At 40.6% G+C, this 72,089-nt stretch overlaps 2 protein-coding genes across 4 annotated transcripts; one reads left to right on the forward strand and one right to left on the reverse strand.

The window, feature by feature from the left end:
• The first annotated feature begins 24,238 nt into the window (after positions 1-24,238).
• On the forward strand, positions 24,239-52,329 carry LOC131251719 (exportin-T). 3 transcript variants are annotated; one of them, XM_058252628.1, is made up of 15 exons: positions 24,246-26,463; positions 26,584-26,679; positions 27,227-27,316; positions 27,502-27,606; positions 29,687-29,746; positions 31,551-31,592; positions 31,676-31,771; positions 41,496-41,660; positions 43,936-44,109; positions 44,192-44,257; positions 44,361-44,459; positions 48,344-48,490; positions 50,864-51,050; positions 51,521-51,573; positions 52,028-52,329. In XM_058252628.1, exons 1-13 carry the CDS (start codon positions 24,739-24,741, stop codon positions 50,951-50,953), a joined length of 2,955 nt encoding a protein of 984 aa, XP_058108611.1. In that variant the 5' UTR covers positions 24,246-24,738; the 3' UTR covers positions 50,954-51,050; positions 51,521-51,573; positions 52,028-52,329. The 3 variants fall into 3 exon arrangements, with proteins under 3 accessions (XP_058108612.1, XP_058108611.1, XP_058108609.1); XM_058252626.1 differs by having other exon boundaries at positions 24,248-26,463; positions 31,530-31,592; XM_058252629.1 differs by lacking the exon at positions 48,344-48,490 and having other exon boundaries at positions 24,239-26,463; positions 31,530-31,592.
• An 8,312-nt stretch (positions 52,330-60,641) lies between these two features.
• LOC131251720 (trimethyltridecatetraene synthase-like) lies at positions 60,642-65,460 on the reverse strand. Its single transcript, XM_058252630.1, has 2 exons — positions 64,498-65,460; positions 60,642-61,387 (listed from the first exon to the last, which is right to left on the reverse strand). Exons 1-2 carry the CDS (start codon positions 65,407-65,409, stop codon positions 60,758-60,760), a joined length of 1,542 nt encoding a protein of 513 aa, XP_058108613.1. The 5' UTR covers positions 65,410-65,460; the 3' UTR covers positions 60,642-60,757.
• Positions 65,461-72,089: the final 6,629 nt, after the last annotated feature.

The following is a 72,089-nucleotide window of genomic DNA, read 5'->3' on the forward strand; positions in this document are numbered from 1 at the left end:
TCCAGTTTGTCCCGCTCAAATTCTAGTTAGACCCGCTCAATTTCCAGTTTGGCCCGCTCAATTTCCAGTTTGGCCCGCTCAATTTCCAGTTTGTCTCGCTCATTTTTCAGTTTGGCCCATTTCGTTTATCTCGCTCATTTTCGATTTGGCTCGCTCAATTTCTACTTTCCAAAATTCCTCCATGCTACAAGTTCTCCGGATGCAAATAACGAAAAATCATGAAAACATGTCTCTCATAATGTTGTTCTGTTTTCTTTACCGGCCCACCCAACACTTACACATCTGCCATAAAGCCCTGCCAACCGTGAATTTGGGAGTGCACTCAAGAACACCCAAAATAACCTTTTGATTCTGTGTATGGTATATACGATGATCAATGTTCAACATTTTGATTGTGTTGCGGTTTTTTAGGTCGTATTGTTCGAAGGTTGGATGCTTGGTTTCAAACCTCTACCAAACGAAGTCGTCAAAGCAGTTGACCCATAGGTTAGCCCTTGAAAAAGGGATCCAGCGCTCACATCTGTTTAATATTGCATGTGCTGGTCCATAAATACTTTTGTGTTGTGCCGGTCCATGAATACTAAAATGAAGAAAAGGAAAGTTGTAAATTAGTGGAAATGTACTACACCAACCGAAAGAACTCATCCTGAAGAGGTGGTTTGATTTTGTTCTCTGATAATCCAATCAAGACTAAGAATGGTTATAATTTTTACTACTGATTAGTTTTTGATTTTTGTAGTTATTAAAAAACTAGAAATTTGTAGTTTTCTCAGTCTTCCATCAAACTCTTCTTAGAAATTTGTAAAAAGTTAGCTTTTATGATAAATACTAGCAATTAATGTTATTTGGAAGATTATTTCCATGCATTTCACTGTCATTTCCCTTCACTTCACGGTCATTTTCATGTATTTCACGGTCAATCCCGGCGATTCCATTTCATTTCACGGTCATTTCCATGCATTTCACGGTCATTTTCCTTCATTTCATGATCATTTCCATACATTTCATGGTCATTTCCATGCATTTCCCTTCATTTCACGGTTATTTCCCTTCATTTCACGGTCATTTCTATGCATTTTCTAGCAATTCCCGAGACCTCAATCCAAGCCCAACCCAAGTTTTATCGAGTTGTTGTTTGTATGACCCAACCCCAAGACCAAACCCGATACATCCTGACCAACCCCAACCAATGTCGGGTTGGTCACAGGTTGGTCAGGTTTAGCCCACCCAACTTTCAGCCCTAAAATTATATATGGTACGTCAAGTAACTAATTTTGGTTTAGAAAATATTCTTGTCATATGAATAAAGAAAGAAATGAAAAAAAGGAAAAAAAATTTTTATATGCCTATATTTACATATTTATATAAATATGTGTTAGAAAAAAAATGTAGGTAGAATAAAATCCTCCATGCAAAAAATAAAAATAAAAAAAAAGAAGAAAAAAGAAAGTGCATAGGGATACGGTTATAGCTACGGTTATAATCTGTAGCCATAGATCGGGGGTGGAATCGCGGGATGTAGGATTGTTGGCCAAGCTACTGCTATGGCTACGGATTATAACCGTAGCTATATCCGTATCCCTGTGCTTACGCCATTACCATTCTGCTTGAACGTCTACCGTTGAAACCCTTTTAGGGACCACACAAGTTTTGGATCATTATGAAATTTGTTTTTCCTCTTCATCCAGGTCTTTGTGACCTTATGAATAGATTGGATGGAAAATAAATGTTATGGTGGGCCCTACAAAAGTTTCAATGATGAAAATCAAATTTCCGCTGCTCTGTGGTGTGGCCCCGTTGATCTTTGGATATGATTTTCTTTTTTTTTATAATGCTCCGAAATGATCTAGAAATATGGATGAACGTTGTGGATATAATAAATACATAGCTGTGGGCCATGTAACTTTGATCTCTTTTAAGCCGCTCGTACAACTCTCAGTTGGAGGAGCGTCAGCGCTCGTCTTCGCGGTGAAAGTGAAAAGGAGGGGTAGTTTCGTCCTCAACGTCGCTGTCCGCACGTGCTAGTCTAAGTTGGTAACTTAAGTTTGTGTTCCTTCATAAAAACCGCTGGGTAAAAGGTTTTGTCTACAGTGGTCATTTTCTCTTTTGTCTAAAACAAGATTTCCGGGAATTCCACCGTAAAAATCCCGTCGCTGTCCATCGTGTCTTTATTATTTATTTGCAAGTGCTTCAATCATCCGTGCACGTGACATACGAGATTTCCAATCCAGACCGTCTATGTTGTGGGCCACAACGTAGATGGGCAAATCATCAACCATGCATCTAACGCCTGCTAATTGACTGGTTAGGATCGTCTTATCAGTGTCATCTAAAACTATGTTCTATCAACAATGGCCCCAACGACATCGACTGTCTGGATTGATTTACATGATTGCCAAAACAGTGGGTGGAGTGCCTTTATATTCAACTCTAGCTATTTCTTGTGGGAATATACATAAAAAAATACATAATTAATATGGAGTTTGCCTTATTTAAAAAAGCTTCCAAAAGGCTACCTCATTAGTGGATGTAGTTTTCGTTCCACTGCCTTCCAACCATCAATGGGTCAGTGGTTCGGGTGGGCCCCACCATAAATTCCAAGCTGGCCACTAGGTGTGTCAACCCACGTTAGGTGTAAATTCCACCATAGCATTAGGTCTGTCACCCATGTTAGGTCGGGCGCTCAAAAATTAAATCTTGAAAAAATTACCACTGTAGACCCCACCTTTTACCCAGCGTCTTTTACGAAGAATCCAAAACTTACGTTGCTAACTTAGACCTTACACATACGGAGAGAGCATTTGAGGATGAAAATACCCTGCTTACGCTACCTATGGCTACGGAGACAAAACCGTAGCTATAAGTCTACAGAAACAAAAAATCACTTTGTAAAGCACTGGTATTTTCGTCCTCAAATGCTCTGTCTGAACATGCAAGCTCCGAGTTGGGAAGGTAAGTTTTGGATCCTACGTGAAAGACGCTGGATAAAAAGTGGGATCTACAGTGGTAATTTTCTCTTAAATCTTTCGGTGATTTAAATAGTGTACAAGGTAGTGCTCACATTCTAGATTATTTCCTTTAACACGGACCATGTGAATTATGGGTATAATTTTTGAGCCATAAGATTTAATTTTTATTATAAAATTTAATAATGGATTTACTTATAACGGTGGACTCCGTAAAAAATCAAAGCTTGGATGTCTCTTCTCGATTATTTACTTTCGAACTAAATATTCAATGCTCGGAGTGACTCATACGTAAATGTCATGGTGGACACTATCAAAATAAACAGAAGCCTCGTCTTATACAATTTTTTGTTTTTTTTCTTTTAAATAATCTCTTGTGAAGTTGGAAGTAACAGCCCTACTTTATTTATTTTGCCGGGGCCTACCATAATGTGTATGGGAAACTACTTTGACCATTAAATATGTAATCTCAATTTAGCCCTAGAACAAAAATAAATAAATAAGTCATGTTGCCTTATGATTCATGTGGACCATACCTAAGAACATAGAAGAGTCGTACCCTTGATTTTTATAGGGCCGTTGTGATGATTATATGAAATCCACTCCAACCATTAGATGGCCCACCAAAATTTAGGCATGTGCCTAAAATTCATTGCCATCATTCATTAAGTGAGGCCATAGCAAGGGAAACAATTTAAAGGGTGATTGTTGTACATTGTTTCCGATTACATGGTCCACCTAAATCACACATGAGGGTAACTTTTGGGCCATTTGCTTAACATGAGGTGGTGGTTGGGGTGAATGTTATATAAATATCACATGGAAATAAATATCACATCGACAGCCCACCCCACCCAAGAAGTTGCCATTTGCTGGCAAGTCCAATGTAAATTCTATATGAAGTAGTTAGTTTTTTTTATCACTTTCTATTTTTATTACAATCCGTGGTCTCATGATATGCCTTATGGTTTTAGGTGCATGGATGTTCAAATCATTGATTTGGAAAGCCCATTAGGTTTTCTTTACTTTTTGTACGTCATACCATTGAAATTTTCATGCTAGTTAGGGGACTTTAGGCATCCAGTTGTTGCCATTTGTTTACACCTCTCTTGGCGAGTCCACGACCGATCAATGATACATGGCCAATTAGGGGATTTTAGGCATCCAGTTGTTGCCATTTGTTTACACCTCTCTTAGCGAGTCCACGACCGATCAATGATACATGGCCATGCGTCGTCACTACATAGTACTAGTGATGATGAAATTCTACTGGGGCCTTGAGGATATCTTTTTCACCACATACTTCTATGATACATCACTTATTAAAAACAAAATAGCTCAAAGTCATATAAACTCTCGCGGATGAAACAATGTAACAAATGGCACGTAATCCTCACAGAATTGGCATGTGTGGTTGAAGCAGCGTGATATACAAGCTTATATCACAATACAAATATACTTGACAATGAAATCTCATACAATTCTACCTAAATGAAAAGCTTCTTTAAAGATGACCGGTGTTTTCACGAAAACTACGAAGGTTAGAGAAACCTACTCCTCATAAAATCGAATGAAGTAATAGTAAAGAAATTTGATGAGAAATCCAAGTCTGTCAAAGATACACCCTAATCCCATAACCTTTAAGGATTTACGTAGCCAAACTGACAAGAAGATCTAAAACGGCTTCATCCCATAACATGCAAGGATCCCAAACCAGTAGGTAAAGCCAACAAGGGTAGCCACCTCTTAAGCTATAAAAGAAGCACATGATAAAGAGGTCAAGCCCACACCAAACACAATTTCTCTTCAAAACGCATCACTACTTATTTTAGTTTTAGATTTAGTTACTTTGTTTCTTTCCAGCACCCACTGTTATTGAGTTCCTAATCAATTGAGTACCTGCTTGGAAGATCACACCTCATTCATGTTCTACTAACTACCCGCCTCAATTGTATCATACATATAGGTGATCAAATGTATTTATTTTATATTTCTTAGCTTACTCTATTATTCTAGTTGATTGTAATGAGATTCAATTATAAATCAATAAAATCAGTGTTTCAGTTTTTAACTTTTAATTATTTTCGTCTATTACTACATTATTGAGAATTGAAAATCTAATGCGCATGATTACTATTGAAAGAAAAGTCTTGACTCAAACATTTAGAAAGATTAACCCTACTCTTCTAAATTACCTTATGGGGTGATATTGGTGGTACTTTTAATATCTTATTCTACTACTAATTTTGGCACTTGAAGTGCAAGCGTTGAATTTAACTCAATCGCCTGTAATATGCCACCACTATCTTAATGGAACACATGTGACTAAATATGGGTTGTTAAGACGTCTAGCCTTGTGTTAAAAACTCATATCATGCATCCTAAACCTCGCGAGGCCTCTCAAGTGGGCAAAATGGATGGATGACCCGTATTGATTGCCGATCATTGATGAATGAAACCATCCTATTTGCAGTGATGCAAATGATCAGAACCGTCCTCTTTCAATCCAGTCAATCATTTTAACAAATCAATGGTCAAGATGATCTTTTCAATATGATTATTAGCTCATCTTCAATCTATAATAGTGCTTCAAAGATGAACAGTTCAGATCATCCATCGATCCACCAACACATATGGGCCCCATGGGGCGACGTGTTCAAGCAGCAACCTAATGCAAATGAATAACCGTAAGCATGATTACAAACGTCTGAACTCTGAATATATCACATATGATATGGATGTTTTCTTGTCCCACATGCACCACAAATGCCAACCCATAAAGTGTTTCTAACACCTCATTGGAGTACAAGGTGGCCCCCACCATGTCTGCATAAAAATTGGGTTGGTCCACCCAACCAATAGACCACAAATATACAAAAGCAACGGACGGTTTAGACAAAATTGCCAACGGTCCACATTCAACTTAATTTTTGTGGCCCGCCTAACGTGTGGACAGCTCTTAACCTTATAAATGGTAATAATCACGGTGGTTATCACAACATGCATGGCTTAGATGCATTACACGTGTCACAGTGGCATACATCAATGGGGCACGCCTAATGAACAGCTGCCATTAGGGCTGAAAGTTCGGCGGGTCGGGTTGGTGCTCAACCCTACCCCAACCCAAGGTTCCTATACCTCAACCCAATCCAATTGGGTTGGGAATTCTCAATCCAAGCCTAACCCAAGCGGGCTCGGCCGGATTGATCGGGTTGGTTGGGTATATACATGCTAATATTTTTGTTATTACATTGGTTTATTATATTTTAATATAAGATTTATTTTTTGTATGTATGATTTTATTAATTATATATGTAATTATTCATCATAAAGAACTTCATTTTTTTTTTCTTTAAAAAAACATACTAAGATATAAGACTACTTATTTAAAAGTCATATAGCATAGCACGCAATCTATTTGAGAGAGAAACTCGGCATATCTTGTTAGCTTGAGTCCTTAAAAATGACGTAGATAAATGAGACCCGACATTACTAGTGTGCCTTCGACACAAACGATCCACACTCAATTATAATTTATAAGTAACTTATATATTGATCGGGTTCAGGTTGGGTTGGGTTGGGCAACCGACCCAACCCAAGTTTTAGCAGGTTGGTGTTTGACTGGCCCAAGCTTGAGATTATACCTGATATATTCAGCCCGAGCCCAACCCAATGTCAGGTCGGTCACGGGTAGGCCGAGTTGAACCCACCCAACTTTCAGCCCTAGTTGGGATCTTGCATAAAAATGGATGGCTGGGCTCGGGCTCGGGCTGCTTGTTTTGAACCTGCTCGGGCCTCACTCTGGGGCTAGGATTTTATATGCGGGCCGGGCCTGCCCTTTAAAAGTACTATCCCTCTTATAGTAACTAGCTGTGTGATCATTCAAACTGGGCCTTCGGCCCCATGGTTGGGTCTGTTTGAGGCCCACTATCAAAATTGAAATTATAAGGGCTGATGGTTCCGATAGTGAATCCTTTACATAGAAGTGGACCCCATGGTTAAGTGATTCAGATCGTTGATTCAATGTCTCCACGTGGATCTGGCTACGTCCCAGAAATAATTAGTTTGGATGATCCTGTCCGTCCGATCTACAATAAATATTTCAAACCATGTGCTTTTCCAGTAACAGTTGATTTGTAAGCCACTGAGATATTTGTGAGAAATCCCCCGTCCATCAGTTCCACCAACTCATTTTAAGACATGGTACTAAAAATAAGACAAATCCAAAATTTAAGTAGACCCGTTTCATGAAATTGTTTCCTATACTATGGTTAACATGAGATTTGGATCTGCTTTATTTTTTGACCCATGCCTTAAAATGAACTGCCAAAATGGATAGACAGCTTGAATATTCCACACATTCATCGAGATGGACCCCTGTGGGGCTCAAAGTGATATATGTGCCTTAAATCTACACGGTCCAACTGTTTTGAAAAGCTAATTTTAAGGCATAAGCCGAAAAATGAAGTTCAGCAATCTGAACGGTCCAAATCGTTGACCCCATCAAGGATGGAGCATTAGCCCAAAGCAACAATAATCTGACAATTTTAACCATCTGCGTTCACTCATTGGATTTTAACCACATGTCATCTTATTTTCAACCGTCCATTTAAGCCCCACCACTTAGATGGTCAGGATTGTCCCTTATTGTGATTTTCCTGTTATGGACGTTCGTAGTAGTATGCCCATGCATGGTATGGACCATGATACCGTGACATTATTGCAGTGGTCCCACCATTAAGGATGTGGATCCATTTGTGGGGGCGGATTGGATACTGACAAGGTCAGAAGCCAAATCCCTGCTGAAGTGACGTCACCAAGCTTTGTAGACCCCACCATGATGCATGTGTTGTATCAATACCGTCCAACCATTTTTAGAGATCGTTTCATGGCATTGCAAAGAGAATGAGGTAGATCTAAATTTCAAGTGGACCCACTACAGAAAACCGTGGGAGCAGTCACACCCACCGTTGAAACATTTACAGGGCCCACCGTGATGTATTTTTGAGATCTGACCTATTCATAAGTTAACACAGAGATAGATAGACGAAATGAAAACAAAAATATCAGCTTGATCGGAACCTACTGTGGCCCCTAAGAAGTTTTGAACGGTGGATGTCACTGTCCCGACTATTTTCTATGGTGGGGTCCACTTGAACTTTAGATCTATCTCGTTCTCTTTTTAGTTTCATAAAACGATCTCTACAAATGGTTAGACGGTATGGATACAACACATGCATCATGGTGGGGTCCACAGAACTTGGTGACGTCACTTCAGTAGCGATTTGGCTACTGACCTTGTCAGTATCCAATCCGCGCCCCCCATTTGTCTGCGAATATCTTGAATAAGGTGTAAAGAGACTTCGAGTTTCAAAGGAGTGCGTACGCCACAGGGAAGTGAGCTGTCTGGCAAAGGAATTAGAGCCTTAGATGTCGGTTTCCCTACAACGGTTGCAGACTAAGGTTGTTTTACAGCTAAGTGTGTGAGGCCCACCATGATGCATGCATGATATCCACACCGTCCATCATGTGTGGCCCTTTATATTCTCATCTGTGACCCAAAACAATAAGCTGACTCACAACTCAGATGGGATCCACCATGTAAACCAATCCTAAATCTAATAAAATCATGTGTTGTGGCCCAGTTTTATTTTGGAATTCCTGATTTCCTTATTTATCCATTCATCCTTACATTCCTCATCTTATGAATGTAATGGATGCTGTATAAAAGACGTTGGACCCACGAAAAATCTAAAAAAATTTAACCGTAGACGTCTGTCCCAACTTTTCACCGTCATGTGACCCCAACTGTATCTGAATCTGTCTGATATTTTACATGTAAGGTGGAATTGATGGGTCACACGTTATGGACAGAGTGGATGAAGTCTCTACGCCGCCACAGCCCCCACATACGTAGTTGTAGAGTAAGCTTGCTCTACTACAGAGTGAAATAGTTCACCGCTATTTTGCAAAAGAGGGCAGCCAATCTACCGTATATGGTCCGATAATCGCACTAGCTTTATGATCGTAACCATTCAATTGATAGGATCAAAACGGCTTTCTCGAAATAAAAGGGACAGCGGCCCAAATGGGAATGGTGATATCGGATGGTTACGATTGTCTGATCTGATTGGATACTGATTACTAGATGGCGGCGCACGTGTGAACCTACACCAGCATACAAACCTTGGAATTATGTCACGTGCCCCGATGGGGTTTGAGAACTTAGACTGGGTCGGGCACGTGGCCCAAGCCCGGGTTTCTTCAGCCCGTTGATGACTACTGGCATTGTGCAAAATGGGCATGTTTGTGTGAGATCCAGGCCATTCAGCAGGTGGACCCTGATGTGTACGCGTTTTGACTTTAATGCCGGGCTGGTCTCGCCGTTGGATGGACGACACGTGGACGTCGAGTGTGGATCGAAGGTTGGTCCTCCTCAACCGTCGCACTCTCATGCACGTGTGGCCCACCCAATCGCCAGCCTAGCGTGATGTTTGGGCAATGGAACGGACAAGATGGGCATCACCTAATGAACGGACTGGATATTGCATGCACATCCCAAGGTGGCATGTTGTGGTCTGTTGATGAGATTTTGAAGAGACAATTCGCAGCACACGTGCCAAAGTCGATTACGTTCTGGATCCGAGCCACTCATCATGTGGGATCCACCGTCAATATGCCTCGATCCAAAGGTCAAGAACGTTCTTTAATCAGGTGTGCCAGGAACATAGACTGTTAAAGCTGTATCCAACCGTCCACTTTTCTCATACGTGTGTGGCCCAGATGGGAACATGTATGGCTAGGGCCAGCTTTGGCCCGTGCTTGGAAATGGGTCGGACGGTCAGGAGAGAACTGTGGATTGGTCGAGCACTACAATGGGCTTTCAAGGTCCTCCTGTTTGATTCGGCTCCATAACATATGCCCATGCGATGGACGGCTTGGACCCACGCACGTGTGCCACGCTGCAGTGCTTACAATAAAAAGATTGCAGCACTGTCTATATTACAATAAGATAAGTGAAGTCTCTGGTAATTGAATTTGGAATTTTTATTTGAGAGGGCTTTTTTTAGACAAAGGAATGCAACATCCACCCCTTCGATTATTCCAATATTGTGGTGGCCGTTGTCATGATCCATTGCCTTATATTTATAGTAGGGCTTCAACCTCATGCACACGTGCCATATTGGAGTTGGCGCAACGAAAAGCTCTAAAGCACTTGGTGCGGTGTCTATATTACGATAATGGCGTGTTTGGCTTTTCAAGTTCTTATGAAATACAATGTAAATGAGCTATTATTATAAACTTGAGGTGTTTGTTTAAACAAAAATTATGGCTCTTAAATAAAAAATCTAATATACTTCTAAAAAAAGTAGGTAATGTAAATTGTAATTATTATATTTTTATATTATAGAGTTATAAATTTTACGGTAGTCAAATGTAAGTAATATCACCACCAATTGCAAGAGTAAATAATTGTAAAACCAAATAAGATACGTGCTGAGCGCTCTAGCGGCTGAATTTGAGATTTTTATTTTTCCATTGATGCAAGTAATTTATGTTACATAGCTTCCTTTGAATAAAAGATTCCAATATTCACCCATTGATTATTCAAAATTTATAGTAATTGTTCTTATTTATGATCCTCATGATATATGGGTTGGATCCTTGACATGGTGTTTATATTACAACAAGATATGTAGATGCTCTAGCCTTTGAATTTGGGATTTTTCATTGATACAAACTATTTATTTGGTAGGCAACCTTTAGACAAAGGATCCCAATATTCATCCAATTGACTTTTTATTTTATTTTTATGATGGTTGTTATATGTGATACATAAGATAGACAACTTGAACTCAACGCACATGTGCCACACTAGAGTGCATGTAATAAAAAGCTTTGCAATACTCTGACATGGTGTTTATGTTTTACACTAAGGGCCCGTTTGGCCGAGTGGATTGGAAGGGATTGAATGGTATTAGGGTAGATGGCATGGATTTCAAGGTAATAATGGTGTTGCCAGTGGATTGTCTTAAGATCCATGGGATTGCTATATCCGGGATTGCTATATCAAGTGTGTTTGGCATGCCCGGCCAATCCCGAGATTAAACCTTCCCATCCCTTCCAATCCCTCTAACCAAACACGTCCCAAGCAAATTTAAATGGATTAAGGTGGATTGGATGGGATTTAAAGGTAATGATGGTGTTGTCAGTGGATTATCTTAAGATCCATGAGATTGCTATATCCCGGGATTAGGTCACCCAGCCTGTTTGGCACGCCCGGCCAATCCCGGGATTTAACTTCCAATCCCTTCCAATTTGCCCTGCCAAACAAGCCCTAAGATACCTAGAGGCTATAGCAGTTGAATTTAGGATTATTTTTTTTCAATGATATGAACAGTTAGTTTGACAAACTTCCTTTAGATAAAGGATTTCAATATTTTCCACATTGATTATTCAATTTTTATGGTGATTGATCTTATCTATGGTCCATATGATTGATGCCTTAGACCTTATGCACATGTGCCATGCTGGAGTGCGTGTAACAAGAAACTCTGCAACACTTGATATGCTGTATATATTACAATAAGATATGTGGAGGCTCTATATAAGTAAAAGCTATGTAAGGCATGTTACAATGTTCGTGAAATATTTATTCCATTCATCAATTTTACAAGCTCATAATAGAATATGAACTAAAAAAATAGGCATGTCTTATGTTTATTCTTTGGCTTATTTTTTGTCATATGTTATATGCGCGGGAGTGGCAGAATCAAACTTACGGCTCATTCAAACCGAACAACTTTGACCTCGGGTGTTAAGATAAGCAAATACGTCAAATGTAATCGTATATGACCAATACCTGAGAAGATCAGTCACCTATTTAGCAACTTTGGCAAGATTGTTATAAGACAATCTGGCGACTGTCAACAAGTGAGGTTTTTTCTCCAAAGATGCATTGCACTTTGCCTTTCGTACGAAATGACATTTAGTATAACAGGCAATTGGAAGCAAGCACACAATAAAATGAATACTCACAATCGACTACATGGTGGGATTGCAATGAGCCTTTTTTAAATGAACAAATGTTTGTATTAAAATAAAACTAGTTTTGCACTAGAGTGTAGGCTCGGATTATAGCTAATAATTATTACTACTCTTAAGATAGAGCTAAAGTTATAATAAGGAAAGATAAATTTATTTAGTTTGTTTGATTAATACGAGAATATTTGCTTTATTGAACTTCTTGCTATTTATAAATCTCTGTTACAGCTTCTCTTTGAATATTACTCTTCTTTATTTTCAATGGTTTATGACAGTTGAATTGTTGCCACGTTGGTCTTCCAAATCCTTCTGTCTCTTCGTGTCTCTTTAACTGTTCTTTTTTGCTCAACCGCTTTCTACCTCTTGAATTTATCAGTCGCGCCTCACATAAGATGACATATATCATACAACTTAACACTAGTTGTACTTTCATAAAAAGTTATCTAAATATCTATAAATATCTTCTGCATGTTATTTCTTCTATACAACAACACGTGTCATTCCATAACTGGCTATTACATAGACGATAAAAAATAGGGTACATCATCTTAAATTCAAGTAAGCTATGTGATACAAAACAATGAGGAAAAAAAAAACACTTAACATTCAATTATTCTTAAAGCCAACTATGATGTTTACGTGTCATCGAAATCATTCATAAGGCCATTCCATTATGATGAATTAAAACATAATCTCTGTTACAAGTTCTCTTTAGATATTTCTCTTCTTTATTTTCAACGGTTTATGATAATTGAAGTGTTGCCACATTGGTCTTCCAAATCCTTCCGTCTCTGTGTCCCTTTAACCGTTCTTTTCTGCTCAATTGCTTTCTACCTCTTGAATTTATCGGTCGCGCCTCACATAAGATGACATGTATTATCCAACTTAGCACTAGTTGTACTTTCATAAAAAGTGATCTAAATATCTATAAATATCTTCCACATGTTATTTCTTTGCCCGTAACAATACGTGTCATTCCATAATTGGTTATTATATGGACGATAAAATATAGGGTACATCATCATAAATTCAAGTAAGCTACGTGATAAGAAACAATGAGGAAAATTTATATATATAAAAAAAACCACCTAACATTCAATTATTCTTAAAGCCAGCTATGATGTTTACATGTCATCGAAATCGTTCATAAGGCCATTCCACTATGATAAATTAAAAACACAAATATTAACTTGACCAAAAACATTATATGGCCACACAGTGCTTTTTATCACAATGCTTATATGGACAACATGGTGGACCCCACATAGTTTATACTTATACGTTTTTACTTTGATGAGTCAAAGGTAAATTTGCATTATTGATTTATATGTATGGATGAGACTTAATTTGTGATTTTTTTAACTTTACGCTCGCACACACCATAATAGGTACTTGAACCCAAAACCTCTGGTTTGAAACTCCTGTGAGTCTACCACTAAGTCATGATTATGGATAGAGGTGGGTAGGATCCGACCCGATCGAACCGGTCAGATCCGAACAAAAAGCTAGGGTCGGGTCGGATCGAGTAAACCTACTCAGATCTGACCGCAAAACGAGTCGAGTTTGGGTCAGTAACCAATCTGATCCGGAATTTGATCTGGTCCAGTCGGGTAGTATATAGTATCTTTTTAATTATTATTTTTTTACCTACCCGAATGACGAACCCTAACTCGTCCCTACCTAAGCGACGCTGCACCCATCTCGATCTGAATCCAGGCCACTCAATAGCCCAGCAACCCATCTTCACCGTTCATCCTCCTCCATTCATCAGGTAGGTTCCATTTATTTTTTATTTTTTAATTTCTTTATGTATTTTTCCCTGACTCGCCGGTGGTCCGGCCGAGGTCAGGACCTCACTAGCTCGGTTGTAGCGTCCAGTCCTGGCTCACATTCTTTCTCTCCCAATTTCTCTCCTCTCATTCTCTCTCCTCCTTTCTCTCCCTCTCTCTCCCGATTTCCCTCATGTTTCCTTCCTAGCACGAGGGTCTCCAACTCAGCTTGACTCAGCCCAGTCTAAATCGACCGGACATACTCAACTCGATCCGACTCGGTTTCCCTGACCGAGTCGGACTCGGTTCAAGTCAAACCAGTAAGGATTCGAATCGGATCGAGTTAGCTCTGTTAGACTCGGTCCCAAATGGGATCAAATTCGAATCAAGTTCTTGGAAAAATCGGATCGAGTCAAGCTAGACCCAAATCGATCCAACTTAACTCGATGCCTACCTCTAATTATGGACTTGACATAATTTATGAATTTAAAGAAATAAAAGGAAACACGATGTTTAATTTGAACAATAACTAGCTTTGCCTCAGCCAAAACATTGATTCATACAAGTGGAGACCATCATCTAACGATCCTAACGATTAAAGAGATGGGCCCTACTATGGATGACCCATTTAATGAATGAATGAAATATTATTCTTAACTATCGTACCAACCAGTTATAACCTACGCCACACGTTTCTTTAAGTTGAATTTGGTCGAAAGCCTTTAGGGCCACGAAAGTTTTGGGTATGCTTATATTTGTGTTTTCCCTTCATCTAGGTTTGTTTGACCTTATTAATAGTTTGGATGGCAAGTAAAACATTATGGTGGCCTTAAAAAGTTTAGGTTTAATCTCCACTGATTTTTGTAGTGTCTTCCACTTGATTTTTGGATTTGCATCATTTTTAGGCATGTGCTAAAATGAGTTGGCTAAACAGAGAAACGGAGTGGATAAAACACATATCACGGTGGGCCCATAGAACTAGGGCCACGTCATATTATATTCCTACGGCATATGCTATAAGCGGACATAGATTGCCTGCCCCTGGACAGGAAGTTTCTATAGTCAAAAGCCATGTGGGGGCCATAAAGATGACCGTGACAAATCCACTCTGTTCATTGGTTTCTCAATACCACAATAGGACATGATTATAAAATTTAGGTAGATCCAAAACTAACACGGGCCACACCAAATGAAGCAATTAGAATGGAAACGTCCATCTTCTAAACCTTCCTAGAGCCGACCATCATGTTTATATAAATCTAAACCATTTATAGGGTTGTTACCACACAAAAAAGTTGTGTGAATAAATACCATCCCGATAGAAAACTTTTGTGGCCCTACGAAGTTTCCAAATGTTGGTGTTCAATTAGAGGTGGGCATCGAGTCGAGTCGGAACGGATTGAGTCCAACTTGACTCGATCCGATTTTTTCAATAACCTGATTCGTCGATCCAATCCGGGACTGAGTCTAGCGGGGCTGACTCAATCAGATCTGAATCCTTGCTGGCCTAACCTGAACCGAGTCCAACTCGGTCAGGGAAACCGAGTTGGATTGAGTTGAGCTCGTCCGGTCGATTCGGACTGGGCTAAGTCAAGCCGAGCCGGAGACTCTCGTGTTAGGAATGAAATAGGATGGAAATCAAGAGTAAGGAGGGAGAGAAAGGAGGAGATAAAGAATGAGAGGAGGGAAATCAGTAGAGAGAGAGGGAGAGAAAGAGGAAAGAAGGAGATGAGAGAAATTGAGAGAGAAAGAGGGAGATAAATGAGGAGAGCCAGGGCCGGACGCTGCGGTCGAGCCAGCGAGGTCCCGACTTCGATCGAACCACTAGCGAGCCAGGGCAAAATACACATAGAAATTTAAAAAATAATAAAATAAATGGAACATACCTGATGAATGGAGGAGGATGAACGGTGAAAATGGGTTGGTGGGCTACTGAGTGGCCTGGATTTGAATAGAAATGGGTGCGACGCCGCTTGGGTAGGGACAGATGAGGGTTCATCGTTCGGGTAGAAAAGAGGGATAAAAGTTAAAAAAATTATAAAGATACTTTATACTACCCGACCGGATCGGATTTGATCGGATTGGATTCCGGATGGGATGGAATCGGATTGGATTAGCTACTGACCCGAACTCGACTCGTTTTGCGGTCAGATCTAAGTGGGTCTACTCGATTCGACCTGACCTTAGCTTTCAGTTCGGGTTGGATCGGATCCGACTGGTTCGATCGAGTTGGATCTTATGAGTCGGGTCGGATCTTGCCCACCTCTATGTTAAATCTCCATTATTCTATGTGTTATTCCCCACATGAGTTTTGGACATGTCAATTTTTATATTCATGTCCTATTGTGGCCTTGCAAAGCTGATGGACAGAGTCAATTGTCACAGTCATCTCTATGGCTCCCACACAGCTTCCAGTTATAGGATCTTCTTATGCCCCGACCATAGGCAATCCACTCAAACCACTTCCTAGAGAGTCGGTCTTGTATAACTGAAGTAAGCAGATTGACTGTGACCCTAGGCATGGAGATATACCCATGCTTGGGGTTGCGTGGGACCCACATATGTCCATGAAAAATTCACTCCATCCATCTGTTTTGAAAGACCAAAATAGGATAAAAATTTTAAAATCAGGCATATCAAAACTCATGTGGGCCACACCAACAAAATAAGTGGGAATAAAAATGTCCACCATTGAAATCCTTTTATAGCTAACCATGATGTTTCAGGGCATGTTTGGATGGATGTAATGCAATGTAAAGTGTGGTAAACGCACACTTATCAAAGCATTTACATTGATTGGATATACAAGCCCTCGCCGTATTTCCTCATCGGTAACGCAACAGCAATGAGAGCCTGTAATCCACTGCCATTCCTCCTAAATCAGCCTGTTTTCATCTTCCTTGGTCGAATCTTGCTGCAGAGATGTAATGCAATAAAGGTGGTCTACAGACTACCCCTACCGTGTTCATTCTTTCTGTTTATAATATAAGAAGAAATCTTCTCCAAACTAGGCTTATCTTCCATCTTGCTGAAATATCATTTTCAAATATGAAAGTGTAATATCCAGGCCAAAATGACACTGGGCCCTAGAGCGTCCACCAACGAGTTGCTTCAGGACTATATCAGACAGTCCTTATGCGGCACATGTGCGTACCTTTGGGAAGTGAGAGTGAATAATGTCGAACAACCACATCAAAAAATTATAAGAGGATAACGTCGCAGACACAACCAATCCTAAGTATGACTGGAACCCGGAATGGACCGCGAGGGCTGGCCCTCACAAAATCCACTCCAACAGACTAAAATGAGCGTGAGCCGCCTGTCGAAGTTCTGCTAAGTCTGACACTATAGGAAATAGCCGGCTTCAGTAGTCTTGACGTCCATCACGGGTGGTAAACCCAGATGATGCCCTAGACTACACAACTTGGGGCGGGAAGGAAGTGCTTGAAATGCACAACTCTCCTAAACTTGAATATAAAACTTAAGTGAAGTAGGCCCCGCCACTCATTTGCGAAATTTACGACTTCTTGACCGTGATATTTTAACCGAACTCGAGGCACGGGTCAAGGATAATTCTTCACTCGAATCCATATAGCCGCATCCTTGATCGATCATAGACGACTGTCCATCGCAAATGAGGTTCCCGCGGTTGATTGAGGCATCCGATCTCTACCCAATTTGAACTAATCGCTCATCCCATGATGGGGCACCTGCCCCATAGGGCAGATGAGCCAGCGGGCCCCTGAAGGAGCCCTATGGGCCAAATTTCAGCCCACTCATGGCATGTATGTTAGAAAAAGGGCCCCCAAGGCCATCTGTACACAAGTTTATGACTATAAAAGACCCAAAAACTCATTTCCCCACTCCCATACAAATTTTAAGCTACAATAAAGAAAGGGAGTGTGAAGAGAAGGGAGAGAGGAATCTCGGGGAAGCTAGTTTGGGCGATTTTCCCGCCTCTGCTTGCCGCTAAAGCCCACAACTGTGACGCGTCGTAGGAAAACAGCCCCGCGGCGAAAACGATGTAATCATTGGACCCTTCTCGTGGATTTAAGCCTCATAGGCTGATTTGCGTGCACCCTTACAAGCAATTTTATCAGCGCAGGGTACCGACAAGTTAACATGGAGATCCCAACCTTAGAAGTGGCACCACAAATTTACAAATCACCTTTAGATGCGGACCATTACCTTTAGGTTGCCAATTATCGAACCTATGTTGCAAATAATGATTGTGTAGTGAGATTTTGAATTGCATGCTAAACAATGAGTAATCCTTATATGTATTGTCCACCATGAATTGTAAATTTTGCTTATAATAGTTGATCATTCATTGTATGTTATAATAGGCTGGATTTACTGAAATTTCTGCACATGCTTTCTATTATCCCCTTACACATGCACTTAATTGCTTTATTCTTAGTAAATGTCGTGATGATTTAGGGTAATGCACCCGCATGGTTGATAGAATACTCAAGTTGAATAAAATATCATATTTTTAATGTCATGCATGCTTGCGTACTCTTGAAATAAGAAATGTATATGACATGTTATTAAATTTTAACTGATCGGCCCTTTAAGTTGGCTAGCAAATCGCGAAACTCACAAGGGCAACCCCATTGGATCGGTTTCCCTAGGCCAATCCGACCAGTACAGGTCAGACATGGACAACCGACAGTAGTTGGATTACACGAAATGCTTGCAACCAATGTCGGTTGCGTTGTAGTTCTCCTAAGTCAGCCGAATTAGTTCACTAGCTGGCCAGCTATGTGTGTTCACCATGTATGTTTACGCTTATCTGAACCCGAGACACCCCACGCCGTTGGAATGCCCACTTATAACTGCTAATGATACGATCCACATAAGTCTCAAGAGTGGGGCATGGTGGTATGAGACACTATATTCGAGTCGTTAGTCTGCGTTGGGTGACGAGCCTCCCCATAATGAGTGTGAGCAATTTAGTCTATAAACTCGCCTTTCATATGAGTTCAGTTGGGAATGACAAACCCAGATGGATTGAGGGTCGCAAGCACAAGAACGCTGCGACTGCCTTAGGCCTCACGATCAGGTTAGGGCCTTTGATTTCGTGGAAGTGCCTCAGTTTTCTCAATCTTGCTAGATGAACGAACTTAACTAAACACTCGGCTAAAATGACCATTGTCGCATTGCATTAGCTAGGTGTGACGACTCAGCAGTTGAGGTCGCATGATAAGAGAGTATTGGTCATTTGTGAATGTGAAGATGGAGTCGCTATGAGGGAGTGTTGGATGGCGAGGGTATGCATCATATCATAACAGCATACATGTGCATTAAGAAAAGTATCTAAGGATTGTTTGCTTAGATTGCTTTTCATTAATTGTGCATGTGGATTTGATAACTTGAGTAACTTGATGTTAATGGAACCACTGAGTTGATCACTCACTCTCACTATGGGATGGTGTTTTAAAACACCAACTAAACTCTATTTTAGATGCAAGTATCATAGAGTTTGACGCGCTAAATGAGGCATCTATAGACTCAGAGGAGGAGCTCTCGTACTTCCAACTCTTGGGTGGGTCACTATAGTTTGCCTTAAGGCCATAGATGGGGCTGTAGGGTAGGGACATCTTGTGCATTTTTTTGGATTGTATGTATTTTTGGACACGGTCCCGTACACTAAGTGTATACACATCATCTTGCTAGTCATGTTCTAAATTAGTTGCGTTGATTTCAGTGTACGCCGCATGATCCATTTAATTTCTCAAACGCTTACATACTAAGTAGATGAAACCCAAATCAATTATTTTCTGCGAAGCATAAGTGACCCGAGAATTTGGGAGTCGGGCATTACTCAACCCCCGAAATTAAGGGCTTTATAGGTTGGTATCAGAGCTTTAGTTTGGAAATAGACTGGGCTGTGGGCTTTGGACTCATCATAACGCATTCGTTGACATAGATGGGAGCGGTGAAACTTAGCAACATTGAACCCTAGGGCCAAACCCTTAGTCATCTCAAGTATCTAAGCTTTAGTTAAGAAAAATTTGAACTTTGAAGGGATTTGAGGGAGAGAGAGTAGCTAAGATGATAGTAGAGGCTGGGTCTTGGAGTACTATAATGTGTTTTGGCCTGTAATTAGGCACAAACTCACAAATTCAGTGTGTGCAGCCTGGTGTAGTGGGGTTGGGTGACTAAAGTACCTCACCCTACCCAAAATCATATATGGCACGTACAGATACTCATATCGCTTTGGAAGATATGCCTATTTAAAAATTTCCAATCCGGGCCTTGCATCGTATATCAGGTTTAAGATAACATATACTTATCATCCTATATTCTATTATAATAATTCATATGATTTGCTATGTGCATGTCAGGATGGTTAAATACTATGTGGTTTTCCATGGGTGTGTTCCAGGTATCTACTAAACATGGGACCAATGCCATCAACAAGTCAATCATTATAATGACAACACATTTGAAGCCTTCATTTCTTAAAAGGATGTAGAGAAAGAATGAGAGGATGCAACTTGTGCTTCAAAGTGCTGAGTACACAATCTTGGGGACAACTCTTCAAGTAGCCTATGTTCGAACATGGATGGCATAGACTCATCTATTTCACAAGCTCAATCTTTCATCCCTTGTTCAAGTGAAGTTAAATACCATAGTAGCTTCCAACAATTCCAAAAGTAAGATGAATCATTGAAGTCAATACACTATAATGACTTTGGATTGTTTGGGAAGTAGGACTAGTCTATGTTGTGAGTGACATAGACTAGTGATCCAAAAGTGACATAGAAAAAACAAATATTATATTGATCCAAAAACTTAGGTGACTCGAAAAGTAGGGGTGTACATGAATTGAGCTAGCTCAGTTAGCTCGCTCGACTTGACTCGAAAAAGCTCGATTCAACTCGGTTTGAAGCTGGGTTCAAGTCGAGTCGAGCTGAATTTTTGAGCTTAAAAATGAGTTTGAACTGGCCCCACCTTGACTCGACTCGGATCGAACCCAACTCTAATCGAACTTGGATCGAACTAGTTCAGTGACTTGGTTACTTTGATATTGATGTTGCTCATCAAGTGTCTGATGAAATAACTCGACGAAGTGTGGCTGGTGGCAATGAAGGTATGTATACTGAGCGAATAAATTTTTTTTTTCTTAATTTTTATGTTGCTTGGAAAGTGTTTGATAAAATACCTGTAAAAGCAATGTTGCTGTTTTATATATAATGAGATTTTGAAGGTGCAGTCCATGTATACATGAAAATGTTGTATAGGGAAACTCGCTCAAACTTATCTCGACTCGGCTCAAATTGGCCTGTGCTGTTGACCGAATTGAGCCAAGCTGGCTAGTTAGGCTCGAGAATTGAGCCGAGCCGAGTTCAAGCTGGGGTCAGCTAGTGGCTGAATCGAGTCGAACTGAGGCCCGCTCGACTCGGTTCGACCCGATGTACACCCCTATCTAAAAGGGTTTGGATGGTAGGCGTTCAATCCCTACTGCCTTTTGCAGTGTGGTTCACTTGATCTTTGGATCTGTCCTAATTTTCAGTTCAAGCCTTAAAACGAGATGCCAAGTGGATGAACGGTTTGGATATAACACATGCCTCGTGGTAGTACTCACAGAACTTGGTGATGTGGTGCGTGGTACACCAGCGAATCCGCTTCCCATGGCATTTGACTACAGTCTCTGGATAGGTATGACATAAATGCGCATCTGGGGATGACGAGGAAAAACCGATTTCGGTAGGCCTGGACAGTGAGGTCCACCTTGATGTATCTGTCATATATCCACTCCGTCCATCCGTTTTCACAGCTTATTTTACGAGGATACCTTAGTTTTCGATCTGTTTAAAATTTTCCTTTGATGCCCTAAAATGAGTTGGAAAAAACTGATGAACGGGGTGGATACACAACACATACATCAAGGTGGGTCCACCGTCGCCGCCTCGCAAACGTCGGACGTGGATTTCCGGCCAAAGCCGTCGCAGGAAGTTCCTGCGCAAGTATGTGGGGCGGGGCCCACCGTGATGTTTCTGTGAAATCTACCCGTCAATCCGGATTTCGAGCTTATTTTAGAACATGAGACGAAAAATGACGTGGATCCATAACTCAAGTGGGTCACACGAGAGGGAAAATTTGAAAAAGAAATTCCTACCGTTAAAGCCTTCTTATATCCCATCCAAACCGTTTAAAAGGTCAATACCACTGGGATGAAGTGAAAGCACTAAAGAAAAAGCCTGATACAAAACCTTTATGGCCATAAGATCATTTCAACGGTGCTCACTCAATCCCCACTGTTTCCTTTCGGATTGACGGGTGGATTCATGACAAACATCTCAGTGGGCCCCACCCCGCATCTTTGCGCAGGAATTTCAAATCCGCGTCCCGCAGACGTCGGTTTTCCCCGACCTCACGGAATCCAAACTCGAATTACAATACGAGAGAACTGGTCACCCACAGTCAACTGTACCACAACTTGTGGAACCGTTTCATCATTCCCATCAAAATGCCACCATTTTTAGAAATCAAGACCATCACACCGATAGCCCCACCATGAAAATATCATTCTTCTCCAAAATCAATCTGATCCGTTCACTAGGTGGGCCAAGCCCGATGCTGATTCAAACCGCAGGTTTTTCGTTGATTCCAACGGTGTGGCGCCCTTGATGAGAGGATTGGCTTTGATTTTTCTGTCCGGTGATCTTCAACCCTTCGATTGATCATTAACAAATACCAATCAAGGAAAAGACCAAACTGGTGCAAATACGTTAAGGTCACGTTATCAGCGGTTTGGATAATCCAATCCGGGAATTTATAGCTTATAGTCTATCCACCATGAGGCCCATCATCTCAACGGTTTGGATAGAAAAACGGTCCACATTTTGATAGCTACAAACTCAAACCTGCAATGGTACTTAATAGGGGCCATTCTCAAGCGATGATCCAATCCGTTCAGATTATGCGCCCCACAACGAATGGTCCATCCACGGAATCTACCATCTGTGAAAATTCTTTCTGGCGAAAGGGCCATCATGCCGAGGCCCACAGCATCAACGTTCTAGATCACATAACCATGGGTCCACTTGTACAAGATGAACCGTACAATCTTTTGGCACGGACGAGCAGCAACGGAGTCCATGCGACAGAACTCCTTCTGGGGTATACCGAGATGTCTGGGCGACATCCACTCCGTCCCTCATCTGCCCTTACTCATGTTAGGAGGTGAGCCCAAAAACACCGTCGATCCAAGACTCTCGTAGGGCACACCGTAGGGAAGAGTGGGAATGGCTGCCTACAGCTGAAACGTCCCTAGGTCCCAGAAAAGCTTTGGATTGGGCTGATACTTGGTTTTCCTCTTCATTCCAGTGTTACTCACCTAATGAACGGTTTGGATGGCGTATAAACATCACAGTGGGTCGCAGGAGCGTTTCAAGCTTTCTATGGTGGGGTTTCCATTACAACAGTTCCTTATGTTGTGGCCCATTTGAGCTTTGGATCGTCCTGATATCTTGGGTTACGTCATAACATGACCTGACACGTGTGATGAATGGATTGGATGTCACACTCGTATTACAGTGGCCCCACACGGCTTTTTGTTGCATTGGCTTTCTCCGACCCCTTTTCCAGACGGAATCTAGGTGGGGTGGAGAGATCTACCCTGTCCATCGGCTTTGCGGAATCAGCGTGACCAAAAAAAAATAGGCAGATCTAAGCACAACTGCGCCTCACCGGATGCGGATTTCCTGCGGAAGCCTTTCGCAGGAAGTTCCTGCGCTGGGTACCTATGTGAGATCTACTGTAATATTTGAGAGAAATCTTCCCTGGCCATTAGTTTTATGATTTCATTTTAAGACATATGCTATCCAATGCTCAAGTGGACCAAAAACATGATAATTGAACATATAGAGTTAAACATTCATGAGGCCATCGAAGTTTTGAATCATACTAATATTTTTATTTTCAGTTTATCCAAGTTGTAATGACGTTATTAATAACGGTATCGATGGCATGCAAACGTTAGTATCAAACCTTGGAAGGTTTCAATGGTAAAAATTTCCTTAATCATCTTTTCCTTTGTTACGGCATACTTGATCATTGGATACAGCTCATTTTCCGCATCACATCCTAAAATGGTATGAGAAACAAATATACGGAGATAATTTCTCAAAAACATCACAGCGGGCGGGCCCACCTGGTTGCCAGCGCAGGAACTTCCTGCAAGAGGCTTTCGCAGGAAATCCGCGTCACGCCTCACCATGGTAAATCGTTAGGATTAACCTCCACCGTTGGAACATCCGTGGGGCCACGAAAGTTTTGAAAGAGGCTAACATTTTCTTTTTTCGGTTCATCCCTGTAGGAATGAATTAATGGACGGCTTGGATGGCATATAAAATTAGGATGGACCCACAGATGTTTCAACCGTAGGCATCTCTGCCTTTCCTATGGTCTGGAAAAACGGATGGACGAGGTGGATTTCTCACAAACATCGCACCTAGCTTCCCGTCGCAGGAAAGGTTTCGCAGGCAATCCGCGTCCCGTATAAAATCCCTACTTGCAGTCCTCTTCCACGTCTTCTCGCAAAATCCGCCAAACGCCTCTCTCTCTCTCTCTCGAAAAGCTGAAAAACTCGCAATTAAAAAAAAAAAAAAAACAGAAACCCTAATAATAAAAGATAAGATCAATCAAACGGCGCTCCCATCTCGTCGATCTCGACCCTCCATTACTCATCCAACGATCCTTCTTTTCCACCATTTTATCACCTTTTGTCTCGATTTTTTTTTTTTTTTTCCCGTTTTTCCTTTCTTCAATCCATTCATTTCGATATCCAAACAAGGCCAATTCCTCCACTCTGCAGCAAAAAAAGGAGAGTTTATTTTTCGTTTCTTCTACGGTAGGGTTTTATGCCCTTTTTCTTTTGCTGTTTCTAGGGTTTTAGTATCTTTCTAGGGTTTTAGACTCATATCTAGGGTTTTAGGGTTCTTCCGATGGATGACATCGAGAAGGCGATTCTCTTCAGCTTCGATGAATCGGGGACTATCGATCCTGCCCTCAAATCGCAGGCGGCCTCCTACTGCCACCAGCTCAAGCAAACCCCATCCATTTGCCTCATCTGCATCGATCGCCTCTCCTTCACCAAGTTCGCCCAGGTCCAGTTCTGGTGTCTCCAGACGCTACACGAATCCTTGCGCCTGCGCTACTCCTCATTGTCCCCTGACGAGAAAACCCACATCCGCAAATCCCTATTCTCCATTGCTGCTCCACCACCTGACTCTCAGCCCGCAACTTCTGTCAGACTCTCCGATTCCCCTGCCTTCATCAAGAACAAGTTTGCACAGGTCTACGTGACCCTAATCTATTTTGAGTACCCATCGATATGGTCTTCAGCGTTTCTTGATCTGCTGTCAAGGCTTGTGGATGGCCCGCCACTGATTGACATGTTCTGTCGAGTTTTGAATTCGCTGGACGATGAGCTGATCAGCTTGGACTACCCACGGACTACGGACGAGATTGCTGCTGCGGCCCGCATCAAGGATTCGATGCGGCAGCAGTGTGTCCCACAGATTGTCCATGCATGGTACGACATTGTCTTTTCTTACAAGAATTCAGACCCTGATTTGGCTGCGGCCGTCTTAGATACGATGCGGAGATATATAACATGGATTGACATTGGATTGATTGCGAATAATGCTTTTGTGCCCCTGCTTTTTGAGCTTATTCTGCTTGACGGGCAGTTGGAGCAGCTACGGGCTGCTGCTGCAGGGTGCGTTCTGGCAATCGTCTTGAAGCGGATGGATCCCCAACCCAAGCTCTCGCTCCTGCAGAGCCTTCAGATCAGTAGGGTCTTTAATCTTGTTGCCGGGGATTCTGATTCTGGGTTGGTCTCAAAGCTGGCGGCTCTAGTTACTGGGTATGCAGCTGAAGTTCTAGACTGTTCTAAGCGTTTGGAATCTGGGGAGGCTAAGGGCATTTCCATGGAACTTCTCGATGAAGTCTTGCCCACCGTCTTTTATGTAATGCAGAGTTGTGAATTGGATTCGGCATTCAATATTGTCCAATTCTTGTCGAGTTATGTTGCCACAATGAAGACCTTGTTGCCTTTGAGAGAGAAGCAGTTCGTTCATGTGGGCCAGATATTGGAGGTGATCAGGGCACGAATATGTTATGATCCAGCATGCAGAGATAGTCTAAATCTGCCCGATAAGATTGGTCGAGAAGAGGAGGAGAGGATGATGGAATATCGCAAGGATTTGTTTGTATTGCTTCGTACGGTAAGCCGTGCTGCTCCGGATGTCACCCAGATATTTATTAGGAATACATTAACTAGGGTGATCAGTTCTTCTGAGAGGGGTGTTGAGGAGGTTGAAGCTGCTCTTTCTCTTTTCTATGCGCTCGGAGAGTCAATAGGTGAAGAGGGTATGCGGACGGGCAGTGGGCTGTTGGGAGAACTAGTCCCGATGCTCTTGTCGGCGCGCTTTTCGTGCCATTCGCATCGTGTGGTGGCGCTCGTGTATTTAGAGACAGTAACCAGATATGTGAAGTTCGTACAGGAGAATGCACAGTATATACCTCTTGTGTTGGCTGCCTTTCTTGATGAAAGGGGTATACACCATCCGAATCCCAATGTCAGCCGGCGGGCGAGTTATCTCTTCATGAGAGTTGTGAAATTGCTTAAAGCGAAGCTCGTGCCTTTCATAGAGAAAATATTGCAGGTATTTCAACTCTTAACCTTTTATCCATTTTTTTTTTCCCATTCTTTTGCTCCTCTTTTAGCTGCTCTGTTTTATAACCCTTTCCCTTTTGTTTTCTTTGTTTTGGTTTGTTGCGTTCAGAGTCTTCAGGATACAGTGGCTCGATTTACAGGTTTAGACTGGATATCAAAAGAGATAAAGTGCTCATCATCTGAAGATGGTAGTCACATATTTGAGGTATCACTTGATATCATCAATTTCAGTGAACTAATTTTTTTCCTCTATATTTCTAGTATAGAAGTAATTCTAAGATTCACGCAGCTCATGGATTCTATTGAGGGCAAATGGAGATATCTACTGTACATGTGGCACAAGATATTTTCTTCATTTCTGTTGATTTCATGGACTATCATCTTGATGGGCCAAATGTAAAAAGCGGATTGGGTTGTGGTAGCCATCTGATCAGTGCCATGCAAATGGATGCTTATGACGAGGTTAAGTGAAAAATTAGCAATTATGCACAGCAGAAAATTCTCAATGATTGGTCGGTTAGGATTGTCTAATCAGTGTGATTAATTGGCTATTGCCATCGATATAGTGGCCTGCTTGATCAATGATCCTGGTTTCCATTAGTCGCCACTGTTTGTAGAACTTCTGTGGAGGGTGCATTGTATCAGCAATTCAGCATTTATCTATCTTGCATGGCAATTCTTTGTTAGTGGTTAAGCCGCTCCATGTTTTTGAGCTACTTGATTTACATGTCTTCTTTTCCCCTTTCAATTAGGCAATTGGTTTGTTGATTGGAATGGAAGATGTATCACCTGAAAAGCAGTCAGAGTACCTTTCAGCATTGCTCATTCCTCTTTGTCGACAGGTTAAGTTGGAATTATTTGCTTTAATAGAATACCAGAATATGTTCTATTACTCAGAGGAACTTCATTTTGTTCTGAGAGCATCCTTTTGCTTATTTATTAGAATGATCTTGAAGATATTGGTATCATGCTCAATGCCAAATGATGATTGATATGTGTAGTCTGAAATTTCATTACATCAAACCAGGTTGAGTTGCTGCTCATGGATGCCAAAGTACAGAGTCTGGAAGAATCTTCTGCAAAAGTTGCCAGTATCCAGCAAGGAATCATGGCAATCAATGCACTGAGCAAGGTTCTTCTTCATCTTTAATCTCTGCATTATATATTTGCAATTTGTTACTAAGGCCATGGAGAAAAGCGAGTTGGGAGTTCTTTCAGTAGATTCTACAATCCACCCAGCAACCAAAAAAAGAAAAAAAAAGAAAAAAGAAAAAGAAAAAGAAAGAGCCACACAATATAAGGCCTGAAACAGAGTGTAAATTTTTTATTGTTTTTGTTTTTTGAAAGATCACAAAATTTTATTAAAACGAAAGCAAAACAACAACACCAAAAGCAAAAGCTATAACAAGAGGGGGGTGAGCAAGTGACCCAACTACAACCCAAGAAAGACCAAATCACATCTCTTTAACTTAGGAGCACAAGAAGCCCATTCTATGACAAGCGCTCTGGCCCTTTGAGAGGTGCCTTTGACTGATTTCGAAACATTTCTGAAACACCTTGCATTTCTTATCTTTCAAAAAAAATATCTAAAAAAAAACTTGCATTTCTTTCTTCCCAAATGGTCCACAAAATTGTGAGCGAAGCCATTCTCCAAAGCAATTTCTTCTCTTTCCCAAGGCCCACCCCATGCCAAGCAATCAAAAGGAGATCCACCAATTCAGGAACAGACCAGGCCACCTGAAAGTGACCCAGAAAATTTGCCCAAATCTGTCCCACTAAAGGGCAAAGTGTAAAAAGGTGATCCACTGTGATCCACTGTCTTCTTGTCGTGCTTGCACAGAATGCATGTATTAGGGATCACCATCGCTCTTTTTCGAAGGTTGTCAATAGCAAGGATTTTCTTCCTACCAACCGAAAGAACTATCTTTGAAGGAAACATTATAGCACCAAACGAACTTGGTGCACCCCATCGCCCCTAGATGAGCACCACCTCACCTAGGAGAATAGAAATATTTAATCGAGAACAATCCCGAATTGTCAACCCTCCACATCAGCTTATCTGGATCAGAGGTGGGTAGGGTAATGAGATGAATACGATCTAATAGAGCCACAAATTCATCAAAGGGTGTTTAGAGGTTATCAATAGATCTCATGTTTTTCTGAGCAGGACTCTTGTGGCCTGTTTGGATTGTACTGTAGGAAGAGAAAAGAAAAGAAAAGAAAAAGAAAAGGGTTTTCCATTTTTTGGACCCTTTGCATTGTTTGCACAGCAAAGGAAATAGTGAGATTGGAAATAGCAATCATTAGCCTTTTCCATACTCAACTTCATAAGCACAACTAGCTATCCAAACAAGACCCCCCAAAAATGCAATCTTTGGAAATCCATGTTTTGTAGAGCTCATGGAATTCACATGATTCTTTTCTTTTCTTTTCCTACAATCCAAACAAGTCCTTGACTTGAAACTTCTTTGAATTGACTTTTGATTCCAACTTGCCCACCAAGAAAACCTACCCTAACTTGACTTGGAGATAAAGAAACCCCCAAAAACCTATTCAAAGTGCACTTCTTGATTTACTTAAAAAGAAACCAACATTTCTAACAAACTCTAGAAGCTAAATTAGGAAATAAGTTTCCAAAACGTAGATGGTCAGGAAATCATGTCTAATGTGACTAATTTGTAACTGAATCAGCTCCCAACTTTAATCAAACCATTGTGTTATACACAGCTGATGTGTAACTAGGGTCCGAGTACTCTAGCCTCCCACTTGTGGGGCCCACTGCAGGCTGTGGACTTTATTTACCATTGCATGATCCCCATCTCCCCTTGGGTCTTGTATAGGATGCCATGTCAGGCCTCTTGGTTACTTCTTGGTGAGTTGATTTTCGGGTGCTTCACTTTTGAAGTGCTACAATAATTCATGTCTTGGTTGTGATTTTTCGTGTGCGATTAATAATATTGTAATTATGAATTCCATGAGAAGGGAATCTGACTTAAATCTTCTTCGATTCAGCTTAGCTAACTTGACTATCATGTTCCTAGTTTTCAGCTTTTGTATTGGTTTGAATTTTATTTAATTGGAATTTAATTTAGCTGAGACTGAGTAGTTCTTCCAGCCTCTACGACATTTCTAGTTCGCTCTTTTGAATATTGCGGGCATGGTCTTGTATCAAATGCAATTCATTGATTATCATGTGTTTGTTTGTGATTTAGGGCTTTAGCGAGCGGCTCGTTACAGCTAGTCGTCCTGCGATCGGTGCCATGTTTAAGCAGGTATGAGGAGACCATGCCTTTGTTTTTGTTTCTTATGGTTTATGATTGTATGAACTTCTGGAAGCATCCAATTGCATGTATAGGCTTCGGGTCTGTTTGGTTGACAGTCCTGAAATGAATTTCTAAAAAAATCTTATATGTGGAACTGAAAGGGACATTTATATTATAGCTATAAGACCAGCCATGCTTTTCAGGGCAGAATGGTAGGCAGTTAAGGGCAAGATGGTCATCGGATGAGTTTAGCACTGTAGCTGAAATGAGGATGTTGAGATGGATGAGCGGCAAGATGAGGAAGAATGAAATTAGAAATGAATGTGCTCGAGGGAACTTAGGAGTAGCACCAACAGGTAATAAGATGAGGGAAGTAGACTAGGATGGTTTGGTCATGTGCAATGGAGACCAAGAACTGTGTTGGTGCAAGTTGAAGGCTTTAAAAGGGCAAGGGGGATGCCCAAAAGGATGTGGCTGGAGGCAGTGTGACAAATATCACCGAGATTTAGAAAATCTCATGATAATATCATAATATCTCGGGAAATACACTAAATGATATTATCACAATATTATCACGAGAATTCAAAATTCTGTCATATTTTAAAATATCATGCTTTCATCGCGATATTAACTAGAAAAATGGTAAAAATTTAAGGACTTCGTTTTGCAAAATATATTTTTAAAATTTAAAATATTTTTATTTTCGCGAGATTTTCCTGATTATACATCGAGAAAATCCTCAAAAGTTTGAAAATCTTCGGAGAAATTGCTGAGAATGTGATGTGTCACTGTGGGTATAGTAAGGAAAGACTTGATGACCTATAGTCTAACTGAAGTTATGGCCCTTCATAAAGTGGAATAGCGAAGTGGGATTTGTGTAGGGGACCCAATTTTATATTGAATGGACTTTCCTTAGTTTTTTCCCACTGAATGTTGTCTGTTAACCATTTTTTACTTTTATCAATCACACGGCTAGAAACGTTTCATCAGTGTGGTCTTTGAATCATGGGCTATCTATGATACAAGACTATTAGATGAATGGTCTTGATTTTCCATCATTTTGATATGTGTCCAGCCATGTGTGCCATTGAAGGTACTGTCACAGGAGGCTAAGGGATATATGGTGATAGAGCAAGAATTGGGAGAGTGAGATAGCAAACCGTTTCTTTTCTAAAGAAAAAAAAAAGTTCATGCTATTTTATCTCCGTACAAGAATGGCCCTTTAATTTATTTCCAAGAATAATTTTTTTCTCTAACATGTCAGCCAAACATCTTTTTAACATATTAATGCAGGGGCATTTTCACACCAGGCTCGAGTGGGGTTGCCTGTGGGACGCAGGGGCATACTCGGGGTGGGCGGCCCATGTGAGGCGGGTGGCTCGTGTGAGGCGGTACCCATGTGATTTGGGGCCCACGAGGGGGGGTTCAGCCGAGGTCCTAATCCATGATATGTGGGGCTTGGGCTATGAGATAAATGGATTGATTTGCTATGCTCTAACAGTTCGAGCTTTTAGAGCAAGTGGTTAATTGTCCTGCATCACACATCTTAAAAAAAAAACCTTTTTAACAACTGCTTTGTGTAAAAGAAGTGTGGAGATGGAAATTAATCATTTTAAAGCGTCAACCAGACAGCCCCTTTTGGTTTCAGAAGTGGCTTTTGAATAATCCCCCTCCCTTTTTTTGGTCATTGTTTCAATTGCCATCTTTCATAAACTTCATGTAAACACATAATTTAGTTTCTATATGGATTTGTCCACCCTAAAAAAATCTTACGGGTTTGTCTGAATTCCAGACACTGGATGTCCTCCTGCAGATTCTTGTGGTGTTTCCTAAGGTCGAGCCTTTACGGAATAAGGTAAGAAGTGGATGGCCTTTTCCTTTGTTTACAAATTTGCCTTTAATGAGAGCATTAACTGATGCAAGCTTTTAAAAATGCAGGTCACATCGTTTCTCCACCGCATGGTTGACACTTTAGGTGCATCTGTATTTCCTTACCTTCCTAAGGCCCTGGAGCAATTGCTTTCTGAAAGCGAGGTACAACAACGACTCTCTTATTATTTGGCTTCTTACTTGATCTTTATCCTAAAACCGAAGGATGAGAAAGAATAAATTGCATGCCCTTGTCTTCTTTCTATAATTTCAAATATCCAGACCAATTTCCTTTTCTATGTCTAATTGTCTATTTTCTTTATGTTTTTCTCTCGTTTTGGAAACTATTGTGGTGAAGCACATAATAAGTGGTGGTGACTTGAAAATTCTTAGATGCTTTTGTTCTTTTCATGCTGAAAGTTTTGCCAATAGTCTTTTTTATTTTTATTTTTTAGAGGTTTCTGCTTTTGTGAACTTTGACAGTATCAATGTTCCCTTTCAATTGTCCATTTGACAATGCATGTCCAGTCTGGCAGTCCTATATCTCTCTTTTGCCTGCTTTAATAGGTGTTCAGAATGATGATACTAAATTTTTATGCCCTTGTTCTTTGATTTTGAATCGATAATTTGGTAATGCAAATTTTAGATGAGTTTTAGATCAAGTCTACCTCAGACCTACTTATTTCATGCTGTCCGTTTCTTGTGAATGTGAATATTGAACTCACAATATTGTTTCTCATCATTATGGCCTTGATTTTTTTGCACATGCTTTGATGTATAATAAGGTTGGACAAACCAAGAAGTCACATTCCCGGTAAGAGAGTTGAGCAGATTGGCACTTGGATTAAGTGGTCAGATTCATAGCTGGCAAAATTTAGCAAGGAACCTGAGTCCAGTGATGATTTAGCTAAGTCATAATTGGTCTAAATACTATTTTTTATTGTGTTTGGAGATGTGTTGGTGAGTTGGCTTGAGTAGTCTGTGAATTGAATTGGCTATAGCATGAAGTTTACGAGATCAGTGAATTGTAAATAACCCACGTGCTTGTCTACCATTCGATCTGGTCGTATCTAATTAACCATAGTTCGGTTTAACCTGAAAATTGGTCAGTCAGGACATCTCGACGTGCTCTATGAGATGGTTTGGTTAGATTTGACTGTGGATTTCCAGAGCTGAATCAGATGTTAATCTCGTTTTCAATGGATCACATTCGTTTGGGATCAGATTGGGTTGAAACTTTAACCCTAGCCATTTGGAATGCGTTGAAGACATCTAGTGGCTCAACTTGATCGATTGAAAGCCTTATCTAGGAGATTTGATCAAAACAGTCCATAGTTGTCGCACAGTGAGATTCAAGCCGCATAAGGTTTCTGAGTTTGTTTTTGGAAATCGTATGTGTCCTTTGATTACCTGATGTGTGCCGCATGTTTAGCCTGTTGTATGAATGTGTGATCTTAGTCACTTTGATCAAGACGATAATGCTACATGGGCCTCATGCATGATGTAGGACATCTCAAGCACCGTGGTCCTAGTATCATCAAATCATTCAAATAATTGTTGAAATCATGATCCATTGCATTATGAGGGACATACAACTCCCTTTATGGTTTGGATGATAGATTGTGCAAACCAATCAATAAAAGGGACAAGTCAGTTCCTTATGACTTGGAGCGTACTTTATTTTAAAGGGCCGCGGTGGTTGACATGTGATGTCATCGGGAGGCATGTATGGTCAATGGTGAGCATGGCATTGCTCATGGGTGCTTAGTTGGGATATTGCCAAAATGTGATTAATAATAGGATATTTGCTTCGTCGTGTTGTTACAGGCTTGGCCACGCCACAATATGTGATCTAAGGCTAAGTTTGGGGTATCCCTGTAGGTGTGTAAATGGGAACACAATCTCGGGCACATTCATCGAGATAGGTGCAGGATTGGCTTCCACATTACCTGGTGAGGCACACACTGTGGGTATGTCATAAATGGCCCTTCCTGGTGAACGACACTATTGAGTAATCAAAGTATGAATAATCCATGCGTATGACGTGAATTGTCCTCAAAGGCTTACAAACCCGGAGGGTGCATTGGTCATACACATGGTTGTGTGCCCTAATACAAGAGATGTGATGATAAAGTTCCTTGAATGTCTTTCGACATGCATTAGATTATAGTTTAGTGCATTGAGACTATGGATGGATGAGGCATATGGTTATGATAAGATGAGTTGTGCGGGAGTATTGACACTACAACTCGGTCCTCCCACATGACTGTCTGGTTCAATGTTTTAAATAGCTACGCTACGTAGCGTGTAGCTTATGCTACGTAGCATAGCATGGCCTTAATGCTACGTAGCTCATGAAAATAGCTTAAGCCATATGTAGCCTACACTACATGATAATTTGCATATGCTACATGCTACGTAACTATGCTTCATGCCATGTAGCTCGCAGGATGTTTTCAGTGATTTGTTACATTTTTCCATTTCCAATAAAAATTAGTTAAACGTTTTAATGCTTTTAGTAAAATAATATAAAAAGCAATATTAAATCAGTTTCATCGCTCTTCGTTTACCTTTATACTTAATCATTGCCCTTTCCTATTACTTTAGGTTCCATTTTGTTGCACCAAAAATCATGAAATTTTGTTGAATTTCATTATTAATCAGTCTAATTTGGTACATAATATCATGACATTGGTGTAACCAAGCACCTTGATAAAAAATCTAGTAGACTTGCGTGTAGATTACGCTACATGCTATGTAGCTTACGCCTCATGCTTCAAAGGAGTGAATGCTATGCTACACGCGATTCACTATTTAAAACACTGGTCTGGTTACCTTGGACTGCTTTGTGTAGTGAGAGTAGTTGAGTTGTGTAGGGGCACGACATGACAGGCTTAGTGTCTGTGTGCCTAAAATGCACTCCTTGACATAATACAAAAGGGACACTTACATAGATTAACCTAAGGTGTTAATTTAAACAGTGTCGAAGTTGCCTTTCGAAAAAAACAAAAAACAAAAAATCAAAGCTAAATGCCGTATATGAGATAATCACATTTTAGAAGCTCGTGGGCAAAAACTTCATAAAATGGTCAGAAAAGTTCGAATTTGCATTGACCTTGGAGTGGCAACTTTACATCATTCATAAGCTTCCCCTCTCTACCCTTCTGATAACGATGACAAATTTTTTTTTTTTATACTAATTACTAGAGCTGTACTCGAACCGAGCTAGCTCGGTTAGCTCGCTCGAATCGACTTGAAAATGCCCCATTCAACTTGGTTAGAAACTGAGTTCTAGCCGAGCCGAGCTGATTTTTTGAGCTCGAAAAAATTTTGAACTGAGTTCAAGCTTGCCCAAGCTTGACTCAACTCGGATCGAACCCCAACATGAATCGAACCAGTTTCGTGACTCGGTTACTTTGATATTGATGTTGCTCACCAAGTGTTTGATGAAATGACACAACGAAGTGTCTGCTGGTGGCAAAGAAGGTATGTATATGAAACAAATACCATTTTTTCTTGATTTTGATGTTGCCTACAAGGTGTTTGATGAAATATATGTAAACAGCTGCTGTTGTTTTACATACAGTGAGAAATTGAAAGTGTACTCCATGTGTCCATGTGTTTATGAAAATGTCGTACAGGCTCGATCTCGGCTCGAACCGAGCCGAGCTGGCTTGTCAGGCTCGAGGACTGAGTCGAGTATACACACCGGCCTTGATTATCAATGTGCTTTGCAATCAGTTGTAGAACACGATGAATGCGAGGAACATTTACCTTCGTCCGAAGGGGATGTTTGATTTCCAAGTCGTGTTGCCCATGTACAAGCCCCTCGGGAGGAAATTGTACAACACAAAACTCAAGGATGGCACTTTAGTTAGCTAACATGTTATGAAGATGTTTGAAATTGCCAACGAGCTCAAGCCGATTAGGGATGCCAAAGAGGAAGCCAAAGCGGTGAATGTGATTCTCATGCTTGACGCCTATGTACACCAAGTTCATAGATAACTACAATATGGATGAGCTGAAATACTTAAGATACAACTCCATACACAATGGTGCTTTATGAAGCCAACGATGGAGGCACGGGATGTCGCATGCTACACACTTAATTGAGGGACCCTTTGACGGCAAGCCCAATCCTAAGAAGCGCTGGGAGGGGCGATGAACAAGGGAATATGGGAAACAACCCTAAAGAAGTAGGTGATCCTGTAGGTAGAGCTGGGCATCGAGTTGAGTCGGACCGGTTTAGGGCTGACTCGACTCGATCTTGTTTTGAAATAGGCCTGACCTAAACTCGACTCGACTCGTTACTGAGTCCAGCATGCCTGAACTGATCCGAGTTCGGATCTGGCATGGACTAATCCGGACCGAGTTTGACCCGGTCAAAACTATCGAAATCGGTTCGAGTTGGCACTGATTCAGAGAGAGAGAGAGAGAGAGAGAGAGAGAGAGAGAGAGAGAGAGAGAGGAGGGTGGTGATGGTGGCGGGTGGTTGCCGGGTTTGGAAGAGGTGGGAGGGAGGAGGAGGAGGGTGGTGATGGTGGTGGGTGGTTGCTGGGCTTGGAAGAGGAGAAGGATGAGGGAGGGAGAGAGATTGGGATCAGGTCGGGGTGGGTTCCGAGTCGGCGTATAGTGTTAGAAATACTTAGAAATTAGGGTTCACACACACACACACACCCACCCACCCAAATCTGAGTCGAGTCGGGTCTGACCGGATCGAGTTCCGGGTCGAGTTACTAGGTAACTTGATCTCGACTCGGTTTGAGTTCGAATTAGGCGAAGCCTACTTGGTTCGTACCGACTGACCCATTCGGTTCGGGTCGAGTCAGTTTTGAAAGAGTCGAACGAGTCGAGTCATCCGGTGCCCAGCTCTACCTGTAGGTAAATAGCGTAACAGAAAGTGGAAGGGAAAGGGCTTTTGTGTAAATCGTGCAAAGGAAAGTGGAAGGGGAAGGACAACAACAAGAAATGATGGTGATACTGTAGAAACCCGATGCACTTTAAAAATGAGTGCACTACATATAAGAAGCACCTCGCTTGAGAGGCAACTGTAGGTATGAGTCTCTCATTTCACTTATCTAAGGGTCTGTTCGGTCCGTGGGATTAAATGGTATGAAATTGTATTAGATGGGATTAACACCATTATTGCACAATGATTGTATGCTTGGAAATACCATGGTATTTTGGCCATCCAATTCCCATGTTTGGGATAACATTCTTGCTATGGGAAAAACACTGGATTAAGCAAAATCCCATTTAGTGGACCATGGAATTGTAATCAATGAACCAAATTCATGGATTGTAATCAACGAACCGGCGTTTGGGGAGGATGAGAAAGGTTGGGATTAGGTGGGATGGAATTACATTTGGTCCCATGTGGAATTTCCATGGATTTTGAAATCCACTACATGTTGGTTCGTTGGTTAAAATTCCATGAAAACACGTGTATCAATGTAGGGCCCATGTGTAGTGGATTTCAAAATCCATGGAAATCCCGCATGGGACCAAATGTAATTCCATCCCACCTAATCCCAACCCTTCCCATCCTCCCCAAATGCCGGATGGAATTTGCACGGTCCCAAATGTAATTCCATCACACCTAATCTCATCTAATACCATGCGCCAAACGCCTCTTAAGATCCCATGAATTGATGCTTCATGTTATATGATGAATTGTTAAAAATTAAAATTTGATCATGCCAATGTAGAGGGTCAAAGGGGCATGATGGAAAGTAAAGTGAGGAAGAGTGTGCATAGTCTAGGAGCAAAGGAGTAGCTTGAGGACTAGGAGTAGCGTGCAGAGTAAGTCGAGGACTAGGAGTAGCGCGCGGAGTAAGTCGAGGACTAGGAGTATTGGCGTTGGAGTAAAGCACATGGAGGACTTGGTTCAGGGTCTATGACCCTAGTTACATACAATAGTTTGGTTTAAAACTATTCTGGTTACAATTTGTTTGAGAAATGGTGGTTTGATCATGTGATTCTATCATAAGACGCCCGAGTATAAAAGATCTTGGTGAAAGATAGGTGTAGATGCCTCATGGGGATGCCTAGGATGATGGAATTAGGAGAGCTTGGTACATTAAAGTGAATCCAATCATTGTACATGTCGTGATCCTTGTGAGAGGATATTCATCACCACCCATGTGCTAGGTGATAGGGGTGTAGAGTTGAAGCTTTGGATGTATCACAAGGTGATACTTTATGAATCACAGAAGAGACTATTTCCATAAGACACAATAGCTTGTAGTATAAATGATGATATATTGATCTCGCCTTGATCATTAGCACTAGGAATGAAGATGTTGATTACACCGGATGTGATAGAGGGTTATATGTTCATTTTCTTACCATGGTATTGGTTGGTTTGAGGGTGTTACTCAGATGATACTAACCTAGTAGTATCACTTAAGGATGGATGCTAATTGGCATGGATAGTCCGTTCACATTGGATCCCATAGTTGTTCCTTTCCATTGAGAATGGATAGTCTGCCCACACTAGATCCCATGGTACTGGATCCCATGGTGAGTTGTTCCTTGCCTCTCGGTTGATGGGAATATGGTATACTTCGTGTATCGGATGTGACTTGAGATGGGAAGTCTGAGCCAGTGGGGGGAAAATGGACATTGTAATCATCTTGGCTTAGGGCTTGTACTGGAGAATGTTCTTGTTAGAACAACCTTAGTTAATGTATACCACTAGGTCCACTTGCGTGGATGTGTGGCTTCTCATGGTGATGTGTTAGATACTAGATTGCTTATGTCACTCTTATCCTATGTTAACACTGTCGGATTTGGCGTGAGATATGCTGGTTAGTTCCATGATGATTTGAGTGTGGAGGATACACAAGTTAGTCTCTTAGTGGATCATGGAGTTCACAAGCGAATTGGAGTTGTTAGATGATTGGGTTATGATCGGGGTTAAATCTAGAGCTGTACACGAGCTGAACCGAGTCGAGCTTGGCACAGCTCGACTCGGCTCGGCTACCAGATGACCCTAGCTCGAACTCGGCTTAGCTCGGTCCTCGAGCCTGATTGGCCAGCTCGGCTCGGTTCGGTCAACATCTCGGGCCAGTTCGAGCCAAGATCAAGCTTGTGCGGCATTTTCTCAAACACGTGGAGTGCAACTTCAATTTCTCATGGTATGTAAAACAACAACAACAATTTACAAGTATTTCATCAAACACTCAGTAGGCAACATCAAAATCAAGATACAAGGGTATTCGTTTCATATCCATACCTTCCTCGCCACCAGCCGACACTTCATTGAGTAATTTCATCATACACTTGGTGAGCAACATCAATATCAAAATAACCGAGTCACCGAACTGGTTCGATCTGAGTTCGATTTGAGTTGGGGTTCGATTTGAGTCGAGTTGAACTCGGGCACGCTCAAACTCAGCTTGAAATTTTTTCAAGCTAAAAAAACAGCTCGACTTGGCTCGAACTCAGTTTCGAACTGAGCCTTTTTGAGTCGAGCAAGCTAACCGAGCTAACTCGGTTCTTGTACAACTCTAGTTAAATCCATGCTATAGATGTGACAACTGTAGGGCTAATATTGTGCACAACTATTTTTGGTTTGTGGTTAGTTGTGGATGTTAGACAATGAAAGTTATCATTAGAAAGACTGTGGACTTTAAGAGGACCAATATGGCTCCTTGTTTCTCTTGGCTCAGAAGTCCTATTTAACATATTTGCTTAATGGATTTGAGCACGGATTGGTTTTAAGGTAAGTGGGAGGTTGTTGGAGTCGTGCCTAAGAAAACCAATGCGGGCATAATCCACTAGTTATGTGGATGTGAAAATGATGATCTCAGCCATAGATCATGATGACCAAGTGTCTTAGATGGACATATTTCTATGCCTTTGTTAATATTGGAGGTACCTTAAACATACATGTTACATGGGTTTAGGAGTTATTCCTTTGGTTGTCCTTAGGAACTTGAGATTGGATATAACAGTCACTGGCCATTGGAGAGTTGTGGCTATGGATTTTAGTACCTTGCCATACCATGACCATCTAGCAAGTTTTAGCACGGATATGTGGTTTGTTATCATCGCATGATGATGGACATGGTAACCTTGTGTGAGGGGACGTGCATGAGTCAAGATGGAGAGTCTGCACCATCGGGCATGCCCTCCCCCACATGGGAGTGTGAGTGTACCATGGATATAGGATCTAGTTATGGACCTATTGGACACTTACATTAGTGGATCGAGGTCAAGTCACTAGCTTGGGGGCCCATTTGCCTAGACTATGATTGACTAAAGGTTGTATTGGAATCCGATTGATTCTTATACCTGAGGATGTGTGAGGGTCAAGGTCTTAATTGTATGAGGGGAGGAAAATGGCACTTCTCGGTGCCAACCCCCCTAATTTATATGTGCTTTGGCTCGCTTTGCAAGGTCATCGTGTGGCTAGTAAAAGTGGGTTGGTTGGGCGCATCTATTAGGGTTTGTTGATTCTTGCATGGGCCAATAAGGGATCCGCCGGTTTCCTATGGACTTGTTTATGGTATTGATTGGAGAGATAGATGTTCTTCAAGGGGTTTTTCCGCTGGGTGCAATACTTAAAAAGGTTTTAAAAGACTTTAGAGATGGTTTTAATCGTTAAACTTTTGTTTTGACTGTTAAAAAAGTTTTGATCGCACTTGATGATAATCTAATGGTCCACCACATTTGAATCGGCATGGGCAATGGGTTTTTGGTGGATGGCCATGGCAGTGGAGGGAATGGATAAAATATATATGTACGGATAACATAGGATTCTGGGATTCCAGGGTTCCATTCATGTAGGGATTATGAAAAGCTGTAGGGTGGCAGAGTACTGTAAGTGGTATACTCCTGAAAAACTTATCCCTTACAAATAGATTGTTTCCTAGAAGGGAGAGGTGAGTGAGATCACATCTCATCCCTCCATCTCTCCTTCATGCGTATGTACATGTGTGGTCAACTTGGGCGTGTGGACGTGCATTTCCCTTGACCCTACACCGTAGGTTGACGTGGAGCTCTGTACTCTCCTTCAATTAGTATAGATTGAGGAGGGACTTCCTAGTTTGGAAGATCTGCATTGACGGATTTAGTTTCTACATCGCGCGCACTTGATTAAGTTGGAATCTAAACTGCTCATCCCTCGTTTTCATTTTTAGAAATATGTGATTATCAATGATGGGGATCCTTAGGGCAAATTATTAAATCTGAATTTTTGAAAAAATCTTAAATTCTGATGCGTTTCATAAAATCCAACATCTGACCCATCTAAATAAATGTTTTCATGTCTAATTGCGAGCATACTTTGTAAAACATAAACAAATCTTTGGCAATGCATGAATAAGGTTTGGTTTGCATTTCGTGGACAATTGCCGGGACCTTAGGTGATGCGTAGCTAATGGGGTGATTTCCTAGGCCATATGGCCTGAAATCTTGGTGGTTGCCTGGGCCTATAAAAGTCTAGGTGGAAAGTCTAGGTGGAAGGCGTAGGCCCAGTAATCTAGGTGATCACTTCAATTGCTAATTTGCTATGGTCCAGGCTTGTAGCATTCTGGGGCTGAGCATGTTATTATTTCTTGATTTTTTCTAGGTGTACTAGTATACTCCATTGTACATCTTTTTTGTATGTTTGTGGGACACTGCACCTTGATGCATTTTAGTGAAGATCTTATAATTTCTTTCAATCTCACGCACATATGCTATTCCCTTTCTTCTACACAGTTCTATTCAGTTTGAATAAAGTTGTAGTGGATATTTTTGTGAAGAGCAGTAGCCAGTATGAGTAATTCTGTTGGATGAACATGTTCACAACCTACTTGCTTCTTTGTTTCCCCAACTGATGGTTTCTTTCTGTCTTGACACCGTGTATTACCTTTTAACGCTGAACTTTCACTGATTGCAGCCAAAACAAATGGCTGGTTTTCTCGTATTAATCAATCAGCTTATATGCAAGTTTAATAGTTCACTACGTGATATTCTGGAGGAGATTTTCCCTGCTATTGCTAGTAGAGTATTTCACGTTCTCCCAACGGATGCATTTCCATCAGGACCTGGCAGCAATACTGAGGTAATGGGATCTGTTAACTTGGTAAGATGTCAATGCACCTGAGTCATTTAATCCTGCATGCTTATTTATTCCAAATTTCCAACATGCACTACATATGTTTGAAAACTGTTAAATTTCCAATGCATTTCTCGGCTTTTACCATTCATCTTATAGTGAGCTAAAATTTTAAGGGTAATGTTGTTCACTATTTTAGCATGCATACTTTTGGCAAGTTAGTAGACAACATTATCGGAATTTCTAACCACGTTCTCGCCTATTGATATTGGCCAAGGGTTTGCCCTTAGAAAAGTTTATGATTTTCAAATGGAAGTGTTTAGGAACTCAGTTTTCTTTATTGTTTTGAAGACTTAAGCTATCATGTCATGTACAGTTATATCATATACTGCTATCATGTGTAGCCCGTGCCTTTGGCATGTGGAGTTGTTGGATCCTTGGTTGCACAATCCTTCTAACTAGGTGCCGCTCCTGCTTCGAATCGTGCTTCGGATTTGTGCTCTCGCTTCTGCTTCCTCACTGTTTATACTTGTAAAATTTTGAAACTGACGCTTCCCTGCTCCCACTCTTGAATCTGTTGCACTTGTGCAAATTTAGGTTGATCATCTCTTCATACTCCGCGAATTCTTGTCAATTATACAGTGGAGGTTTTTAGATATATTTAAGATATTGTAGGTGATGCCTTGGTGAATGGAGGACTTCCTGTGGGGATGGATGGGGGTTGTAAGGGTCCAAAAAACAACATCCTTTGGAGGCTTACCATGCTGGTGGGCTATGCTCTATCTGGGCATAAGAACAGAACATTTCACAAACAATTTCTTTGCTGGAAGGTGTTCTGGGAAGTAAGTGAAAGGTGGTAGCTTGGGCCAAGTGCCCTTAGGGTATTTGCCAATCATCTTTTGGGTTCGAAGGAAGTTGGAGTGTAGGAGTCTTTTGTGATCTGGACTGATAATTGCCTTATCGTTTCCTCTGTTATTCCTCAAGTGTATCCCTTTCATTTTTCTTTAACAAAATTAACTGACTCTTTGAAAAAAAGAAAAAAAGAAAACCATCTGGTTGGATAGCATTTTGATATTTCGTTGTTGAAATAACAAACAGGCATTGTTTGAAGTATGAGTATTGCACTATATGTTCACCCTTTGGATAAGGAGATATTGTGGGGAACATCAGAAAATATCGCATCTATCGTGTAATGTGTCGCAGTCTGAGGAAAACATTGATTACACACTAGGGAGAATGGTGGAAATTTTCAGTGAAACTTTAGGAATGCTGTAAGACGCATGACTACACATTTTGTCCAGAGGACAAAGCAATGTGCGACAGACAAAACTATGATCTCAAATCCCTGTCCAATCTTGATTTCTCCACCGAATTTGTGTTTTTATGAGAAACCACTAGAGTGAAGTTGTTAAAACACAACTACAAAGATGATTCTCAAAATAATTTGGGCAAAAATAGTTTTTTTTTTTCTTCGAATTTTTGCTGGTTTCAGTTGAATTGTGCCAAATGTTGACGACATATCTGCAAAATATTGGGAATATCGCACAACACACACACTCACCCATGCACCGGCATTTATTGATGATACATGGGAATATTTGTATTCCTGGATGGTTTTGTATCATTGATCTGCCAAAAAATATGGCCTAATGCATTTGATACATTGAATTCTGGAAACAGGTATGTTCGGGTTAATTTAAGTATGAAATCTATGTTATCCGATAATAAAATCTGATAGCTCATACCTAATAAGGTTTGGGCGAAGGGTCTTCACCATAGGATTGCTCGCTATAGGTGAGGGTTCGATTTCCCTCCTTGGCTTTACCCGATACATGTGGTTGTGGGTGATTGCGTGTATCTGCAGGGATTAGTCTCACTTCAAAAAAGAGGGAGGTGGGGACACCCTGTGTCTTCAAAAAAATAAATCTGATAGGTCATAAAAAAAATTCTACTTCATCTGTTGATACTAAGGTCTGATTGACTTGCTTTTGGTGGCACCATATGACCAAAAAAATCTGTTCTTTTCATACGTCCACTTGTTTCAAAGAAACATTAGCTTATCGATAGACCCTTTTCCGCAAGACAATTATAAGAAAGGACTGGTGTTTGCAGCTGTGTCACCTATGAAAACTGAAACACTGGCAGAAACTAATCTATAATGGCATTAACCAGAATGCTGAAATCCAATGCCCCAATGTCACCATCTGAACTTTTCTTAGGTGGCATTATTGTTTTTGTTTTTAATCACTCCTTCATTGGCCTTGTATTATGGATTTTATAGGAAATTCGAGAGCTACAAGAGCTTCAGCGGACACTGTATACGTTTCTTCATGTTATGACCACACACAATCTGTCTTCAGTTTTCCTTGCCCCTAATAGCAGGGGGTATTTGGATCCAATAATGCAGTTGCTTTTTCATACTTCTTGCAGTCATAGGGATATACTTGTAAGGAAGGTGCGTATAATAATTCACACCCCCCCCCCCCCAAATGGTACTTAAATTTGCATGTTTGATCTCCTATGTGCCTCTGTTGCAGGCGTGTGTACAGATATTCATTAGATTGATTAAAGACTGGTGCACCCAATCCAATGGTGAAGAAAGGGTAATTTGCTTTCAGTTCTTTCCTTTGGTTAAGTAGCAGAGATGGGAACTTAATATCTTACCAGTGATTATTTTGTACTAAGTTTTTCCTATAAAATTCTCAGGTACCTGGTTTCCAGACCTTTATCATTGAGACTTTTGCAACCAACTGTTGTTTATACAGTGTCCTCGACAAGTCTTTTGAGTTCCGTGATGCAAACACTGTAAGCTCACATTGCTTATTATGCTTAAGTTCATTATTCTTCATTCTCCATTTGTTGCCATATCTCATGTTATTGAAGTTCAATATACCTCTATTTTTGGGAATTAAGTTCAATATTCTTGCATCCTTTAAATCTCGTTGTAATCTAGGTTCAATCCTGTAGCTCTAGTAGATGGCACTCCAGGCTACAATCTTGATTTTTGTTCCAATCCCTGCTGCCTTAGCATAATTTGCTCAGTTCTCTTACTTTTGTGTGATGCTCTTGAACAGTTGAACCCTTAAACTTCATGCCAGCTGAAGTGGTTTGTTATACGTAGAGGCATTATACAAGCGGGGCATGTTTCAGTTATCCAAACCATTGGTGCCATAGGGACCACTGACTGTGCCATGCAAATATTTTCCAGATTGAAGATCCTAGCTGTTGAATTGCTTTCTTTTGTTGATTGTTAACTGTTTCTGTATTTTTATCCTAACTGTATTTGCTAGCCAGCAATTAATTGGATGGGTTTTTTCCCCCTCTGGGAATTGGTGGTGCATGTGGCCATCACATGAAGCCTATTGTATCAATGGCTTGGTTCAATGAACCATGGTTCCCAATTGCACAAACTGAAAACCAAAGTGAAGGTAGACATGTTGGGTAAAGTCCTGCATTGTATATTACCTTGTAAGTCATAACTGTGATAACACTAGTGTTTGTCATGAATAAGCTCGACTGCAGCATTTATGCTCGCAACATGTACCATTGGATGGTCCAATTTTTGTACTCGAATTCTGGTTGAAAAATCCTGCAAACTGAAAATATGAAAGCAGAACTGATAAAATATAAGATAAGGTAGCGTTCAGGTGTACCCAGTGTTCGAGTTGTTGGTATCGCTACAAGTTTCGCTGGCCGGAGATAAAGATATAATATCGTTATCGCTGATAATATCGCCGATAACTGGAAATGCAGGGAAAATGGGGGAAACATAGAGAAAATGGTGGAATTTTTCAGTGAAACTTCAGGACATGCCTAAATACACATATTTACATATTCAAGAATGAAAAAATTGCAAAAAGAATGCATTAAATTAGAAGTTCCATTTAATGGGGGCTAAAAGGCATGCGTTGTCACAAAAATCACTCAAATAGTAACCAAAATAAATTTATATAATACAAATGCAACTATAGTACAATAATTAAGATACGTAAAATTAAATGAACTAACAAAGCATACCTTTTTTGCCATCCCTCATCCTTGCATGGAGTGATGAGGTGGCTTGTAGTCATCGTCTAAATCTTGATCGTAGGACCCACCTCAATGTATGCATTGTATATCCACGATGTTCATCTATTTTGCCGGCTTATTTTAGGGTGTGGACTAAAAAATAAAGTAGATACAAATTTTGTGTGGACCACGCCATAGGAAACATTGGTTAATGACCATTAAAAACCTTTTGTGGGCCACATAAGTTTTGGATCGAGCTGATATTTGTGTGTGTGTGTGTGTGTGTGTTTTTTTTTTTTTTTTTTTTTTTTTAAATTCTTTTCATTCAGGTCTGTTTAGGTCTGTTTGACCTTATCAATAGCTTAGATGGTCAAAAAATATTACTGTGGACCTTAGGAAAATTTTAATGGTAGGCATTCAACCACTATTTCCTGTAGTGTGGAAGACCTATAATTTATATCTTCTTAATTTTTTTAAATCACGCCTTAACAAGTGGGCCCTATAGGCACCCACGCCACTGGTTCTGGGGTCACACCCAAGTCACACACTCTAATGAAGATTAGGTGCAAACTCACATGAGACGATGTAACCCTTAGTGTGGGGACTACCTTGATGTATGTCTTCTATATCCATGCTGTCCATCCAATTTTTAAGATTATTTTAGGTTATGACCGCAAAAAATGAAGTAGATCCAATTTTCAATTAGACTCTACCTTAAGGAAAAAGTGGCGATTGTCCGTTAATGGGCTACAAAAAATTTGAATCAAGCTGAGATTTATTTTTTTCCCTTCATCTACGGTCAGGTGACCTTATCAACACGTTGGATGTCAAATAAACATCACAGAAACATTATGATGGGCCCAAGGATCACGTGACCTTATCCATAGTTGTATACCTTATCAACACGTTTTGGATGTCAAATAAATATCACGTGATCTTATCAACAGTTGTGTACCTTCTTAACATGTTGTATGTCAAATAAACATCATAGGGCCTTATCAACAGTTGTGTATCTTTACCGTCCATTCATTTTGGCAGATCATTTTAAGGCATCAGACAAAAAATGAGATAGATCCAAATTTAAGGTGGACCACATGGCAGGAAACAGTGGTTATTGAATGGCCACCATTAAAAACTCATCGGGAGCTACAAAAGTTTCGATCAAGCTGATATTTGTGTTTTCCCTTCATCCAAATCTGTGTGACTTAATCAAATGGTTGGATGGCAAATAACCGTTACAGTGGGCCTTAAAAGGTTTTTAAAGGTAAGCGTTCAATCACCGCTGTTTCCTTTGATGTGGTCCACCTGAAATGTGGATCTGACTCATTTAACGGCTCATGACCTAAAATGATCTTTCAAAATAAATGGACGGCGTAAATGAAACACATTACATCATAGTGGGCCCACAGAGCAGTGAGCACTTCATGTCTCACGTGTGGTCATCCCGTGAAAGGGAGCTTCGGATGCGGGAAACCATTTTGGGGAAAATCTTCCGAAGCCCTCGAATCCTTCAAATCCCTGAAATTTCTCAAATTCTCTCCAAAATTTAGGAAATATCCACCCATCTATGAAAGATTCTTTGCCGAAATTGCCGCTTCTTTGAAATCTTTCATTTATTTGAAGAAAAAAAAGGAAAAATCGAAGTTTTTTTTACATACGGAAGAACAACGCACGGATTTCGACGATCGATCGATTGGTGTGCTACCTCCAAATTTTGAATCCTCTTTTAAAGGTATCGAAAATATCCTCTTACATGGATCGGAATGATTTTTCATCTTCTTCATTTTTTTAAAATTTTTTTTTCATATTTACGCACTCCCGAAATTTTCGGTGGGTTAGCTACAGCGAATTTATCGCCGATAACTTTATTTATCGTCGATAATTTTATTTATCGCCGAAAAATCGCCGACAATTGGAAGAGAAACGAAACTAGGGGGTTTTGGTATCGCCGGCTTGGCGACACCGATAATATCGCCGATATTATCGATTTTTCGCCGACAATTTGAACACTGGGTGTACCCACAAATTTTGGTTGGCAGGTTCCCTGCTTGCTGTGCTTAATGTTTGGGGGTGGAAAATGGAACCTGCATTTATTAGGCCAGTATTTTGCCACTTTAACAGCTCCGTATCATGAGTGATATGAGTACGTAAAGGTCCAGTGACTAGTATATCATGTCGGCCATGGGAACAACAAGCCCCTGAAGGTATTCCCTTGAAACCGATGCTGGGATCCTACATGTTCTGTGTGCATTTAACCCAATCAAAACCAAAATAAGTACTGATCTGGAAACTCTTTTAGTGTGCTTTCCATGTGCGCATGTTCCAGGTATTTTTGATGTTGCCTCCAAGTCCATTAAATAGTCAATGTTTGCGGTTCAAATGGCTAAATCACTCCATTCTACATTGGATGGTATTGAGAGGATCAGGGACTCAGAAACAGATTTGGCAGGCACCGCACACACATACAACTCACACGATCAAGGATGCTGCAATGCAGCCACATTGTTGATCTGGAAAATCACAGATTGCTGCATGTTGCATGAGTTTGTTTTCCTTTTATTTTAATGAATTAGAGTTATGTTTGGTATGTACAGATGGACATTCTATGGTTATGCCTTCATAGAACTCTTGGCTGTGGTTATCGCCAGTAGTCTCAAGGTTGATTTTACTCTTTTTGGCAGCTTGTTCTCTTTGGAGAAATTGTGACAGCTCAGAAAGTAATGTATGAAAAGTTTGGGGATGTTTTTCTCATACATTTTGTGTCGAAAGGTTTCTCAGCTGCACACTGCCCGCGAGATTTAGCCGAGCAATACTGTCAAAAGTTGAAGGTAACAAAGATAAAGCCCTTATCCCCTAGTTGCACTACACTTCTTCTTTCTGCTTGGTTCCAGTAATGAATTTCATAATTCTACATCCCTGTAAATCTGTTAGCATAAAGAGAATTGCGGAGGCGATTGGCATGGGGAGACACGAGAGGTGTTTTGCAGCACATGTGCCAGTGTGGTGCATATATGTGAGATCAGTTCTCTTTATCATGGGACAAATACTTTCTACCATTAATAACTAAACTGATTTGATTGATCAATTAAATTGTATTTTTGCCATGGCACGAAACAATTCAGACATTTGAAGGACTTCGTGTTGGTTCTTGACATATAAGTACACGCCATGACAATTGTGGTAATTGATTAACAAAGCTTTGTACCTATACCTGGAATTCGAAATAACTGGGGGAGGCCTACACTCATAAGAATGAATAAACATCAAATGACATTCTGCTATGACCGCGCTGATGAGATGAAAAGACAGTATGAATGTGCTTAGGCAATTCACAAGTCTCACACTTGAAGACAGTAGATCCCCAATAAAGGAAAAATCTCATGAATAGTTGAAACAAAAGAATGTCGCAAATGGACATATGCCAGAGGGCAAGTCCATCTTGATCTGGCTAAGGAACTAATGCTAGAGAAGTGTCGGCCTCCTTATTCGGAAGACATAAGCCCTGTGTCTCTTGACCTCCAATCATGTTCGTAGTCTTCAAATCCTGGAAGATAGTGGAAAAAATGTAATAATGTAACTTAGGCTGGTAGGAGAACTGCAGACAACATGTTTGTAGGAAATAGGGATTAATAAAACAGATGATGAGGACATGTAGTGGTATCATAGTACCGTCCATGGAACTGACCAGGGTTTGATTCCCTGGATGTGCAGTTCTATTTGAACTTGTTGATTGTAATCAACCTATGTGATGGTCTATTACATAGCGCCTGTGGGAGTTTTGTGCGCTCATTGCCGGTAGGTCCCAAGCCCAGATAAGGGGGAGGTTTGCGTCAAATTGGCAGTTGGGATCAACTTTTGCCATAACTTTCATCATAAATCCAGACGTGATAGAATGGAATGGCAGAAGATGATTCACGTAGCCGATCCCAATTAGTTGGGATAAGGCTTAGATGATGATGATGAGAAGGATGTGGAATCAATACTAATGTGTCCTTGCTGGAGGCGGATGACAATGATCTTCCGCAAGCCCTACATGGCCTGATCTAGATAAAGAGGAAGACCCAGAGGAATTAACTCACATATGATTTTTTCCTCCATTATCTATAATCTAGTAATAAGAAGGATTATAAGAACCAACAAAGGCAATAGTGAGTTGTTTTATTTCTAGAGAAATTTACATTCATTGCATCACCCGAAGGTGTTTTTCTTCTGATGAGATTGTTGTATCCTTCATTTTGAACTTAAATCGTCCCCAAATAAGCCTCAATGACTGTTTCATGGGAAACATCGGTAGCTGCACTCTCAATAGCATGAGCTGCCTGACCGTTTGTTTTGACTTTGAAGGTTGCCCATGAAGACACCGATACCTGTCCTTTTTGTGTGGTTAGATCCACCATTTGTTTGACCATGAATTCCCTAACAAATTCTCCTGTGTGATTCATCCTGCTGTATTGGGTATACTTTCTCTACACTGTTTTGTTCTTTGACTAATAATTGGCTGGGTAAATTTTGGGTCTTTAATCACCATCGTTGCCCTTTCAGATAAATGTACTTACCGATCCTTCCATGGCCCTCTTCGGATCGATCTAATAACCATGCCTATGAGCCATTGGAAGTTTCTTTTTAGTCATCTACATTAGTCTACAAGCTCAGGTGACAGTTAAGCGTCCATAGTGTGGACAGTTTGGATTGCTAGACCATCTCAGCATGCGGGCCCCAATGGAACAACACAGGTTGGTGATCCTGAGTCACAGCGGTGGTTAAATGATGAGTTGGTTTCACTTCTGTTGCAACTCAGGATCATCCACATGGGTCACCTTGGTTACAATTTTAGGGACTGGAATTAGGGCTTGTTTGGGTCTTCCCAGTTCCCTAGGTGTATGGAATGCACTCTACTATCAATGAGTGGGATATGATTGGCAAGAGAAGGTATTCTTCTCCTGTTTTTGTCTCACTTGTGGTCTTGGGTGCAAAAGCAGGATTGCGTTTCCATTTTTTCTGCTGCCTCAAATGCATGTTGTTTTCAGCAGGACGGTGAAACCAGTTGTGGTTCGAGGGAACATACAAATAGGCCCTTGATCCACTCATGGCACGGTGTTTGGTTTGGTAGTTGATGCTACAGTCCTGGGTTCAATCTTGATTTGCTCCCCCACTTCAGTTCTGTGCTAACAATTCTTGAAATTTCAACTATTTGTCTGCAGGGAAGTGACATCACTGCCCTGAAATTGTTCTACCAATCCCTGATCGAGAATTTGAGACGCCAACAGAATGGAAGCCTCGTTTTCAGATAACATCTTGCCAGAAGGCTCTATGGAAACAAATACCATTGACGAATACTCCCCGTTTTCTGGAGTCTTCGGCGGTGAACACCATTTTGAATCGATAGAGGTGGGTCAATACATTTTCGAGTAATTAAATGAGCTTGCCCAATGATAGTTTTTGTACTATTTGGACTTGAGCTCTTGTAAAGCTTGCCCCGTAGTTGGGTGATCCAAAATGTTTTTTGATGGGCCCCAGTGGATACACCATGCCTGAAATTTCCTGGATTAAGATCCTAGCCATTCAATCTTTGGCATTTTTTGTGGTTAATTTAGACCATGAAATTTTTTTGGACTGTCTATTCGTAGGCCATCTTTCAAAGGTTGAGGATTATCTAGTTGAGTATGATTTTGGACATTGTCCATCCACTGCATGTCCCATCAGACCAATGACTAGATTACTGAGAGATGCACGAAAGATAGGCCTTGGGTCATGCATAGCATTTTTATTTTTGAAACTTATTCGAGTGTATTGGATCCTTTTTCTGCTTTTCTTTGCTGTACATCCTCGGGCCCGACTAATGTTCTCGATGATTACAGGATGCTTCTTTTTCTGTATATAACAGTTGCGTGGCTCTTCGAGATAATGCAAGGTACAACCTGGTTATTTTCGGCAAGTTTGTGAAAAAAGTTATGCTCAGCAAGTGCATGCATCCATCCATATGCACATCCATACATGCAAACTTTGAAAGTTTGTGTGGGACTTCCTGTGTCCGGTGGGCCACACCATGTAGATGATATTGGCCTGAAAACTTCCTACATTCATCAGTAGGCTTGGCCACATCAGCTCCACATGCACCTCTACAAGTATAATATGGATAGCTTGCAAATCTTTTACAACCATCCCATATTTGCATGCATGTGGCATGCCTGATGAGTTGATTGGCTGAACTTGTTGGGTTGCATCACTTGCATTATGATCTACACCTGATGAAGGTTTGGTTGGATGCCTCACATTGAGTTGAGATGATCGGGGATGTGGCCAACATCCTGACTGTTGCTTCTTGCAGCGCCTCTCAAACTTCATTGTATTTTTTCCAATTGCAGGTGTAAATTACCGGCAACGGTTTCATTTGAGTTTGCGGAAGTGTAAGCGTTTGTTGACGGCTGTAGGTGAGTGTAAAATCGAGGGTGTGCCAATAAGAGGTTCATTGTATATTCTTATATCGTTTAAAACTCTTGTTTTATTGAGCTTCCACCTAATAATGTTTTATCTTTTCCCTTCTTTTTTTTCCTCGTTATTGTTTTTCGTTTTATATACGGTGTGTTGACATGATCGCCACATGTCTACTGTGATCGCATTATCTGGAAGAGGAGACCAAGGAAACAGAGACAAATTCGTTTTGTTTTGTCCTGTGTGCATGCTTTAGGCAAGGATGCCTCCGTGTGAATTAGTAAAATGACAGTTTTTTCAATGGTTCATTGCTTCCAGCTGGATCAATCATTGTGATTTGGTCAGTTTGTTGGGGGCCAATGCGGACTGAATCCGTTGAATTGCGGGTTAGCTGATGGACATGATGGTGTACATGTCTACCCTTGTTTTGTTGGTGTGGGTTGGCAGATCCCAACCCTTTGATATGGTGGGCTCATGTCTTCTCACTTTCCTGGCATGGGGTCCACTTGAGATTTGGATCTCCCTCATGTTTGGGGATCATGTCCTAAATCGATCTGTCAAAACATATGGTTGGTGTAGATCAAACACATATCATGGTAGGCTCCGCAGCTCAGGGTTGGAGGAATATTCTAGGAGCCACTCCACAGGTTATCTTCGCCCCTCTACGTTGCCAGATTTGTCAATGTGCCACACATGAATGGCACACGTGTGCCATCCACCATCACAGATGGATCTCACCATTTGGATGCGTCTTTCAAGAATCTGATAGGAGGGGCGTACATCTACACGCCATCACATGACTCAAAAAGTCATTCGTAAGGTCCCAGTGTAGATATTTTGATAGGGTATGGAGTTGCTTTGGATGACGGGAAACCCAGTACAGCACTATGGCTGAAGAGGTGGTGCGATTTCATTGGCGCACCATACGCTGAGAGGGCTCATCAACTTTCAAGAGGTTGGGTCGAGTGTGTTTGGTAGGTCTAGGTCAGAAATGGTGTCACTTGAGTCTCATGGAACTCAGATATTACCCAACCTGATCAAATCAACTCCCTATTTATTTCAAAAGATCCTGGTTTACGATTGGATACTATACCTAATCTCATGAAGTGATTGCACGTGGATTGCATCACGACCCTAAAAGTGCGTAGCTCGTGTTGCACGATGACACCAACACTCGACACCATTGCCCCAGTAGCTCGTGTTGCACGATGACCCCAACACTCAAACGACATGACCCCAATGCAGCTCGTGTTGCACGACGACCCCAACACGCAACACCGTGACCCCAACGTGGCGTAGCTCGGTGTTGGGATCTGACAGGATTGATTTGATTGTGTCATAAACAGGGATGGCTGCACAGCATGTTTGGAAGGGATGCAGATTTTGGTGCATTTGATGTGGCAGGACTTGATTGGGCCACATGGTGTTAAAGATGGGGCACATAAAGTGTGTTTGAAGGTTATTTGGGCCAATATTTTATCCATAATAGATCCCATCTTTAATAATGGCATGTGGTCCAATCAAATTGTAATCAAATCATGCCACTTCAGGGAAGATGTGAACTGTTGCCTAGCATGATGTTTGTGAGAAATTCACCCGTCCATCCAATTTGCCAGCTCATCTTGAGACATGAGCCCAAAAATGAGGCAGCTCCAAAACTCAAGTGAGCCCGTACGACAGGAAAAAAGTGTGGAGGGAAATGCCTATCCCGATGTTTAATATGCCATCCAAACCCTTCATAAGGTCATTCCCATGGGAGCCGATTCTGTTAGGTCAGGGTAACACCCACTCAGGTAAGGCAGTGACCATGGGGCCACATTAATGTATGTGTTGGGTGGACTACATAGGAAACAGTGGTGATTTAGCGCCCACCATTAAAAACTTCCTAGGGCCTACTGTATTGTTTATTTGAGGTCACACAAACCTCGATGAAGGGGAAGACGCAAATATTAGCTTGATCCAAAACTTTTGTTGCCTACAAAATTTTTTAAATGGTCAATGGCCAATGTATCCTGTTGTGTTTTTCACTGGGAATTTGGATCTGCTTCATTTTTGAGGGACATGCCTTAAAATGAGCTGACGAATCAGATAGTCAACATGGACATGCAACATATATATCAAGGTGGGGTCCGTAACTTTACCGAATCTGCTTCACATCCTTGCTGCTGGGATGAACCGAAGACACATATTAGCCTGATCCATAACTTTTGTAACTTCACAAATGTTTCAATAAAGGGCGTTTAATCTCCACTGTTTCCTATGGTATGGCTCACCAATTTTCGTCTCATGTCCTAACATGAGCAGATTGGACAGGGTAGATTTCTCACAGACATCATGGTGGGCGCCACCTAGGCTCCAACCATAGGAAGTCATATACAAGTCGAAAGTGACATATATTCTTATCTCATACGTTCAAGCTGTGTGAGCTCACCTGTCATGTTTTAGTACCATCCAATCTGTCTATTAGCTGAGCTACCCATGTTCGGCTTGGATTCCAGCATAAAACTTGATCCTTTTTTAAGTGGGCCACACTGAAAGGAAGATTGTGGGACATGGGGGAGGGACCACACTGTAGAATTTTCGGTTAGACACTTTGGGATGAAGGTAGGTTCCCCCCAACAGGATGATGTTACCCACCAAAAACTTAGGTTGCTAGAAGTGAATATATAGTAAGGCAACAGGCCGAATAGACTCATCAGGCACCTGAAACCCAACCCATAGCATAACTAAATGAATGAATGCGGGTGTGGGTTTGAGTATTAATTTAGACCCGACTAATAACTCGCATGTGGGGCCTACTACGGTGTTTGTATGACACCTCACCCATCCAACAAGGTTGTCTCACCATGAAAATGGGCATACCATAGAAAACCATTAACAATCACCCAAAAAACTCCACGTTCATGTGGGGTGTATCTAATGGTTTGATCAACCTGACTTTTGGGGTGTCCCATTTTCCTTGTGGGACAACTTTGTTGGATGGGTGAGATGTCATACAAACACCGTGATAGGCTCCACATGCATGTACAATCAGTTGTGCATGAGCATTTCTTGTATATAATCTGCCCAATACTCTAATTAATATATAACTTGTAAGAAAAATTTTCGCCTTTTAATTCATGAAACTATAAATAAAAAATCTTATATCTGGGCATTGTAAGATAGGTTTATTTTACAGCACTTTGCATGTGGGGTCCACTGTGGTTTGTGCAGTATGTATGTCATCTAACTCATTCAATAAGGTTGCCCCATTCTGAAAGTGGATCCCCATAATTTAGGTTGATCCAAGTGTCATGTGGGCCACCAAGTGAATTTGAAGGTTTTTTGTGTGATTATCCATTATCTTCTATGTGTGGCCCACTTATGATCGGATTGCCCTGATTTTTAGGGTATTCTTTCATCATCGTAAGGCTCACTTGCCGTGTGGAGGGGAAAACAAATAAAGTAGCTAAAAGAAGAAATTGATATGTGGAGTATTAAAACTTTGATACTCTTAATAAAATAATTGTTGATCTGATGCACATGTTTACAGCGAATTGTTGATCTGATGCACATGTTTACAGCGATGGAGGTGCATGTTGTCCCACCCAATATGTAGTTTTTAACAGTGATTTTACATTTCTTTCTGAGGATTGTGGGACCTGAGTATAGGACTAGTTGATTTTTGGGATATACGATGAACATGAGGAGCACCGGATTCACGGTTGGGATTCTATATATGAATCACCGTTGGTGACCACACAACACTATTGTAAATCACCTGTGGGGCCTACCTTGATGATGTGTTGTATATCCATGCCGTCCATTAGTTTCTCCAGCCCATTTTAGGACGTGGTCCACAAAATTAAACTGATTCAAATCCCAGGTGGATCACACCACAGGAAACAGTGGTGATTGAGTGTCTCACCATTAAAATTTCCAAAGGGCACATCTTAAGGTTAATATCCGTAACGTTTATTTGTCATCCAACCTGTTGATAATGTCAAGAATACTTGGATGAGGAGAAATTATAAAGAGCAGTTTGATCCAAAACTTTTATGGCTCACAAAAAGTTTTTAATAGTCATTCATCGCTGTTTCTAGTGGTGTGTTCCAGCTGAGATTTGGATCTTATTAAGATCTGTGACCACATCATAAAATGAGATGTAAAAACAGATGGACAGCATGGATATACCAAAAAATAAAAATAATTCAAATTGGGCCTCACACGATTTGGGTAACACCCACTTAGAAAAAAGGTGACTTGTTCTCATGCAGAGAGAAAGAGGATTAGACATTGGACGCAAACGGTTACTCTTTAGCCGACAACCTGTAGTGGGCTGAGAGTCCCATTTTGAACGGTCCTAACTGATTGGATACTGTGACCCCTCATGAAATGACCGGACGTCCATTGTTTGGTGCGTAGTTCGCTGGTGTTGGTATGCACAAAGCATGTTTGGAAGGAAATCGGATTGCGTACTGAGTTATTCAGTACGATCTCAGTACGATAAGATCGCACTGGGTAAACTCAGTTGGGCCGACCTTGAATGTATGTGGTCTATCCACGCCTTCAGATGCATTTTTTAATCTAATTTAAGGGGTTGAGCCCAAACTGGATCATACCACTCGAAACAGTGGGGATAATGATTTCCACCGTCGAAACCTTTCTGGGCCCTAAAGTGATGTTTATTTGTCATCCAACCTGTTCATGAGATCATATAGAAATGGATGAAGGGAAAACAAAAATATAGGCTTCATCCAAAACTTCCGTGGCCCTCAATAAATTTTCAACGGTATACATTTAATTCAACTGTTTGATGTAGTGTGGTCCATTTGAACATTAGATATGCTTCATTTTTGGATAGAAGCCCTAAAATTATCTGTTAAAATGGATGAATGGAGCGGATAAAATACATAAATCATGGTGGAAACTCACAGAGTTTACTCAGTACGCTGAGCATACTGAGTTACTCACTACACAATCCCCTTCCGTTTGGAAGGACCATGGATTCGGTTCATGAGCTAATTGAAATTAAAGAATTTGATTGGGCCACATTCTACTGTCAGAGATGGGGCTATATAAAGCATATTTGGAAGTTGTTTTGTTAAGTGTTATGTGGAGCTACAATACGTTAGGTGCGCGGAAGCAATATTAAAATGAATCAAACATGTAATAGAAAAAACAAAAATTTAAGTAAACACAAAGAACACAACAACTTTATGTGGAAAAATTCTTACGGGAAAAAATCATAGGATAAACAATCTACTGTGAAAAGAAAATTACAAGAGATGGATAACTTAGCGAACTCAAAACTTTCATCTCCAGAGATTAATTTTTCATCTCAAAACCTTAGGAATGTGTTTGGCTCTTTCGTACATTCATTTTTATGCTCTAATCCTACATTATAACCACGTACAAAATTAAAAACAAAACCATACACTTACGTAGGAGTTATGTAAACTAAACTATTGATTGAACCGTTGATTGAATCGACTCCAATCGAGGGCCATCGATCGAATTGATTAGATTTTCAATCAGATTGAAAGTGCCCAAAAGCATCCATAGAGCAAACTTGTGTTTTTGATTTTTCTCAATTGAATTGAAACTGCTGTCGATCGAATTGAAACCGTAAAAAATTATCCAGTGAGCAATCTAAGAAATTCAGAATCTTCTCGTTTGAATTGGCGCAGCTGTCGATCAAACCCAGGTCCCCTGTATTGAACCATACTGAAGCCACCAATTTCAACATTAGTATTTATTCGACCATGAGCCCCGTTTCTGATAGCACCATGTTGCCCGATCAAATCCCACCACGTCAGGAACCGCCGATCCGTTGAAGTAAATCCACATCTATTTGGAAAGATGTGGATTGTGGCCCAACTTGATGTTTGTAAGAAATTCACTTTGTCTTTCCATTTTGCCAGAGCTGAAAAATGAGGCATAGCCAACACTCAAGTTGGTGACATTACATGAAAAAGTGTGGAAGGAGATGCTTACGAGACCTTCCTGGGTCCACCATGTTGGTTGCATGCCATCCAAACCATTCATAAAGTCATCCCATGGGAGCATACTGGTTAGGTTTGTATACCCATGCTGTCCCATTTATTTTCCCTCATATTATGGTATGACCCTAAAATTAACTAGATCCAAACCTCAAGTAGACCACACCGCGAGAAATAGTGGTGATTGAACGCCCACAATTAAAAACTTCCTATGGCCCATAACAATGTTTATTTGAGGTCTTACAGGCTTGAATGAAGGGAAAATACAAATATTAGCTTGATCGGAATCTTTTGTGGCTAATAAGAAGTTTTTAATGGTCAAACACCACTATTTGATCTAATACAAATATTAGCTCACAAATATTAGGTCCATGCCCTACAAAGAGCTTGCAAAAAGGATGGAGAACATGGATATACAACACATATATCAAGGTGGAGTCCACGACCTGATTGAATCTGTTTTCCATTCCCACTCCGGTGAACTAAAAACACAAAAATATTACCCTCATCCAAAACTTTTGTGGCCTTCCAAATATTTCAGTGCTAGGCATTCAATCCCATTATTTCTATGGTGTAGCTTGAGTTCTAGATCTGCCTTATATTTGAGCTCATGTCCTAACATAAGCCAGCAAAACTGGATGTATAGACAGATTTCTCATAAACATCATGGTGGGCATCACCTAGGTTCGGACTGCTGGAAGTTGCTGGCAATCCACCCCCGAACTTTTTAGGGACCCACCTCTCCACAGCGGGCACGTAGCCAATAAAAACTGGCCACGTCCCAACACCACCGAGCTATATGGTGTCAGGTTCACCACCCAATCTAAGTCCAAAATGACCACTGGAGTCACCATGCAGTCAAGTCCGAAATGACCCTGTAAAATTCCCACCTGAAAAAATGCTTAAATGTTCACCTACAGGCAAGTGCACCACAACCTCCACTGCTATCCCAATTTTCCTGCTAACATGCCCCTTGTGTAGGACATTCGTGCCATGATAACAGTAGGTTCTGCCAAAAAATCAGCCTGATCCATTCATTAGGTGTTGTAGAGCGTGTCGCAGACAGTTTCATGGCCAAGATGGATTAGAAAAGGCCCGGTCGATGACATAAGTTATCCAGACCGTCGGAATTTAAATCGGGTGCATCTCGCAATCCAGAATGAATTATCGGACGTAAAATATATTATTTTAAGGTAGGACGAGCTACTTTAGCCACCCAACCCCACAAGTCAGATTTGCTAAATACCATCAAATTGACAATCGTTTCCCTATTTTAATTCCGTTTTTACTATAAATAGTAAGTTTTAGCTTAATTATATCTCTTCATCCGTTAGTCTAAATAGTAACTTTACTATTTATAGTAAGTTGCGAATTCTAGGAGTTTTAGTTGTAGTTTGATTATGAAATTTCTTCCATTAATTACTTAGTATCCCTATTTAAAGGGCTGTGAATTCGTTTATTGCATTCATTAATCAATTTCGAATTTTATAGAATTTATGTTCTGTTTTCTTGTTCTTTTCCTTGTGGATTCGAGGAGTCTCTGTGAGTGATGTAGAGAGGGTTGTAGACAGTTACATGACCAAGATGGATCAGAAAAGGCCCGGTCGACGACAGAAGTGATCCGGACCATCGGACCTTAAATCAGACGTATCTCACAATGCGGAATGAGTTATCAGACGTAAAATATATGATTTTAGGGTAGAACGAGCTACTTTAGCCAACCAACTTGGCTATGTCAAGTAACCCAAGCCGGATTTGTGAAATATGACTAGATTGATGGTTGTTTCCCTCTTTTAATTTCATTTTTTTACTATAAATCGTAAGTTTTAGTTTAATTATGACTCTTCATCCGTTGGGCTTTAGGAGTTGCGTTCAACTTGAAAAGAGCTTAGAAAAATTAGGAGAATAGCTTGGTGAAGCCAAATAGGACACTTATTATTTTTGGCCGAAAACCTTGCGCATTAATAGACATCATGACTATCTACAAATAGTAAATTTACTATTTATAGTAAGTCGCGAATTCCAGGAGTTTTAGTCGGAGTTTGATTTGGATTTCTTTCCTATTGCTTGGTACCCCTATTTAAAGGGTTGTAAAATCATTGTTATTCATTCATCAATCAATTTTGAATTTATTTCTATTTTCTTACTTTCTTTCCTCATGGATTCGAGAAGTCTCTATGAGGAGTCCAGAGAAGTTCGATGGATTCGAAATAGTTATCCTCTTGAGGAAGATGTGCTCAACCTCACGTCTTTCCCTACGTCAGTGAGGAGTCCAGAGAAGTTCCGTGGATTTGGAATAGTTATCCCCTTGAGGAAGACAGTGCTCGACCTCACATCCTTTCCCGCGTCATTAGGTGGGCCACCTGTTTGTTGAGTTAATTAGATCGCAGTTGTCCATGAATTCCAGCAATATAGGCCATCTCAGGATGCAACCCACCTGATTTTGTGCCAGGTTTTCTTCATACCATTTTCATGGGACTGATGTCTTACACAAGCGGCGCATTGGCTGAAAATATTACATTAGAACAAGACTAATATAATATGCACGTAAAATGAGATATTACTCTTACCACTCAACAAATACAAATACATTCTGATAACAAAGTGGATGACTTAACATATTCTCATCTATGATCTAAAAATAAACATAATTCAAGCTTAAACTAAGACATTTATCAGCATTCATAAACCGTACACATGAGCTAGAAGACGAGGCTCAGCCATGACTACAAGTGGGTCCTTCTTAGGTGTCGATAGGCCGAAAATCTCATCCATATTCAATTCCTCTGGCATCATTTTCCCCGGCAGCTTCCATTGAAACCCATGCAAGAGATTAGCCAAAGTAAGCTGGATTACCTTAAGCCCAAGACTATAACCTGGACACATCCTCCTTCCTGAGCCAAATGGCAACAACTCAAAATCGTGGCCCTTCACGTCAATGGCCAGCCCAATGAATCGCTCTGGTTGGAACTCGTTTGGGGTGTCCCAGATCGTGGGGTCCCTCCCAATGGTCCATACATTGACTAGAACTCGAGTTCCTGCAGGGATATCGTAGCCGTTGAGGGTGCAATCCTCTCTACATTGGCGGGGGACTAGCATCGGTGCCACCGGGTGCATACGCATCGTCTCTTTCATGATTGCTTCAATGTAAGGTAGGTTTGGGATGTCTTTCTCTTCCACCCATCGATCTTTTCCTATCACTTGATCTAGTTCCTCAGTTGCTTTTTCAAAATATTGGGGTCTTTTCAATAGCTCTGATATGGCCCATTCGACTGTCACTGCTGAGCTCTCAGTCCCACCTGCTATCAAATCCTGGATAAATAATCCAAAACATTAGGGCCCGCTGATAATATAAAGAAATGTATAATAATTACAATTACTTAAGAGACCCTTTTGGCCTAACCCTAGACACTCTAAGATTCCTTTTCAAACTTGCTCTCATTTTGAGTTAAGAGATAGATAAATAGACACATCCCATTGCACTCATCGGGGGTGTTCATGGTAATTGAGAGGGTCGAAAACCAAGAAGTGAGTTACCCCTTGTTGGTCCCGACAGACGGAGGAGGCTAGGTTAGCCGAAAGATGGTTATCAATTCATTATTCCATGAATTGTCGAAAATGAAACGAGGTTCATCAAAATTCAAGATCTAATAAAGCAAATGATTCAAACGAAATTTCAAATTAATGAGTTTTTGGTTCCCGAATTGAATATCCACTTTACTATTTTAATATTTGTATCTGACGGCTGTACATGGATTTACTGTGCTGGGAACCTAAGTAGGCCATTGTGATGTTTGTGAGCAATACACTGTTCATCTTTTTTGTAAGCTCATTTTAAGACATTAGACTAAAAACAAGCCAGATCCAATACTCAAGCGGGCCAAAAATGTAAGGATTGAACTTTCATAATTTAAATATTTATGGGCCGCACAAGTTTTGAATCAGGAAAATATTTTTGTTTTCAATTCATCCCAATAGGAATGATTTTACCAACGGTATAGGTGGCATGTAAACATAACTAGTAGAAATTTCCCAATCCACCTTTTCCTCTATTGCAGCTGAGTTGAGTCTACACATAACATAACCAGTAGAAATTTCCCAGTCCACCTTTTCTTCTATTGCAGCTGAGTTGAGTCTTGATCCTGCTCACTTTTGGCTTATGTCTTACGATGATCTCACAAAATGAAAGGATATGTGGATTTCTCAAACATCGTGATGGGCTCACCTAGGTTTCGAGGGCAGGAGCTACCCGTCCCTAATTTTCATGCTTGGTTTATCCGTGAAAAGCTTATATTAATGACATTTTTATATTATTTAATATCAAATTATCACAAAAATATATTGTATTAGTATATGGATCCGATAAGTTTACAATAACGTAAAAAAGTATAATGACTGACTATTGATTGTTGGAAATTCCTCTTAACAATTCGTTTCTTTCATTCATACTGCGCCCAAATGAGATCAAATCACCCTAATGGCTGGGAGATCTGGGTGATGAACGGCTCTGATTTTGCACACGTATTCCTGGGTACCACGTGTAAGGTGAGTGTGCATAAACTTCTATTCATCCGAGTGCACTTAAGAAGTCTGCACTATCTCCAAGAATACGTAGATAGGGTGGTGGACCTGGACGACCTTGGGGGTCTCATCCATTTATTATTCGTGGGAAGGAAGATACTCTACGGAGTACCAAATGTTGAACACTCGAGGTTTAAAAAGCGTGTCTCTCTCTCACGCATGCGCTTGGAAGTTGCATACGTAGCTGTATGTAACTCAAAACCATCGAAACATGGGACCTACAGAAGATAGTTTATGAGTGGGGCCTACTATTTTGACGGTTATTTGAATTATATCTATGCCACGTGGAAAACTTCTAAGTGGAAGCATATGAACGATCATACACTGCAAGAGCATGACAGCAAAGTACACTTCATTTTGGTGGTCATCCGGAGTACCAAAAAAGAGCTCTTTCGCAGCCATGATCTCTGCCTTCGAATTCACCGCCAAAAAGTCAAGATTCGAGGAAGAAAATTGGACTGGAATCGCGCACCACACCTGTATTAGATAGTGCGTACAACACCCAAGATATGTGGGACTAAAATATTGTATATATAAAATCCAATCTGTTCATCAGGTGAAAGATATTAAAGTAACGGTAAATAAAAAATATTATATGGATTAAAACCAATATAATTCATAGGTAGGGAAAATAGTAAAATCTGTGCTCAAAACCTTTTATTTCCACAAATGTAGCTTGTATGAGTTTTTCTTATCAGGCTGATTTTTCTATATTCCCTTCATCCTTGTTAGATGCACCTTCTTTAGAGGCTTGATGAAAGATAATCACCATGTTGATACCACACACAAACCTAGGGTTGACGTTCCATCCTCAATTTCCCCTGTAGTCTGGCCCACAAGAGTCATATATCTGTCTTATATTTTGTCCCATGGCCTATCATTGAGAAGTGTATCTGATGGACGGATTGGATGTGACACAGAGTACATGGTGGGCGCACAAAGCTTGGGTGTTTTACGTCTCGCGTAAAGCACAGGTTGTTGACGATTTCGGTCCTTCGTAATCGTAAACTACGGTAATTCGTCTACGTGGCAATGTGTACAAAAATCCCGGCTGTCAAACTTGTTAAGACCACCAACATGATCTCAACCGTCTGATCTTTCCCGGATGAATTTTGTCCATTAACAAGTTCATTATTAGCTGTCTATTTCATGGCTATCAGTTACGAGGTTAGATACTTCAATCATTCGAAATTTAAGTCTATACCCGACGGTCTGGATTGATGTACACGTGTACATCTTACACTACCCACCATGATGTATGTGTTTCATCCATTCCGTTCATCCATTTTTACAGATCCTTTTAGGGCTTCATTCCAAAAATGAGAGGGATGTATATATCATGTGGACCACACCACAGGAAAAAAAAAATAGTGATTGGATACCCCACCATTAAAATCCTCCTAAGGCCCAATGTACTGTTTATTTGACATCAAATCTGTTGATTAGGTTATACAGACCCAGATGAAGGGAAAAAACAAATATCAACTTGATCCAAAACTTTTATGGCCCCCAAAATTTTTTTAATGGTTGACGTTCATTCAACATTATTTCCTGTAATGTGGTCCACTTGAGATTTTAATATATATAATTTTTGTTTTCATAATCTAAAATGATCTAGAAAAATAGATGGACGGCATGGATGAAACACATACATCATGGTGGGGTCCACAGAGCAACGACCACGAGCCATTGGCTGGTGGCAGGGGGACTAGCCAATCCGTTTCCAATGATAACAGTGAGATCCCACCGCAATTTGAAGCCAATCATTGGTGTATACACTGAAAATTCAGTGTATACACTCTCCCCCAAACCCATTTCCGAGCATGCAACGAAATTCATACCTGTGTAAAGGCCTTAACACCGTTCCGATCGAGCTTAACTTCAAGATCCGGATCATCAGCAAGCTGCAGAAGCACATCAACCATATCTTTCGCCACATAATCCTTCACACCATCCCTCCTCTCATTATGTTCGTTGATCACATGCTCCAGAAACCGGTCCAGCTTCTTGCTAAGAGCCTTCATCCTCTTCACATACCCTTGCAAATCCAAGAACCCAAGCCACGGTATCGAATCGCCGATATTCAGCACCCCACTGAGCAAGAACAGCTCATCAAGCATCTTCTTGAATTCCTCGGGTGTCACAATCGGCGTCTCAGACGCCGATTCCTCTGTATATTTCTTCCCCAACACCATTCGGCTTATGACATTGAGACTGACAGTGGATAGATAGTCTTTCAGTGTAATAGCCTTCCCGGATGCAGTGAAAAGGTTGTGGAGGAGCGCACGTGTCTCCTCCACACGTATATACTCGTACGAGTCGAGCCGTCTGGCGCTGAAAAGCTCCATGATACACATCTTGCGAGCCTGGCGCCAGTAGGCGCCGTAAGGGGACCATGTGATGTCTGAGTAGTTGTATGTGGTGTACTTGCCAGCTGCGAACTTGGGTCGGCCTACGAAATTGAGATCTTGGGTTTTCAAGATCTTTTTTGCCATCTCGACCGATGATCCGACGATGACTGGGAATGATCCGAATTGGAGTTGCATTAAGGGTCCGTATTTTTGTGATAGGTCGTGGATGGAACGGTGTGGTAGTGAGCCGATGAGGTTGAGATTGCCGATGATAGGCCAGCCTTTTGGGCCGGGGGGAAGGTTGAGATTCCGGCGATGGAAGCCACCCGTTAGGGCTTTGATTAAGAGAGCTATAGATGCGAGGAGAGCTGATAAGTAGATGATCCATGATGTAGATTCCATGGGTAGTGAGTGGTGGTGAGAAATGTAGTGGTGGGAGTGGGTATTTATAAATATTGAAGAAGTTCAGGAAGGCTGGATTATCAAGTACAGGAAGTATCTGTCTTCGTTTGGTAAATGACTGGGTAATTGGGTGGGTGTTATTCTATGCTTTATGAGTCCGGATCCTCTGTTATCAAGTCAACAGAGAATTCCTGATACTCAAATTCTCATTGGTCCACGTCACCACTCACTAAAAAAATAAAAAAAATAAAAAACAGCTTCGGACGCCAAACCATTAGGGTAATAGGAATTCTCAGTTGACCTGATAACAGAGGATCCGACTCATGCTTTATATGTGGATGTGGACAATTACTTCCTATGGTGATTACCTCATGGTTCCGCTGGTTGATTTGAGTCGTACTTATTTCAACACTAAAACGGAGGTTGCCCACGAATATATGTAGGGCCATCATAATATATGTGAATTATTCACAGTCCATCCCTTATGCCAACTGAATTTAGGGCATGATACAGAAAATGAGGTAGATTCAAAGTTCAAGTGGACCACACCATAGGAAAAAGGGAATTAAACACTCATTGTAAAAAACTTCTTGAGGCCACTGTTTACCTTGGTGTGGGCCACTTGAATGTTAGATTTGCCTTATTTTTTTGGCTCATTCTTCAAAATGTTGTGGTAAAACTAATAGACGGAATGGATATATCATATACATCACAGTGGGGTCTAAAAATTTAAATTAGTACTTTTAAACCGATTTCCAAGACAGAAATCCTGATGGATTTTCAAACGATTGAAATAGTAATAATTACCCAGTTACAGAGTATTTACACTTGATTTAAAAAATCAAACAGGCACTTATGTTTTGGAGTTAGATTAGATTAATATAATCTCAATAGGCTAGGTTAGCTAGTAGATTTAGATGGTGGAAAATGACTAGATTAACATGATCTAAGCCACGGGTTCCCACCTATGAGTCAGTGGTAGACTCACAAGAGTTTCAACATTAAGGTCATGGGTTTGAGTACCTAATGTGGTAAGAGTTTTAACATCAAGGTCTTGAGTGGTGTCTGTGGGTGTGAGTAAAAAGAATAAATAATAATAATAAATAAATAAATAATGGGTTCCTTCCCATGGGTAAGTGGTAGACTGAGTGCATTTCAACAGCGGTTATGGGCTCGATCGCACATGAGTTGGTTATTGGATTTTTATTTTTGAGCATGTTTGGTCTTCTTGTTAAACACATACATAAAAAAGATGAATATGTTTGGGTGCTACTTAAATGTGAGTTCATTAAGAGCCTGAATGACGTGATCAGAGACCCTAATTTCACAGCCCATGATGCAGATTCCATGGGTAGTTGGTGGTGTGATGAGAGGTGTGGTCATGGGGCATTACTTATACGAAAAATTTCAGCTGCTCACTTATATTTGTCCACTAATTACACTGTTACATCCCCTCTTCATTCAATTAAGATAGAGGTTTGCTGGAGTAGGTTTTGATCTTATTGCAATATGATACATTGGTATGCTAATCATTGGAATTGGATTCTTTTTCAATAATCCAAACCGTTTATATGATAGGGTTAGCTTTCATTGGATAGGGGATGCTCCCAAAATTTCTTAGATTGAACATAATTTCAATCCTTTGATTATACAAATGGTCAGGATGACTGACCATTTCCAATACAAAAGAGCTAAATTATAAATGATTAAAATGATCAAATTTAAGGGATTTTATTTTTTGTACCCTAAATGTATATTTTACTGACAGTAGGGTGTACTAACAAGCTAACCAAAAAAGAAAAGGTGAGAAACATCGTATCAATTGTTTGGATGATTGGAAGATGAAACGGACTCAGATGCTAAAGTTCCAATGTATTATATTGCAACGCGTTAAGGTGTACCAAAGGTCTTTTTATATACATGATTATTTACCCCTACTCAACTATTAAAACTAATTTAATACATTAATGAATAAAATACCCTCCTAACCACTTAGCTTACTTTGACCAAAACACCCGGATATCACCTCCTCTCTCTCTCATCATCATTTGGTCTGTGTTTCCATTCAGTCTCATCAACATTCAATGTCACGAGGCCCACTTGCAGTGATCATCATACCAATATTAGAACCATTGATCTTTTGTGTTCTATCATAGATGGAATATAATTCAACATTTACATTAAATGAATGATTTGACAAGAGATTTTGTTATTTTAAGGTGGACCATTATTATCTTGACTTGTGCACTCGTTGGTCCACCTAATAATTATCATGGCTTGAGTTTTGAATGGTTGAGATTGCTCAGCTAGTGAGAATATTAATTGGCTCATTAGATGAAATGCATGGAATTGTCGAAATATGGCCACTCCGGTGCCACAAGTGTTAATGTGGACCTTGTAGCCATGACATATTTGGACGGATGTGATTGAGCCAATGAGGAATGTTAGACAGCCGAAAAGTTAATACAACTTAAAACTTAGAGAGAAGAGACCGGAGAGCCTTTTCCCTTTAGAGCTTGGAGGTGTTCAGATTGATAAATTGCACTCCGTACTCACGGGGTCTTTAGTTCTTTTTCTTCTTTTTATGATTTCATTTACAAGTTGTTTGGATTTGATGCAGGGAGAAGCATGTAATAGTATTGAAAGAGATTACTGTCTTTCTCAAGTAATCAAGACCTTGAAGTCACAAGGTAAGTTTTCAAGTATATAAGAAAATAAAGAAAAGAAAACTTAAATATTTTTATTGAATAATTATTTAAGATTGCTCGATTAAATCATTTATATGGAAAATTTAAAATTCTAATTTGAAATTACAATAAATAGTAAAAAATCTTTCAAATGATAAATTTTGTCAAAAATAGAAACGTTAAATAAACTTTATTGGAGTATTTCCAATATGATTACAAGAAATTTTTAAACAGATATCCATGACCTGGCCGATTGACTTCGGAACCATCGTAATATAAAGATCCGTAAGTTGTGTTTTGTAACAATGCTCAAATCAAAAGTTACAGATGTCTTACTATCAATACCTTAAATGACAAATTCTCTATATTTATAATGAATCTCTTTGAACTAGACGCGTCTGGGACCCAATTACATCATGCCCTAAGTAAGACCCGGTTCAATTTTGAAAAATTACTTTCACTTTTGTTTGGGCTTCTTTTGTTCCAACCATGCTAAGAATGCATTTCTGGTATGTTCTAAATCAAAATTTTCACGAAATTGATAAGTCAAGATTACATTATAAGGTGAAACATGAATGCATGATCTAGTTGTGGGGCCATTTGTGTAAATATGCTTAGGGTCAGTTGGGAGGGTTTAATTAGTGTGCTTGGTGAGAGCATATTTGGTGTGAATTGGAATCCAAGACTTGAAATAAAAATTACCTTTCAATTTGGAAATTACAGCAAAATAATATTGATTCCATTTCACATAGATTTTGATTATCATCGATTATTATCAATTCGTAACCAACGATCATCTCTTATTCCCTTTCTATCAATTGGTTCCAAATACCAGCATACCTATCGGTGTTAAATAGAAATTGACATGATTGTAGAATGTTATAACTAATAAGATGATGACAGGGAGTCTAATAAAATTAACAGCCATATTAAGATCTTAATGCATGTGAACATGATAAACTCCTCTATTTCCTTTAGGGTTTGTTTGGACGGTGGGATTAGGATTAGGTGGGATGGAATTCAAAAAACATAATTATTACCCATGGCAGGGATTGTCCCCTATTGCCATGTGATAAGATTAATGCCCTGCTTTGTTGATAATACGATGGTACATTGAATGGATATACCCACCATCATTTGAAATTATTGAGAATAACACACGTGTTATATCTAAATTGTTCATTTGTTTTGTAACCTCATTTTATAGCATGGGCCTAAAAATGAGGTAGATCCAAAACTTATGTGGCCCCAAAGAAGTTTTCAACTGTAAGTATTCAATCCCCATTGCTTTCTATGGTGGGGTCTACTTGAGTATTAGATTTACCTGATTTTTTGGCCCATGCTCTAAAATAATCTCGATAAATGGGTGGACGGTGTGGATATAGCCCACACATCATGGTGGGACCTACAACAACTTGCTAACATTGAGTGAAATTAGCACGGACCCAATGCAATTCTATTTAATGTAATTCTAAGCTTTTCCATTCTTCCCAAACATGGAATAGAATTGGCATAGACCAAATGAATCCCATCCCACCTAATCCCACCGCCCAAACAGCGTGTTTGGGCGGTGGGATTAGAAGGGATTAAGTGGGATGGGATTCAAAAAAACATAATTATTACCCATGGTAGGGATTGTCCCCTGCTGCCATAGGATAAGAAAACGGTGGCACATTGAATGGAATACCCACCATCTTTTGAAATTATTGAGAATAACACACGTGTTATATCTAAACCGTTTATTTGTTTTATAACCTCATTTTATGGCATGGGCCTAAAAATGAGGTAGATCCAAAACTTATGTGGCCCCAAAGAAGTTTTCAACGGTAAGTATTTAATCCTCATAGCTTTCTATAGTGGGGTCCACTTGATCTTTAGATTTACCTAAAATTTTGGCCCATGCTCTAAAATAATCTCGAAAAATGGGTGGAGAGTATAGATATAGCCCACGCATCATGGTGGGACCTACACAACTTGCTAACATTGAGTGAAATTAGCATAGGACCCAATACAATTTCAACTAATCTAATTCCAAGCTTTTCCATTCTTCCCAAACACGAAGTGGCATTGGCACAAGAACAGATGAATCTATCCCACCTAATCCCTTCTAATCCCACTGACCAAACACGCCCTTAGTTTGCTTTTCGTGAATTTCGTGGCTTTGGATTCCGGGCGTCGGAGTAAGGGTAACGCGTTTAGCACGATGAAAGATACAACACGTGTTTACATGGCACGCGTGTGATGGTATGAGTCATTCAGGAAAGCATGTAAGACAGGTCCACTGTGAAAATATTATGGAACGAAACGAAAGAGGTCCCACTGATCGGGAGTGCTAAATTTCTACAGTGACGATCTTTAACCGTTCATTTCATAATCCACTCATGGATCCATATTAGCTTCTCCGACCTTAGTTTTTTCTTCTGATAAGTTATGAACAGGTTAGAAGGAATCCTATATATGGATCAGATCTTTAAAGGAACGTAGAGTTTGCATGTTTTCCGCGAATCACAATTTTAATTTAACGCGTGCGTAGCATAGTAAGAAAACATACCGTGTGTATCACGGTCGACCGTCAACGAACTTAAATACGCTTCCCTTTAATTTCCTCATCTTCATACTGACTGGAGAAAGCTACTCCCGCGAGTCGCGCGATTCTGACAGTTCATCATAGTCTCAGGAAAAAAATAGCCCAGACTCAGAATCTTGGTTTTCAATTTCAAGGTGGGAACATACGTGTGAATACAGATAGCAGAGCATGGCTCCATGTGTGGCACGAAATCGGATTGCGTACTGAGTTACTCAGTACGCTCTGATCGTATTGAGTAAACTCAATCGGGCTCACCATGAACGTATGTGGTTTATCCATGCCCTCCATTCATTTTTTCAGCTCATTTAAGGGGTTGAGCCTAAAATTGAAGCATATCCAAAGCTCAAGTGCATCATATTATATTATAGGAAACAATGGGAATAATGATTTCCACCGATGAAACCTTGCTAGGCTCCACAGTGATGTTTATTTGTCATCCAACCTGTTCATAAGATCACAAAAACAAGGATAAAGGGAAAAAACAAATATAATCTTGATCTAAAACTTTTGTGGCCCTCAAGAATTTTCCAACCGTAGATGTTCAATTCACATTGTTTCCTATGGTGTGGTCCATTTAACCTTTGGATATGCTTCATTTTTGGGCTCAGGCTGTGAAATTATCTGGTAAAATGGATGAAATGAGTAGATAAAATATATAAATGTCATTGGACCCCACAGAGTTTACTCACTACGCAATCCGCTTCCCTGTGGCACACCCGATCACTGCTACGTAAGAAGGGTAATTCCTATGCGCGCGAATTGCCTATAATTTATAGTTTTCGGGAGAAATTGACTTGACCACAAAAGTGGATGAACGGTGGATAAGCGGTCAAAAAGTAGACGATGGTTCATGGAAACTGGCTAACTTATTATTATTTTTTTTTCAATGGTTGCTGTCTTAGACCAGAACTGTCGCCTTTCCTGTCGCCTTCAAAAAAAAAGGAAAATGGAAGACCAGAACTGTTACTAAAGCGGTCCATTATTAGGGCTGTCAATGGGTTGGGCCGGGCTGGCCTATCGGGCTTTCGGGCTAGACCCACTTCGGGACACACTTGGGCTAAGGTTTCAGGCCTATCGGGCTGGGCTCAGGTTTAAAATTTAAGCCCGCTTTTCAGTCGGGGCTGGGAATGGACCACATACAACAGTCCATCAACCTAGTCTGAATCCAGCCAGATGGCCCATTGAACAGGTTTGTCCCTCTCTCCCCCTACAACTGCATCAACAACGTGGGCTTATGGCCTTTTTTTATTTTTATTTTACGCACGCACGCACACCCCCACATACTCACTCCGTGGTGGGATTTCACCACATATGAATATTCGAACCCTTGATCGGGTGTCGAAACTCCCAAGAGTCTACCACCGGAGCAAGAGTAAGGATCCAATAAAATTAGATTATGGGCTTAT

Source organism: Magnolia sinica, chromosome 7, assembly GCF_029962835.1.
Source record: "Magnolia sinica isolate HGM2019 chromosome 7, MsV1, whole genome shotgun sequence".
Lineage (NCBI taxonomy): Eukaryota > Viridiplantae > Streptophyta > Magnoliopsida > Magnoliales > Magnoliaceae > Magnolia > Magnolia sinica.

Coding starts and splice junctions, on each gene's coding strand:
- LOC131251719 (XM_058252626.1), top strand. CDS start 24,739: ATGGATGACATCGAGAAGGCGATTCTCTTCAGCTTCGATGAATCGGGG. Junction 27,317..27,501: donor TCATTCCTCTTTGTCGACAG/GTTAAGTTGGAA, acceptor ACATCAAACCAG/GTTGAGTTGCTGCTCATGGA. Junction 44,110..44,191: donor GGGATATACTTGTAAGGAAG/GTGCGTATAATA, acceptor CCTCTGTTGCAG/GCGTGTGTACAGATATTCAT.
- LOC131251720 (XM_058252630.1), bottom strand. CDS start 65,409: ATGGAATCTACATCATGGATCATCTACTTATCAGCTCTCCTCGCATCT. Junction 61,388..64,497: donor GTGTTAAGGCCTTTACACAG/GTATGAATTTCG, acceptor TTATTTATCCAG/GATTTGATAGCAGGTGGGAC.